At 48.8% G+C, this 72,089-nt stretch overlaps 1 protein-coding gene across 1 annotated transcript; it reads left to right on the top strand.

The window, feature by feature from the left end:
- Positions 1 to 29,227: 29,227 nt before the first annotated feature.
- On the top strand, positions 29,228 to 59,808 carry MXRA5 (matrix remodeling associated 5). Its single transcript, XM_042926611.1, is given in 8 exon segments — positions 29,228 to 29,309; positions 31,609 to 31,827; positions 37,848 to 37,977; positions 38,206 to 38,596; positions 40,864 to 45,843; positions 52,303 to 53,203; positions 56,832 to 57,628; positions 57,631 to 59,808. Coding segments are annotated over 7 exon segments (8,499 nt in total). The 5' UTR covers positions 29,228 to 29,309; positions 31,609 to 31,636; the 3' UTR covers positions 58,740 to 59,808.
- Positions 59,809 to 72,089: the final 12,281 nt, after the last annotated feature.

Genomic DNA, 72,089 nt, shown 5'->3' with positions numbered 1-72,089 from the left:
GGGCACGAAGCCTTCACCGAACCCGTACCATGTTCTAAAAGCTGTATCAGACACTTTCCATTCATAGCAACCTCCGCCCACCCCCCAGGAAATAATTTTATTATCATCATCCCCATTTGGGGGGAGGGGTGTATCTCTGTTACTTCAACACTAGCAGACTAATACACCATCCATCATCTGTGGTCCAGCTCAGAGGGCTTTGCTTTGCATCGAACAAGACAGAGGATGGTCCAAGAGAGTTTCAAGCTCAGAGTGGACTCACGTTGCTGTCGCCAGGGTGATGGCCGATCTCCAGAGATAGTGTGTGATTCGGGCGATGGCCCAGGCTGGTTGTGAGTGTGGCATCCATCCATGCGTGGGTGGCTGGAAGGTGGCTAGGAAAAAAAAGAGCATGCGTCTTGTGGGGTCTACCTGGGGCAACTTGGGTGGACAGGGCTCCCTACTAAGTGCTCTGGAGTACTCCTGATGTTCTGCAAGGGCAGACTTTGTGTGCCCACTGAGATTTAACTACCATAGACAAGAGGAAATAGTTACCACACTTACATTTTCAATAACACTTCATTCGGGCTATGTCACCTGAAGCCATTGAACTCCTCAAGACTTAGGTGATCCCATGATCGTATGGTCTCTGTACAAGTGACCCTGGGACTTGTACATTCCTGCCTTTTTCTCCTCCAGCCTTACAAACACCCTGAAAGAGAAAGTATTTCTCTGAGAATTGGATTTGCCAAAACGCATGTGCGTTCATTTATTCCAAACAGAGTCCAAATGCTGAATTTTCATCATTCCCTTCTACTTTTTTTTTTTTTTTAGCTTTTGGCTTGAGTTTACCTCCACCCTCCCCCGCACCTTTTAGTTCCGAAGGCACATCCAAAGAGTACATACAGAAAATAATTTAACGAGTTTTCTCTTCCTAAAGTATTTTCATAATCTCAGATGTCAGTGCCGTCGTCCTAAATTTATGTATTTTCACAAAGAAAAATATATCATCTTACAGGCACAAGAAGCTGGACTTACAGTCAAATGAAAAAAAAAAAAAAGAAAGTAGACTTGCTCCAAACACCAGAGGAATGAAGAAAACAGACTCTCTTCTCCCCGGTCAGTTAGAAATGCGTTCAGTTATTTTTATGGCTTCTCTGAGCCAACTTAACAAATGACGGAATGCAGGTGATATTGAAGTCGGGTAATTGAGGTTCTAATACTTGGGCAGTCTCTGAGATTCACATGTCTTTGATCCAGCGGGTCCCAAGTAATGATCCCAACGGAGCGCCTCTGCGGTCACGCCGAGACTGGTCACCCCCAGCTCCGTGTTGTCTGAGATAGTGTCGTCCAGAGGCAGATCTTCAAGCACCGGTCTCGGTCAGAAGTCTTCTGGGCTGGCAATGGGTCCCCACAGTGACCCTGCCCAAACCCAGTCTGGAAATTCTCCCGAGCTGGGTGTGGCTGGAGACAAACCGCACCCCGGTGACCATGTGTTGGCATTATGTGCCCCAGGACGCTTCTCATGCCACTTTCTACAATCATTATTTTCCATCTCCCCCCACCGTCCCCCACCCCGTTTCGCTAAAACGATGCTGCCTCCGTCTAAGCCAATGAGCTCACCTCAAACCTTATAGAAAGCGTATATTTTATCAGCTGCCCTCAACCGTACCTTCCCTCCATCAAATGTACCGTTCTACCTTCAAAACCCCCCACCTTGTCCCTATTGCCTCCAATTCAAGTGGAAGAGGTGTCTGAGATCATTAACATTTCCACCTCCATCGCCTGCCCCTGGAAACTTCCCCCTGCAGGACTGGCAAGCCCTGTCCGTGGCACATCTCCTCGGCGGTGCTCAGCTCCAGGGGCAGGCGATGTCCGTTGTCCTGTGCCCATAGGCAACGTTCCACGTGCAGTGCCTACGGATACCTGGTCCGTCTCAGGGTTTGTTCAAAGCTCAGATTTGGGGTCAGGGAGGTGACGGGGACTGCCTTCTGGCTTCTCCACAACCCACAGGAGTGGGTTTGGGGCATGGGATGTCCAACGCTCCAGTCCAACGTCAGGACTGGTCCCTGACACTCTTCTACAAGCATGCTGATAGAGTCCCCAGTGGGACTCAAGCCCAGCTGTCCCTCTGTCACCTTGCGTGTCTTCCTGTCTCTCTCATCCATCTTCTTCGGACAGCCTCCAAAATAAACCACCTCCTCCAGGTCTCTGGCCGGGGCTCTGTTTTTCATGGCAGCAAGAGTTAACGGAAAGCACTTCCGTTTCCATCATCCAGAACAAAGACCTCATCATTTCTCTGACAGTGACAAGAGGCTCACCTCAAACAGAAAGCCCGGGGAAATTCTTCCTTGGGGCTTAGAACTAGGAGCTGGACACCATCCAATCTTCCTTCCCCCCACCCCCCACCCGGTCAACCCCCGATTCCTGGTAACCACTTTTCTACCCGCAGTTTCTAGGACTCTCATTTGTATTCAGATTCTATATGGAAGGGAGATCATACAGTACATGTCTGACTTCACAGACTCTGTCTGACTTAACCCATTTTCCCCGATGATGAGGGATGTGGAGCGTCTTTTCATGTGTCTGCTGGTCATCTGGATGGCTTCTTTGGAGACACGTCTGTTCTTGTCTTCTGCTCATTTTTAAACCGGATTGGTTGCTTTCTTTCTACTGAGCTGTGTGAGTTCATCGCATCTTTCTTGATGGTGTTAGTTCCGGAAACCAAAAGTGCAATCATTTGCAAACGGCTGCTTATTTGTGTCACAGATGGGACACAGCATGGATGAGATAAGGAGCGTCCCAGACAGCAGCACCCGTGGCTAACGGCTCCGGCCTGGGCTATGTTAGAGTTCCAACGGGGAATCACAACAGCTTTGGGGAAAGGGCCCTGATCTGAGTAGCTCACCTTGAATGAAAGGCTTAGCTGCTTCTTGAGAAACTGTTTAAAACTGGGAAGCCGCATAGCTGTTGTATCTTCATTAACATACTGAAAATGAAAATTAGTTAGCAATGGCCTGTGCTCAAAACACACTTGCAGGTTTTGACTCGGATATTGACTCAATGGCGAATACTTGGCTTCCATTTCTGTTCGGAAGTGGATGTCTTCTGAAATGTGGGTACGGCGAGAGGCCCACGTGCATAGTTCTGCCACAATAATTAGTTGAACAGCCAGAGAATTGGTTTCCCAGATTTCTTAACCTGCTAGACAGGAACTCCAGGAAGCAGGGAAAGTGCGTATGTGTTTTTCTTCTTATGGAATGTTTCTCCTTTAGCAAAGTATTAGCCAAGAGTGAAGGAAGCAAGAACTACAGTCTTCCCGGAAACAGGTGTATCTAATATTATAATGTTTTTTTCATCAACTGCCTCTGTCTCATGATTGTTCTTACTTTCCCTGGAATTTATGGAGGGCTGAAATGACTTTTACCTCCAGATCATAAAATATACGGTAAAAAGAGGAGCGGCTTAAGGATTTCCACACAAGCACAATCGGTGAAGAAAGCCTCTTTTGGCGAGTGGTAGTGGTTTGTTGAAGACGTTAACCCAAGATATTCTTGGGGGCTGAGTGTCCCTTGATGGTGAGTCCAGGTGCAATACCCAAACCTAAAAAGAAAATCACTACCTTGAGAGGTTCTGTGTATCCCAACGGATATTCCCATCTCTGTGTGTACGTTATGGGCTAAATTGTGTCATTTCCCAAATTCTTATATTGAAACCCTCATCCCCAGGACCTAAAAATGAGGCTGTATTTGGAGCTGGGATCTTTAAAGAGGCGTTTAAGGTAAAATGAGGTCACCAGGGTGCAATCTAACCCCATATGACTGGTGTCTGTGTAAGAAGAGGGGTTGGGGACATACACACGCACAGAGGGACGGCCACGTGAGGACACGGAGAACACGGGATTGACACGCTGAGGAGAGAGGCCTCAGGAGAAACCAGCGTCAGTCCCTACCTGGATCTCAGACCCCCAGCCTCAACCCCTCCTTGATCTCAGCCTCCCAGCCTCCCGCCCTGCCTGGATCTCAGCCTCCCAGCCTCAGCTCTGTCTGGACCTCAGACTCCCAGCCTCAGGCCTGCCTGGGGTCGCCGACTCCCAGCCTCCAGAACCCTGAGAGACAAATCTCTATTATTTAACCACCCAGCCGATGGACTTTTGTTATGGCCGCCTTAGCAAAATACTAGAGGGCTCCAAATGGCTGTTTGATATGAAACAATGATGTCAACAAGAATCAGGATATTGTTCTCTGTTTAGGCTTCCTGATAACACGGGCATATTCAGATTTAGGCCAAGCAAGTTGTCTTTAGCATTTCCACTCTACCCTCCCTGGGGAAACATGGTTTCAACCCAAACAATGAGGAGGGGGGAGGGGGAACATGAGTAAATGGAAAAGAGAAAACAGCTAATGCCATTACATTGCACTGGTAACATTGGCCTGCTTCGTTGTTTTCCCATCGCTACATCATGCACACAGAAGGCAGAAAAACGAAAAAATATTGCAAAATGAAATGCCGCTTACTTGCTGGACCTTTAACGAAATGACTCAGAGGTCACTTTTCAAGGCAAGACTTTGTACTACCCTCATTCACACTGTGGGACATTCCCTTTATGGGCGTTGGCAGCTCGAAAACCATTTTAACTCTCAGAATCTAGTCTGTCCTACCTGGGATAACTTTTCACTGAAAGAGAGAGACAGAGAGAGAGAGAGAAATGAATTGCATAGGTATTACATACTTCCATGAGGTTATTTAAAACTCATGGAACTGGAGGGGCCCCTGGGGGGTTCAGTCAGTTAAGCATCCAACTTCGGCTCAGGTCATGGTCACCCAGTTCGTGGGTTCGAGCCCCGTGTCGGGCTCTGTGCTGACAGCTCGGAGCCTGGAGCCTGCTTCCGATTCTGTGTCTCCCTCTCCCTCTGTCCCTCCCTCGCTCACACACACACTCTCTCTCTGCCTCTCTGAAAAATAAAATAAATATTCCAAAAAAAAGAGTATGCATTAGAAGTAGATCACCAGAGCACAGAATTACAGGCAGACTGGAAGACTGGTGATTTACGGACTCACAGCAGCTCAGGAAGTAGAAATACACAAAGGCCACTGCACACACATGCACACAAACTGAAATTGACTTCGCATCATGTTTGTCTTGGGCAAGAGCGGATTTATTAAATCTTAAATCTGAGAGCGGATTTATTGAGTCCATGGCCCAGGCAGCTAACCACTGGGAGATACTGTCTTAGACACCCGGGTTTCGGAGGCGTATGGCCGTGTCCACTGGCTATGGGAATGCGCCCGCTTTCCCTGTGCAATTCCTTGTAAAGCGAGAAAGGACTCATCATCAGTTTAGGAAAAATCCATGCTGTCCATCGTATATAATAAAAACACTTGATACAGCGGCAAAAACACTTCCTCATTGACTTCAGGTTGATTCAGTGCAAACATCCTTGAAAACTCTTAGATGTTTCAAAACGCCTCGATTTTACAGCCCAAATACCAACCTCTGTCATGGAGCTGAAGCGGTACTGGGGAGACGTTCCCATAAAGCGCCAGCACACTGAGCTCAACAGGATACTTTGTCTTCAACTCCAAATCTTTTCAGCGCCCGGAGTTGACGGGAGGGTCCAATTTCGGATCTCCAGAGAAGCCAATTGACCGAGTGTCCCTCAAGCAATCCTTGAATGGCGACGTTTAGCGGGAGTTCTGCGCAGGGCAGAGATACAGATTTGGAAGCTGCCTCTCCGGCAAGACCCCAGAGTCCCGATGTTGACAACAAACCGGCCAGTGAAAGCCAGCGTTGTGTCTCTTCATGAGCACGTGGACCTGAAGCAGGGTCGTGCATCTAACCAACATCGCCACCACGTCACGTGGAAGAAGGTTGCCTGGCATGAAAATCTCCCCAGGGAATATTTCTGCTTTGACACCAATGTTCACAGTGTGCCCACCACCATAAGAAGCAGAACGTTGGCCACCGCTGATTACCCTGCACGAATTCGCCCATTGTTTACCCTTATCAAAGCCACAGGTTCACTCACGTCCTTCATCAATTGATGTCGTGAGTCAAAGTCCCACTTGGCCCAGGGGGGCTGTCGAGAAAAGTTCGCTGCTTTTCAACACTGAACATCGAAAACGAACCATCAGAACTCGTCTTGCCTTAAAAGCAAGCTCGGCGTTCCAACATGGTTGATTTTACCGGGTCAGCGTCCGGGCGGAAAAAAAAAAAAATCCGTCTTTGACAAAGATATAGTGGCTTGGCCCTGCTCCCTTCTCCCCGCAGGATGGGAAGGGGCGCTTCTGCAAGGATAGTCCTGCTGTCGGTGGACCTCTTTGTTTAAAAACAGTGCTCTCATGTGAAACAGGCTGCTTGTTTTTTATATATACTCCTTTTAACATGTTCTTGTGACATGAAACGCACATCAAGCAAACACACGGACATATGCACACACACAGTGCAGACAACGGACGGACGTTGTACGCGCACACGCACACGTAGGTGTGGTAAGTCTCTTGCCGGCTCTGTTTCTTTGTCTGGGACCAATTAGAGCCCTGATGTGGGTATAGCGGGAAACCTAGGTCACTCAGGTTTTTGGGGTAAAAATCTACAAAAGGGTGCAGCGTCCCAGCAAAGCCCTGCACCTTCTAATAAAATGACTTTTAGCCCGTTTGGATAAGCAGTGATTGGAAGGTCACAGATGAGATCCTGGGCGAGTGGGGCGTTTTTATCAGCTTCAGCCCCTTGGCGTCTGATCTGTAGGCTGCGAAGCCAGCCTTGGGCTCTCCACTGTCCCCCAGGGTCACCCCTTCACCTTCTTGCTGCGTCTGCTTACTGGGATCAAGTGACGCTGTGCTCCTGATTGTCTGAGGAACGTAGCCCTGGAAGGACAGCCCAACTCAACACGTGCAGCATTTGCCAACTTTCCTGGCATTCATGCTCTCAGCAAAGCCGATCGGAAGCCATCAGTGACTTAAACGCCTGCCTCGTGCACACACGACCTCCGCAGAACAGAGGGTCCCAAACTTGGGTGCACATCGGCATCACCCGGGGAGCCTGCAAAAGTCCTAATGTCCAGTATGCATCCCTGGACAGTTAAACAGAACACCTAGCATATGTCCCGGGTGTCAGTATCTTTAAAGACATCTGGATGATTCCAATGCACGATCAAGTTGGCTCCAGGGGTGAAGCCATTAATCAATCATCCAGTTACCTCATTACAATATTTTTCTTTTTCCTTTTTTAAATTTTTTTAATGTTTATTTATCTTTGAGACAGAGAGAGACAGAGCATGAATGGGGGAGGGTCAGAGAGAGAGAGAGACACAGAATCTGAACCAGGCTCCAGGCTCTGAGCCGTCAGCACAGAGCCCGACGCGGGGCTCGAATTCACGGACCGGGAGATCATGACCTGAGCCGAAGTCGCTTAATGCTTAACTGACTGAGCCACCCAGGCGCCCCTCATTATAATATTTTTCAAAAGATCTGCTTGTGGCCAACTCTGACATGTCTGAGTGTTCAGGACTATGCTGGAGGTCCTCACCTTGAGGTCTTCGTAACATGTATTTGCCCGTGTCCCCGTGAATGATCAAAATTAAATCTGGCATTTCACATCAATTCATATACTAGCTTCATGGAGATGTTTTTTTAAAAACCATTTTTTTAAACACAAAATTAATATTTACTTTTGAGAGAGAGAGGGGAGAGAGATGTGATGATGACTGTTCACGTGAGGTCATCGGTTGTACCTAACATTCCATCTGGCTGAGATGGTGATAGCGGGGAGTCTGTGCCTGTGTGGGGGCTGGGGGTATACAAGCAATCTCTGTACTTTCCTCTCAATTTTGCTGTGAACCTAAAATTGCTCTTAAAACAAAAACACTTAAAAAAATCCAATTTGCCTCACGCAAGTTAAATATTTTTTTTCCCATTTGTAATTATCTTAAAAATAGTCATTGTAGGGGCACCTGGGTGACTCAGTCAGTTAAACATCCAACTTCAGCTCAGGTCATGATCTCATGGTCCGTGAGTTCGAGCCCCGCGTCGGGTTCCGGGCTGAGAGCTCGGTGCCAGGAGCTTGCTTCGGATTCTGTGTCTCCCTTTCTCTCTCTGCCCCTCCCCAGCATATTCTCTCTCTCTCGCTAAAAAAAATAAATAAACGTTAAAAAATAAATAAATGTTTAAAAATTTTTAAATAGTAATTGTAGAAAGAATTGACCTTTTCCATTTCTTTCTTTCTTTTTTGTTTTTTTGAAGCTTGAAAGGTTTACATAAGCTGAGTTAGACCCCAGGCACTGGGTTCTCGACTTGCTCTCTGCTCACTGGGTGAATTTTCTTCCCAGCCCTGCTCTGCAAAAGTCAGAAGAGCTGAAGGTGTCAGGGTGTGTCGTTAATGCGCACGAGGTAAAGCAAGGACTTGCAGGCTGGTTGACTGCAGTTCTCGAGATATTCTCTCTCATGAACCATCTTTGGACCTTGTTGGGCTTTGGATCCGATCCAGTGAGATGCCACTCGCAGAAGCCACTCCCTTTGTCATGTACTATGTCCTACAGGCAGTCTCAAAGACTGCCAGGCCAGCAGCTGGAAACATAAAATGGATCTCACCCTTGAACAACCCGGGTTGGAACTTCGCAAGGCTCCTTATACAGGTTTTTTTTTTTCCCCCAGTAAAAACAACACAGTCCTGTAAAGGGAGTTTCACTTCCTTATGACTTTCTTGGTCACATGTTTCCCCCTCTAGTTTACTGTATTGCGAGGATATGGTGTAGAGAACACGGAACACAAAATAAGTGTGAATCGACCGTTTATGTATGGGTAAGGCTCCCAGTTGACAGCAAGCTATCGGTCGTGAAGGTTTGGGGAGAGTCGAAAGTTAAATACGGGTTTTCCACAATTCAGCAGTGGGCTCCCAACCGCCATGTTGTTCAACGATCACCTGTACCAGGAACACGTCAATCAGGGATATCGCCAGAAGTCAATGGTTGATGCAAGTCTTTGCCTTTTCAAATGAATGAGCGCATCTGATCTGGAGAAGGACATTTCACTCGTGTGTTTGGGAACCGCCTGGCTCCCTACCAGGCATCTTGGACCCGAGTCCCCACAGCTTCACAAAACAGATCTCCACATGCTTCCCAGCCTGGGGTCATCACCCGAATCAAGCAGTTCTTAGGATTCATGTGATGTGAGGCAAGCAATGCCCCCTGGAGAGTCCTCACCCTCAGGAGTCTGAAGTTCAGAAGGGAGAGAAAGCCACGTAGTCGAACGACATTAAACTCAATGTGTTGCCATGAGCTAAATAAGGAACCTCTTTCAACATTTTCATGAACTCTGCTGTGGGAGCTACCCAAGCACATTCTTTGCTTTTCACTATCATCAGGAAGAGCCAGAACAACCACTCCTGGGGGACAGAGTTTCCTGTTTAACGTTCCCGTCCAAGACAGGCTTTCTGGTAGCTTAATCTTTAACTAGCTCGGTAGTGCAGTCCCTGTATCCATCTGTTCATGGGCCGTTGCGTGCTCCCGGCCAGGCACAGAGCTAGGTGATGGGGATTAGGGAGAGAACACAACCAGACGAGTGTGGTTGTGGAGCTCACAGTCTAGCGGAGGCAGGTGGTCACAAAACAGGCCAGCAGATGAGTGATGGCAGGCTGTGGGAGGTGCCATGATGCAAGCGAGGATCCTTCTGGAGAAGGAGGGAGTGTGTTGGTCCCAGAGGTCGGAGATGGCTCTTCTGTGCTTCAGGCTCTTCCGGGAAGACTTGGGTACAGCCACGCATCTCCAGCAGGGCAAGTGTGGGAAAGCCACGGTGCCTGGAGGGCAACGCAAACGGGACATAAGTGAGAAATGGAACCAGGGACGCGAGGAGGGCCGGAGCTGAGAGTCTTGTGCACCAGGTCAAGGATATCGTGCGTTGTGAGAGCAACGGCCAGCAGCTACATGGCATAAAGAAGCAAGGCTGTCTCCAGGGCAAGGGGATTTCAGAAATGTCACTGTGGCGGCAGGATAAGCAATATGGATCGGACCTGGTCCACAAGGTGGCCGCTTATGGAGCAGAGAAAGTGTCCAGGTAAGAGTCAATGGTAGTTTCCACTATATTGACCGTGCTGGCCGTGCAGAGATAGGCACAAATGACAGTGAGCCATGAAGGCTGAAGCTGAGTCAGAGAAGGTGGCATGGAAACCTCCAGGTGCCATCCACCCTGGACCCGCCCGGCTGGAGCACAAGTTTGCTTTTTGGTCTCGATGAGCTTACTAAAGTATGAGACAAGACACGCTGAGGACGTGCCAGGCAGTTTTGGAAACTGGAACTGAAATCATTCATAAGCAGAAGCAGCTCTCTCCCATTTAGCATCGCGGCCACTTGCCAAAACGCAGCCTTTGTTTTGTTTTGTTTTGTTTTGTTTTGTTTTGTTTTGTTTTCTTTGAACGTTCCAAAAGTCACCAAGTCTAGGAAAAGCAGAAGACCGCTCCTGAAAATACGTGTTCACGATTTCAGGAAAGAAGCAGGATCCGTTCCTGGAGAAGTCAGGAGGCGGGTCGCAGCCAGCCCCCTCCCACCCCACCCCACCCCCCCACCCCCGTCCTCAACGTCTCATCAGTGGGAAGTGGCTGAGTTTTCCTGGATGGAAATGCATGTTCAGCAAATGTGATTTCCACGCCTAGCCTGCTGACCAGGCTGGAGGGCTTTGAAGGCCCTCTTGTCCAGATGCACGGGGCCCCCCTCCGGCGCTGTCAGTGTGTGGCCAGCAGCCAGTCCTGCTGGGCGGTGGGGGCAGGGGGACAGGAGACAGCCGGAATCGTCTGGGAAGGGGGGAGGCAAGGAACCACCAACCAGGAGATGACACACTTTTCTTCCCTCCCAGAAAGAAACCCAGGACGGGAGTTTACACCGTGGTCTCCTGGTCTCTCGGAGGCCACGGGAAAGGTTGCTGGGGAGAGCCAGGCTGCCCCCTGACCCCAGTGTCCTCCTCCCAGGCTCCCTCCCCGCCACCGTATTTCCCCAAAGACCCGCCTCTCCTCTCCTTCCATCCCCTACTCCCAGAGAATGACTTTCCCTTCAGCCGACTGACAGTTCATTCTCTTTTCTCCCACCGTCTCTTCCAAGCACATGGCCACTACACCCAAGATGGCTCAATGCTGCAACCTTCGAGAAGGGACAGCTGAGCAGAGTGTTGATCCGAAGAAACCTTCTGGGTGACTTGATCGAGCCACAAAGGCACCCCCAACCTCCCCCGGGGCTTGAGGATACGGCTCAGAACACCAACGTCCATGTGAGTGTTTGTGTCTTATGGCTGCCGTAATGAAGCAACAAGCTTTTCATCTTCTACCAACCACAGGATCGGGGGCTGACACAAGAGACATTGATTTCCCACCGTCCTGGAGGCTGGCCATCCAAGATTCAGGCGGGGCCGAGGCTCAGCTCCTCCCAAGCCCTCTCTTCTTGGCGTGTAGAGGCCATCTGTCTAGCGCACCAGTCATACCTGCCCACCTTGTCCACATACTGGAACTGGACAGTGTCCATCTTTCCAGGCCTTTCCATGTCAGTGAGAACCAAGGCAGTTTATTTCAACGTATTTATCTCATGCTCTACGCCTTACCTCAACTTTCAGCTTACATTCATGATCTATTTTATTTTATTTTATTTTATTTTAATTCCACTATATGTAACAAAAATAAACTCAGAACAGATGAAAGGCTTAAATGTGAGACCTGAAACCATAAAAATCCTACAAGAAAACACAGGCCATAATTTCTCTGACATTTTTCTAGATGTCTCTCCTGAGGCAAGGGAAACAAAAGCAAAAACAAAACAAAACAAAAAACTATTGGGACTATGTCAAGATAAACAGCTTTTGCACAGCAAAGGAAACCAGCAAAGGAAAAGACAACCTACCCAATGGGACAAGATATTTGCAAATGACATATCTGATAAAGGATTAGTATCCAAAATATATAAAGAATGTATACAACTGAACACCAAAAAAAAAAAAAAACCCCAAATAATCCAATCAAAAATGGGCAGAAGACATGATCTTTAACTCATGTAAAGCTTTATTTTAAAACAATGGTTTATAGAGTTTTGAAACTCTGACATAGACAGTCCATGACAATGGGTTTCAATTTTGAGAGATTAATAGATTTTGTGTATCTCTTTTCCCATGAGCAATAAAAGCTGCCATTCATTACTAACTTGTAACAAATATTCATTGAATCAAATCTCAGTAACAGCAAATGTCCAGTCACTTAAACGATTCCCAAGTAAATCACAAAGGTGATCAGGAAGTATCACACCCTTGAATAGGTTCATAGAAACTCATAAGTCATGAGCCCTTTTGATACACAAGAAACATAAACACAAGCAAGGTAGCATTTTTACAGCCTCCTAACAATGTGCAAAATCAATTGAGTTCAAGCCCTGCATGTGTTCACGTTTTTGTCACATTTGCACAACCACCAATACAGGGTGAAGTGTTTGTTAGGGCCAGAGTAATAAGCCAGGCAAATAAGGCAACACGCGCCCACACGCGCGCACACCTACACACACACGACTCATTGTTGCAAGAGGCATGCCATTTTAGATTGCGAAGAAAACATCACGGTCAGCGGCTAATGTTGCCTGCTTCAAAAGAAGCCATTGTCAGTTGGATCGCGGTGACTACTGGAGGTGAGATATGGCGGGCGTAATCTGGCACCTTACATTTGCTGCTGGCATCCTTACAAAGCTTCCATGCTTGGGTCTAATCAGCAGATTATCTCCGTGTCTAGACAGTGAGTTAGGCCTGGCAAGAGGTTGGCTTTGCTCATGCAGATAGAGGGGGCTGGCAAAGTCTATCAAAGGTCTTTGAGTACAGAGCCCTTCCCACACATGAAGTGGCTTTTTGAATTCCAATGGATGTGTTGGCTCTATCCAATGAAAAACCTCCCACACATTATTTACCTAAAAACGTTGCTTGTTGAGATCATTTTTGGCAAGAGCCATGGAGTATGATTAATCATTATTCCCCGGTCTTCATATTGGTGGTCATTTTTGTTTGCATGTGGTATTCTATCATTCCTTGGGGGACGTTTTCACATGCTAATGGTTTACCCTTTTCTGCACACAAATCTATCTAAAACTATCTCATGGCTTCAGCATCTTGTTCGTAGGTAGCATGTCTGGAATAGTAAGGCATAAAAGAAAGCTACTTGTCTGGTTGATGAAACAAAAAAAAAAAAAAAAAGAAGAGAAACATGGCCATGAACTGACTCCTCCATTGTAAAGAAGGAAAGTGCTATAAAACTATCACGATAATATTGGTTGAATGTTATCTGTGTGCTAAGTCCTGTGCTAATTGCTTCACAGACTTATCTTCCTGAAACTAGTGAGTCAGGGCTATTGGGATTATTCAAGTGAAAGCTGGAGTCTGAACTCAGGGTTTGGCTTTGGCCTCTGAGTTCTTAACCACTAGTCTATACAACAGAACATTTCAGGGCTGAGCATAATCATTATATGTGGGTTTTTTTTTTTTTCTTTTCACATCAGGATCTTGGAGTTCTTTCAAAGTATAAATAAATGGGGAATTTTTTTTGTGAAACAGAAACTTTTTGCTAGAAAAAAAAAATTTTTTTTGCTTTTTCTATTTAATCTTTCTCCAAGCAGAAGATTATAACTGAGGGGAAAATGGTGAACCCGTTCAAGCAGGAATAGCTGATTATGTGTAAGAAGATACGAAACACCCTTGTGACTTTGTTCCAACACAAACTGGGAGCGGGGCCGTCGGAGAAACCAGTTCTCAGCCACCAGTTGGGCCCCTCGACTTGGAATCGATGACTTCTGTCGAGGTATTTTTCATTGGTGGTTTCTACAAGGTGCCAACGGCTTTTTCTCAATGTGAAGTTTCTCAACCAGAGACTCTGTGCATATCTGTTTCCCACGTGCTCCTGAAGGCCTCAGAGCTGTGAAAAAGAAAATCATTTGTTTCTGGAAGTGCAGAATTGGGGGTAGCCCTGTGACTTCCTCATTTTGTTCAGTTGCAAAGGGACAGTGCAGGTTGAAGCTCCCAGACTTCTGTTTTTCCCTCTTTACCCCTGGCCATTTTATGTTCCCATCACACCGTGTGGTGACAAATTTGTCGTCTCTTGCTGATGGCCTCGAGAGGAAGGAGTGATCGCAGTGTGTGGTTGTTACTGGTTGGGCTTCAGGTCGGGTTGGTTCTAGTGGCTCTTCAAGAAATTACTTTTATAAAAAGAAAAAGACACGTATTTAGAACCAATAAGAGCGTCTTTCAGATAAAGTGGAGTGGGTGTGTCAGGAAAGGCAGACGGCTGGTAGGACATCTACCCAGCGAACGACGAGACTTTCTAAGGGTATTTCTTGAATAGGCTGGAGCCCAGTGGAGTCCTGGCTGAATGCCTCTATTTCAACCATCTGTCTGGGTCTCTTCTCTTCTTCCTCATGTTCCCTATTACCTCCTGCCTCGCCATGACATCGCCTCCTCCTGCGGGCTCAAAAAATGGCGTCTTCCCTTTGGACAGGCAAGGTCACCACCAACGGACCGATGGAAAGAATATATTTGTGACTGAATTTCTTGCATTTGGAACTCTTCAGCCACGAGCAGTTGATTTTTTTCTCCATCACGCAAAGTTCCTCAGATCACCGATACTGGCCAGAATCTGCACTGAAACGAGATCCCTGGGTGATGCATATGCACATTACAGCTTTATTTAAAAAGCCTGCTCTAGAAGGATTTCTGACATCCTTTTTTTAAATTTTTTTTTTTAACATTTTAATTTATTTTTGAGACAGGGAGAGACAGAGCCTGAACAGGGGAGGGTCAGAGAGAGGGAGACACAGAATCTGAAACAGGCTCCAGGCTCTGAGCCGTCAGCACAGAGCCCGACGCGGGGCTCGAACTCACGGACCGTGAGATCATGACCTGAGCCAAAGTCAGCCGCTTGACCGACTGAGCCACCCAGGCGCCCCTCTCACATCTTTATATTATGGTTCTTATCGTTGCAAAGCAACACACACGATACCCTATATACTGAAATTAGGAAGCACCCGTTTTATATTCAAAAGCTCTTACCAGGATTCCACGAAACACATTCACCCCAGATTACTCCATATACCCTGATACTACTTCTACACCTAAAATTTCTTTTTGCGTTTCTAGGGGCGCCCGGGTGGCTCGGTCGGTTGAGTGTCTGACCTTGGCTCAGGTTGCGATCTCACAGTTCGTGAGTTCGAGCCCCGCGTCGGGCTCTGTGCTGACAGCTTCACATTCTGTGTCTCCCTCTCTCTCTGTCCCTCCTCAGCTTGTGCTCTCTCTTTCTCTTTCTCAAAAATAAGTAAACACTAAAAAAATTTTTTTTAATTCTTTTTTTTTTTAAACAGATTTGCTCTCATAATCCATTAACTCAATACGGTTTAAGTTATGAGCCAAAGAGGAACCCTAGCCCTCTTTCAAAGTAAACAGTATTCAGAAAGACTCCTACAGTGGCTCATCGTTCCCCCCCCCTCAAAACCAAAGCTAAACCCCCAAAGGGCATGTGCTCCAACGCCAGGGCACCATGTGAAATCTTAGAAACAAATTATACGTTAACAATTTGCAACCACAAATTCCCAGATGACCAGTAACTGTAAGAGTTACTTACAAAGAAAAGAAAAAAGAAGAAACAAGAAACGAAAAAGAAAGGAGACATTCTTCCGGCGAAGGCTTTATTTTCTCATGTGGAAACTGGCTTCTTTATCACGTTTCTCTTCCAAGAGGTGGATCAACTTCACGGCTGGCTACTCGCCACGTGGTTCATTCGCTTTGAAATGCCTCTGATCAACGTGTTTTTTTTTTTTTTTAACGTTTATTTATTTTTGAGACAGAGAGAGACAGAGCATGAACGGGGGAGGGTCACAGAGAGAAGGAGACACAGAATCTGAAACAGGCTCCAGGCTCTGAGCTGTCAGCACAGAGCCCGACGCGGGGCTCGAACCCACGGACCGTGAGATCATGACCTGAGCCGAAGTCGGACGCTCAACCGACTGAGCCACCCAGGCGCCTCTAATCAACGTGTTCTTTGACCACTGCGTTCTCCTCCTTCTAATCTACCTGCTTAGCCACAGTTACCAGGTGCATGTGGGGGAAGCGGCTGCACTTTTCAAGGTCTTTGCCAAAATTATATAAGTAGATGCACTTGTTTTTATTAAGCTAATTTTTTTTTTTTTTTTTTTGCTTTCAGCTCTGATGTGCCATTGACCGTGGTTTATCCTCATTTCTACTAACCTCATTTCCAGCTGTAAAGGGTATTCGCCACGTGCATGATTCACCTAAAACGTGTTATATTCCCCATTTATAGTGTATCCTCTTATAGCAAAATCACAGCAGATTTTTTTTTTCTGGGTTGTGGTCTCTGTAAGAACAGTCCAAATGAAAATTTCTGAAAATGCCAACTTTCCTTCCCCAGGCCCCTCCCCCCGTTTTGGATGTAGCTGGATTGAAGATCCAAAGGGGTTTGATATCATCAAAGGTTACTTCTGACTCCAGCACCAGGATGAAGAAGTTCGAGTCTTTTGAACTCTCGTCAGTTGTATTTTCAAATGCTGGTCATGTAATTGTTTGCAAATGTGTGGAACATACTTTAGAAACACCCAGAAGGCACGAGGCGGAGATGATCAAAGGACACTAGGATTAATACTTGAGTATCACATATGGAGACGAATTTTCAAAAATACATTCAGTCTGCATTTCTACTTTCAAAGAAAAGCCTCCACTTCCTGTGGGGACGGGGGTTTATCTTTGTCCCTGAGCTTCCGGACCTTGAGAAATGACCCAAGTGCTGAGGCACAGAACTCAGCAACCAGCTTTGACTTTGGACGGGTATCCCTATAGTCCCTAACAGAGTGTGATTTGAGGCAGACGGGGACATTCTCCCACCCAAAGCCACCAAAATAATCACAACAAGAAAATAAATAAGAATAAGAATAAGAAGAAGAAGAATGAATAATAATAATTCTGATGTTCAAGAGCCAGGTATTTGGTCTAAAACCAACCTCCTTACCTTTTACTTCTGAAAATGCAAATGGCCAGTGGTGGGCTTGCCAGATTCAGCAAATAAGAATACAGAACGTCCAGTGAAAGGGTGATTTTGGATTAACAATGGGTACAGGGGATTCTGTATCTTCAGTGCCCCTAAAAATAGGGGAGCACAAGGTTGGGTCTACCTGGGAGGAGAGCTGGGCAGCTGTCGGCAGACATAGAGCTCCAGGTAGGAGGTGGCACCTGAGGATGGGTCGCCATGAGGAAGGAGAAAGGCGTCCTGGGAAACTCTGCCCCGTCCATCACTCGGTCCCGAGCCAGCCTTGTTGCCAGGACCATCCCGACAGATCAATGCTACCTGCTCCCTTCACTGAAGATACGGGGGCCACAGAATGAACTCCTGAGATGTCTGCTGGGAGCTCCCAAGAACAAATGCATATTGACAAGTTTATCCTTGCATGCCTGAAGTCCTTCGGTCCCCTAACCACCCGTCCCCTAACTTGCACTTTAGGCCAGGTTATCCTTTCCTCTGTCATCCAGTCTTGCCCCATGAGCTTCATGCTCTTGGTGATTTAGCAAAATAAAGTTTAAGGGGAAAAGCAAAACGTCTTCCATTCCTGCCAAGTCCTCTCTCTCTCTCTGTCTCATTACATTTGGCTTCTCTTTGACCTTCTGTGTCCTCTTCTGTTCTCTCACGAAGCTAATGCAATACTAATGACATGTGGGTCCTAGCTGGCTTTGAGTGGAGAGTTGGGCCATCAATGCAGGAGAATTTAATATGAAATTGAATCGCCTATGTAGAGAATCCCTGATTTACATGGATCCCAAAACTCCAGTGTACTTGGCTGGCACATAGTAATGCATTTAATTTTGATATCTATCTATCTAGGTATGTATGTATGTATCTATGTATGTATCTATCTATCTATCTACCCATCTATTATCTAGCTATTACCTATCCATCCATGTATCCATGTATCCACCTATTATCTATCATCCATTCATCTATCTAATCTATTATCTATGTATCTAGGTATCTATCTATCTATCTATCTATCATCTATCTGTGTATCATCCATCCATCCAATGTATGTATCTATCTATGTATCTACCTGTGTATCTATCTATCCATCTATCTCTCCATCTATTATCTATCACCTATCCATCCATCTATCAATCCATCTACTATCTATCTATCTATCTATCATCTGTCCAATCCATATACCTATCTATCGATCTATCTCTTCATCTATTATCTATCACCCATCCATCCAGCCATCCATCTATTACCTATCATCTATCTATCTATCTATCTATCTATCTATCTATCTCCTGTCTATCCATCCATCCATCCATCATCTACCTATTCATCCATATATTATCTATCTATCAATCTATCTATAGATATATGTATCTATTGCCCATCCATCCATCCATCCATCCATCTATTGTCAATCACCTATCCATCTATTATCTATCTATCTATCTATCTATCTATCTATCTATCTATCATCTAGCCACCCAACCATCCATCCATCCATCCATCCATCCATCATCCCACATACTTATCCATCTGTCTACCCACCTACCCCCATGGATTAACATGGTAAGGTTATCCCCTCACTTAGGTTCCAAGATCCTTATTACTTTCCCCTCACAAAACCACCACACCGTCCCAAACCACCCCCATAGTCTGACCTTAGATTATTACCCAATTTTATTTTTTCTTATAAGCCAGTCCAAGCCATCAGTTGGGTTAAAGCAAGTGGGACCAATATTCCCACACCATGTCACATCTATTCTCGGTGACAAGTTTTCAGTTTTTATCCAGTCTTCTTGACTGCAGAAGTCATTACGTTTATTTTGTTCTCTCTTTTTTGGGAGAGGTGGAGATTATGCTGCCCCAGAATGTGGGCGAAGTCATCGCATCCTGGAAAAACAAAAGTAGACAAGCAGTGATGACATACCTATGGGACTCTTGTACTAAGAACAATAATCATTACGGTTGGCATTATTGTAATTTTCAATGCTATGGAAGAAGATCCAATCTATCAGAAGCCAGCGGCTGTTGCTTCACTCTCTTCTCAAGAATCTATCCTGGCTAGAGTCATGCAGCTGTCGTATGAATCTTTCCAGCTCATTCCGAAGGGATGGACCAATGGGGAGACATAGGCAGATGTATAAAGATGTATAAAGATCTTTCTCTGTCCTCTCTCTAGCGCAGAGCCCTGAGATTATTTAAAATCCTCAGAAAGTCTGGTCCAGTTGCCAACACCGATGGCTAATTCACCCCCGTGTCCTCAAATTGGCTTTCCCTCCTTCTCCGCGTCACCCTCCCCCCACTTCCTGAAGTTTGTTCCTGGCTCTCTGTCCTCAAGTAAATGACTTGCACAGAAGCCTTGGCCTCCGGCTCTGCTCTCAGTGGTCCTCTGACGATTTTGTGCCTACAGACTAAACTCTGGGGGTAACAAACATAATCAAATGAATGCACTGACTTCTCTGAAAGGAAATCAGTTGTGTTTTTCTCACACTGACAAAATGAACCTCATTTTATTTTAAGACTATGAACTTTTTGGCAATCTGGGTTTTTAAAAAATTTTTTTAACGTTTATTTTTAAAAGAGAGACAGAATGTGAGTGGGGAAGGGGCAGAGTGAGAGTGAGACACAGAATCCGAAGCAGGCTCCAGGCTCTGAGCTGTCAGCACAGAGCCCGACGTGGGGCTCAAACCCACAAACTGTGAGATCATGACATGAGCCAAAGTCAGACGCTTAACTGACTGAGCCACCCAGGCGCCCGGCAATGTGGTTTTTAATGACTCCCACATGTATGTCATTGAAAGAAAAGTGTGCCTCAATGTATCCCCCTGAAGCATTTGAAATCAGAGAAAAAAAGGAACATATAAACTAGACAGAAAGGTACACCCCTCCACCCCCTATACACGGGGTTAATATCTAGAATATGCAAAGGATGTCTATTAAAACAGAGAAGAAATCTAACAGAAGATGGGGCAATGTATGGAGATAAATGGTTCTTATTTTTTGTTTATTTATTTGTTTTGGTGGGGGAGGGGCAGAGAGAGAGAATCCCAAGCTCCAACCCACAAACTGTGAGACCATGAGCTGAGCCAAAATCAACAGTTGGATGCGTAACCAACAGAGCCACCCAGGCACCCCCAAAAAATGGTTCTTAGAAGAGAAACTCAAACAGTTTGAATGGAAGGAATATGTTCCCTTTCATGGCACTGGAGAATGAAGGCAGCAGATGAAATTCAGGTTGCCAGGCAGGTGAGGAGATTGGGGGGGGCGGGCACGTGGGTGGCTCAGTCAGTTAGGAGTTCCACTTCGGCTCAGGTCATGATCTCGTGGTGTATGGGTCTGAACCCTGCGTTAGGCTCTGTGCTGATGGCTCGGAGCCTGGAGCCTGCTTCAGGTTCTGTGTCTTTCTTTGCCCCTCCCCTGCTCGTGCTCTGTCTCTATGTCTCAAGAATAAACAAACATTAAAAAAAAATTTAAGAAAATAAGGAGATGGTCCTGGCTTATCCAGGTGGGCCCAATGCAACCGAAAGAGGTCACAGGTTTGACCCAACATTGGTGGCTCTGAAGATGGGAGAAGGAGCCATGAGCCCAGATGGGCAGGCAGCCCATGGGGTCACTCTATACTTCCTCTCGCACCTTCCAGGCACTCTTACTTCCTCCACATTCTCCTTATTTCTTGTATTTTCTTATTTCTTGGATGGTAACACAACCGCGTGTCCCTGACACAGGAGACGGACAAAACCTGTTCTGGTCTATCCCGTGGGTGACAGGAGATATGGTGCAATCCTGGTTGGCTTAAAACAGCAGTCCTCAAACTGGGCACCGAACCCGTTTCAGTTAGAAAGGTGTCCCTTGATTTCCATCAAACGTTCGAAGACAAACCTACATGCTATTTATCCGTGGCCTTGACACATTGAGAGATGGTGTGTAAATAGTTTGCAGACTTCTGCCCATACGGAGGCAACATAAACTTTGCCTGCTCTTCTCCCCGTGATATTTCTTTGTAGAATTATTCCAGGGCCTTGTGCCAGTTGCAAAATGCTCACTTGGCAAATGCACCCTCTCTCCCTCACGTGGTTCTACAGAAAAGGCACAGCGTGGTTCTTACATATTCCTCAGCTGCTCCCGAGTCTTGTAATGGTGTAGGACCCTGGGCGGAGACGCCGGAGACCTGCGTTTAGCCCCAGTCTTTCGTTTCGACTGCCTGACCGTCGTGGGGGGTCCCATGATTTTCTAGGTGGCTTCTGGAAAATGGAACAGCATGCATTCCTGAGGCCGGCATTGCACAGAAAACTAGTCCCTGTTCCCCTTCAGAGTGAACCGGCAAATACGACGTACCCACTAACTTTTCCTTCATTACGTTCCATTTCCATTACGAGTCTCTTGGACAACTTAGACTCTGCCAGGGCCCTTCATGCCTGAGCGCACAGCCAGAAAACTGGGTTGGCTTCGAATAAAAGAATATTACATTATTTTGTTGTTGTTCCCGTAAAGCACGGTGTATATGCTTTATTTCAGACACGTGAATGGATGGTCTCTATCCGCCGATGGGGAGAACCAACCGTCTTCCCTACCTGGGTCCACCTGGATGGATACCCATGAGCCCCGAATGCTTCATTGTAAAAGGCTGTAGACGAGCAAAGCCTGTCATGAGGTGTCTCAACCACAACATGCACAGACACGTATTGATTCTAAAGAAAATAATACACAAGAAGCACAGGGATGCCCAGTGATATCTGTTAACTCAGTCGTTCCTGAGTTAAGCCCACGAGCTGTGATTTCTGTGACATGGGAGTTTTTAACAACCAGAGCTAGACAAAGGCTCAGGTCACTTGGCTTCTGGAGTCGCACACGCTTTCCCCGCATCAAGGTCACGCTGCCATTACACCAACAGCGTCCTTACCTGCGATTAATTTCGCCGCGTAGATGATATATACAGGCTATTGTTTCCATATGTGGGGAGCGTGTGTATCGTATCTGTGTTCCTTCAAAAAAGAAAAAAAAAAAAAAGAAGCTCTCATTTTCCAGGTGTTGAATAGGTGGTTTCGCCCCAGCGTTGAGGTTTATGTAGGAACATGTTACTTGCTTTTTCCTCGCTTCACGGTCCTGAAATGTTTAGTCTCCTCTGGAAACTTACACAACCTCACGGCTTGGCGCATGTCATGTAAGGATCCAGGATCAGTGCGGCTCAGTGAACAAAAGCAGCCCCTCCTTCCTGCTCCCTCGGGCCGTGCGGGGAGGTGGGAGGTGGCTCATCAGAACACGGGTCTCATCCGTTAAGATCCTCGTCCGTGTGCTCTCAGCCCTTTCGTGTCAGGCTGGCGGTCCCAGGGGCTCAGATTGTGCCGTTCGGTGCGTGTGTTTCTCTGGGCGCCCGGGTGGCTCAGTCGGTTAAGCCTTCGGCTCAGGTCATGATCTCACGGTTCGTGAGTTCCAGCCCCTTGTGGGGCTGTGTGCTGACAGCTCAGAGCCTGGAGCCTGCTTGGGATTGTGTGTCTCCCTCTGTCTCTGTCCCTCCCCTGCTCATGCTCTGTCTCTCTCTCTCTCTCTCTGTCTCTCTGTCTCCAAAATAAATATTCAATAAAAGAAAGCTTTTTTTTTTTTTTTTTAATTTTATTTTAGAGACAGAGAGGCAGATGGAGAGAGAGAGAGAGAGAGAGAGAATCCCAAGGAGGCTGGAAAGACCCTGCCCCACGTGCCATATTTGCTCTCCCACGGTCACCAAAAGAGGTCACAGGTTTGACCCAACATCGGTGGCTCGGAAGACAGGAGAAGGAGCCATGAGCCAAGATGGGCAGGCAGCCCTAGGGGGTCACTCTGTATAGTCGGAAGGGATGGACCGTCTCTGTGCCGGCCAATCGCAGCCAGCCATCGAACGATTGCAGGAGCCTGGCCGATCCCACGGGAAGGCCCTTGTTCCAAGGAGGAAAAGAAAGAAGAAGGGCTCCAGGCCAACGAAGAAAAACGCATCAGTTTACAGTAAATCAGGAGCCGACATGTTCCACCAGAAAACACGACATGGTTCTATTCCCTAAATTGCAATATTTCTATTATTAGTTGAAAAACATGACATTCTAAGGTTGTTGTAAGGTTGCTTATTACCTCTATTGTCATTGTAATGCAACATACTGAACCCTCGGATAGAGCGGACGGCTACCGCACAGGGGTGAATGGTGTCCCCTCAAAATGTAACACAGAATGTTCCTTATTTGTAAATAGGGTCACTGCAGATGAAATGAGTCAATATGAGTTCATCCGGGATCAGGGTGACCCTAAATCCAATGACAGGTGCCACTGTAACACACAGAAGAGGGACACACACGCAGAGGAGAAGCCACGTGAAGGCGGAGGCAGAGACGGGAGGGACGCGGCCACGAGCCCAGGGGCGCCTGGAGCTCCAGAAGCTCGAAGAGGCAGGAAGGACCGTCCCCTGGAGCCTCTGCAGGGAGCACAGCTCTGTCCCACGTGGATCTCAGCAGCCCTGCCTGGATCTCAGTGGTCCTGCCCTCCTGGATCTCAGTGGACCTGCCCCTCCAGGATCTCAGCTGCCCTGGCCTGCCTGGATCTCAGCGGACCTGCCCCTCCGGAATCTCAGCGGCCCTCCCCTGCCTGGATCTCAGCAGCCCTGACCTGCCTGGATCTCAGTAGTCCTGCCCTCCTGGATCTCAGGGGCCCTGCCCTGCCTGGATCTCAGTGGCCCTGCCCTGCCTGGATCTCAGTGGCCCTGCCCTTCCTGGGTCTCAGAAGCTCTGACCCTCCTAGATCTCAGTGGCCCTACCCTGCCTGGATCTCAGTGGTCCTGCCCCTCCTGGATCTCAGTGGCCCTGACCTGCCTGGATCTCAGGGGCCCTGCCCTGCCTGGATCTCAGTAGTCCTGCCCTCCTGGATCTCAGGGGCCCTGCCCTGCCTGGATCTCAGTAGTCCTGCCCTCCTGGATCTCAGTGGCCCTGCCCTGCCTGGATCTCAGGGGCCCTGCCCTGCCTGGATCTCAGTGGCCCTGCCCTGCCTGGATCTCAGCAGTCCTGCCCTGCCTGGATCTCAGTGGCCCCTTCCTGCCTGGATCTCAGTGGCCCTGCCCCACCTGGATCTCAGTGGTCCTGCCCCACCTGGATCTCAGTGGTCCTGCCCCTCCTGGATCTCAGCGGCCCTGCCCTGCCTGGATCTCAGTGGCCCTGCCCCTCTTGGATCTCAGGGGCCCTGCCCTGCCTGGATCTCAGCGGCCCTGCCCTGCCTGGATCTCAGGGGCCCTGCCCTGCCTGGATCTCAGCGGCCCTGCCCTGCCTGGATCTCAGTAGTCCTGCCCTGCCTGGATCTCAGGGGCCCTGCCCTGCCTGGATCTCAGGGGCCCTGCCCCGCCTGGATCTCAGGGGCCCTGCCCTGCCTGGATCTCAGGGGCCCTGCCCTGCCTGGATCTCAGCGGCCCTGCCCTGCCTGGATCTCAGCATCCCTGCCTGGATCTCAGACTTCTGATGTTCAGAGTTGGGAGAGGATCCATTCCTGTAGTTTTCAGACCCCTGGTTTTTGGTACTAATTTGTTAAGGCAGCCCCAGGAAACTCTTGCAGGAGGTATCCGAGTTTGAAGCCTAATTAGAAATGGTTACCACACGGCACAGTTTCTGTTTCAGTTAAATCTTTTCTTAGCCTTTTTTTTTCCCTTTGTAAGAATTCAGTGTCTTGTGTGGGCGTGTCATTTTCTCCTCCAGAGATTTATATAATCATTTGAGTCATGTATTTCCCCCAGTTTATTCATAAATGACTTGTATTTACATCTTTTAACACCACATTCCAAGGCATGTGGATAATTTCTTTGGATTTCATTTGGGTGTTTTGTTTTGCTTGGGTTTTGCTTTGTTTTGTTTCATTTCGTTGTTTCCGGATGTTTAAGACAAACACACACCTGCCTTTATACCAACGGGGAAAATCAGCACATTTCTATTCCCTGACGTGCAGGGTAGGGCCACTGTGCACAAGGATTCCTTCCTACTTGTAGGATTCAGAATGGTCTCAACTGTGTCAAGAAGGCATCTTGTGTCCATCAATGAGGTTATGCAACCTACTTTGCAAAAGGAATCCCCAGAGAAATGTCCTTAGGGGACCCGCTGAAGGGCTGGGTCTCAGCAGCCTTCAGCCTCAGAAGGAGCTTTTTAATGACATTCCTTCATTCTGGCGTCTGGGCCAGCTTCCCCCGGAAATACCCTAGAAGCTACTGGGTTTGCATTCCTAGAGACAGCTCGCATGGCCAAAATGGGTCGTCCAAAAAAAAAAAAAAATTCTTTTTTTAAAAAGTCTTTACAACACTTTGTAGAACTTTGAATATTCATCGTCTGTAGGACCCCTTTCTCCAGTGAATATTTTCACGTTGAGGTCGAGACCTTGTGCGGTTTTCATTTTGCAAAGGGACAAAGGGCTTGGTGTTTACCAAAGTGCCATCCAGCGCGGAGGCCTTGGAGGCCATGCTCTGGAATGCACAGACGCCCCCTCGCCTGCCCCCCCCCCCCCCCCCCCCCCCCGTCTGCCTGTCACTGGCCTGCATGGTGGGGACGGAGGACAGGCTGATAATTCCCTGACCTCATCCCCCTGCGGTGGTTTTCCACCCAGCAGCATTTGGGGACCCAGCGTGAAGGACCATGTGCCCATGACCTTCGTTGTTCAAGGGGCTTCTGCTCACCTAATGGGCGGCGAGGGGTCAACACCCTTCCTGTTGCCCAGAATCCCTTCTAGACATGCGTCATGGGGAGCGGAGTCCCCACCACGGGCCCGACTGATTTCCCAGCTGCACACGATGCATTTTCTGCACGTCGCTGCCCTACCGGCTGAGCAGAGTCTTCCCCAGCCTCGTGGGCAGAGACACTAACTCGACTGTGCTCAGGAGATCTGCCCTGAGCCTCTGATGTCTTTTCCCCTTTAAATTATGCTGCCGAGAAAATCTGGAAGCATTTTCGTCCAGGCAATGGAACAGGAGAGTTCCGAGCGCGCGGTGTGTGAACAAACAAAGGAAACAAGCCTCCTCACTCCCAGCTACGCGAGGAGACGTTTCCTGTGTAGGCTCTTTTCTCTGTCTCCTGGTCATGGGACAGGATTCAGGGTCAGTCCTTCCCGGGGTGATGGAGCCTGACAGCAGCCGGCCAGGGCAGTCATGTGACTCAGAAGTGAGGTTTAAAATCCCTGTCAAGCAAAGAGCCACGTCACTCCTTGCTCACGCACGGCCCCGCTTGGAATATTAAACTTTCCCATTCAAAAGCCACAGCCCGTCTGTCCCTGCAGCCAGAAACAGCCCATCCGTCCCTGCAGGGATCCTGCCTTGATTAGGGGGAAGGGCTGGGGGAAGGGACACAAAAGACACAAGAACGCAGTAAAAATAAATGACGGTCGGTTCACCGGATCATCTGCATTAAGGACAGGTACCCTACTGCCTCGCACAGCACTGACAAGGGGGCATCACTGTCCTTATTTCACATTTGGAAAAGCTGATGTTAGGAAGGCCGAATAGCATATTCCAGGCCACCCAGCCAGGAAACCAGGAGGAGGGAGTGGCTTCAGCCCCGCTGTGTGACTCAGTTACCGACTGCTCAGACGTCTGTACCCTTCTAACAAGATGGGTCCTAAGGTTCTCACAATAATTCAGATGACACACACTGATGGCGGGTCCCCCACAGGAGAGGACTGTAGGGAGCCTCTAAGCCATGAGCTTGTCTTATCCCCGTGTCCTTAAAAGAACAGTTAGGTCAAGGGCAGGAGTTGGAGGCTGGGGACTGAGCCGGCAAAGCCATTAGATCAAAGATCACGATGCCTGTGGCTCTGGCTTCCAGAACGAGCCCTCTCCGTGGCTCACAGATGGCTACCTTCTTGCCGAGACCTCCCATGGTCGACAGAGACATCGCGACGTCTGATCTCTACGCACAAGGGCACGAGTCCCTTCCTCATCACCTCCCAGAGGCCTCACCTCCTGATACAAACCCCATGGAGGGGACTGGCTTCTGCGTAGGGCCTTCGAGGGGACACCACCCAGTCCACAGCATAGCTATTGTCAAAATTCTGGTTGAAATGGGGACAAGGAAAACACTAGCTGGCGAAATCACTAGGTACACCATGCATCCATCCAGACACATGCCGTTTGGACAGTAGCACGAATCCCATGGACCCCCGGCAATATGGACGTCAGTATCACTCCTTTGCCCCAAGCACATTCGAAGGAGCTAGCGTTCTCTTTCCTCCCCACCCTCCACGTGGTAGAACAGCGATCAAACACGTGACTTTAACTCAACCGACATGCGTTTCTACCTCTGGTGGATTCAAGGAACTTTGCTGGCACTGGTGGTGATTCCACAATGCCTAAAACACGGTTCCAACCCATGGACTCAACCCCCGGCGAAGCAAACCAAAGCTGCCAAAGTGAGTGTCCACACAAAAGGATTGAACACATCAAAGCACTGATTTCTTTTTTTCGTGGCACAGTCATTGAGAACCGTAATGCCATATGCAAGGATTTGTTGTGTGAGTTGCAGACTGACCTTTTCGATCTACACGTTCCTTGGCAGAATTGAACCTCGTTCGCTCATTCATTCAGTTCACCCATCACTGGCAAGAGAAGAAGGCACGATCTCTACCATTTCTTCAAAACAGCAGCTGCAAGGGGGTGGGGACAGTCTGGGAAGAGCTTGGCACGTCGAATGTCACCTCCGGGCACCTTGGCAACCTTCCCAGCTTGGGTGACCCACTGGGCATTGAGAAAACAAGGGACTGGTGCAGGAAGAGGCTGGCAGGAGGCCCAGAAGGCTGGAAATGAGCGTCCCGCCCAAGGCAGCCAGAGAGGTGGGTATAAAGCCCCATCCACTGGGCCCAACCAATCTTAGGAGCCAGGATCCACCAGACTGGGCGACCTGGTGACTGTGAGGTCCCCCCAGACAGGCACACGGGCAGAATGATGTGAGTTTCCAGTTCGGCTCAGTAGACGATGGCAATGCCATTAACAAACATGAGAAGATGTTGTGGGGACAAGATTTTTACAAATTCATAGAACAAGTCCCACCAAATAGGTCTGCACTTACTACTGAAAAGTAAAGCTATAGAGGAAGTGAATCAAGCCACTTGGGAACCAGCGTCTACTGATGACATACCTTGTGGATACCACCGTGGACAAGGGACGCGGAGGAACCCACGGACACTGTGTTTCTTGGGAGAAACCGAGGCAGCCCGGACTCCAGGCATCAGAAGCAACCGAGCGCCGGGCTCCTTTGCGGCCGCGTCCCAAGACTCCCCGTCTCAAGGCCGGCCTTGCAAAGGCTCTATCAGGACCTCTGGAATGTTCTTTTCCTGAATCTTGGCCTTTGGACACCTAGTTTTTTTTCTCTCTTCACAGAAGCTCTGTCCTTTCTTCCAGGGGCTGGGGGGGGGGGGGGGGGGTGGTGTCTCTGCGCGGAATGTCCTCACCTGATCCCTTCCTAACTTTCTAGGGCCCTCATTCCTTCTGGAAGCTGGGTGCCCTTCTCCTGCGTCCCCATCTGGCTCCTGGACGCACGGCGCTCTCCAGCTGTGCTGTCGCGCCCCCTCCCCAGGTGGCCCCCAGCTTCCCGCAGCCGGCACCGAGGCTCCCGGCGGCTCCCCGCCCCCGCCCTGCCCCCGCAGGCCGCTCGTGGGGGCGGGAGGAGCGCGCTCCCACCTTCCGGGCAGGCCGAGTCTGGCGGCCGGGAGAGGCGGGCGTCCAGGAGCCACCGGAGAGGCGGGAGGGCGTGGCTGCGGGTCTCACGTTGCAGCCGGGCCTGCCGGAGGGGGCTCCCGCCCGCACACGGGTTCGGGGGAAGCCGCCAGAGCAAACTCCGGCCCGCGCGGAGGGGTGCAAAGCGCGCGCCTTGTCCCTTCCCCGGAAGGAAAGGCGGCCGTTTTGCAGCCCGGCTCGGCACCCCGGCGCGCCCCCGGCCCCTAGTCCCCGGCCTGGCTCCGGGATCGGCGGGACTCGGTCCCAAAGCCGCTGCGCGCTGGGCCCCGGCCGCTCCCGCAGCCGCAGCGGGCGAGGCGCGATGAAGAGGCGCGAGGAGGGCTGAGCGCAGCGCGCGCGGCCAGGGTCCCTGGGCTCGGGCCCGCGCCCCGTCTCCCCGGGGTGGGGCAGGGCAGGGTGGGGGTGGGCCGAGGCGTGGACTCGGGGAAGCCTCTCGGCGACGCGAATAAAAGGGCGCCGGCTCGCCGCGCCGAGCTGGGAAGCCTCGCCGCCTCGCCCCCGGCCCGGGAAGGGCATGGCCCCGGCGGACCCCCGGCGGTGAGTCAGGGCGCCCCGCTCCCGTGTGTCGCGGCCTCCGGAGGACAGGTGAGGACCGAGGGCGGCCTGGGCGCCCGCGGGGAAGGGGGCGCGGTGTCTGCTGCGCGGGGGCAGTTGGGGGTCGGCCAAGGGTGGGGGCGAGGACGAGGGCGCACAGGCCACTAGGCCGGGGGTTTGCGGGGCCTTTTTGGGAAGGACAGACAGGCTGAATCTGGCGGGAAGATCCCCGTCGCCTTAACCTCTCCGCTCCCTTCCCGGGCCACCTCGCGCCTACCCATCCCTGCTCTCCAGGGAGGCGCCCGTGGGACCCCCGAGGGAACCCGAGCCCTCCTGGCGTGGGAGGGGACAGCAGAGCCGCGGGGCCTCCCCGGAGGGAGCTAAAGTCCCCCCGCCTCCTGCTCGAACTCTGGAATGTGGGTGACCCTCGGCCCGCTGGCGGCTGAGCCGCACGGAAGCCGGACAAGTCTTCCCCCGGGAGGGACGGCGCCTGTTGCGCGGGTCCCCGCAAGGCCACCCGAGCCGCGTTCCGGGAAACCCCGTATTTTCCTTGGAGCGGCGCTGGAAGCTGGCCAGCTGGTCCGGCGGGGGCCAGCCTCCCCCGCCCCCCCCGCCCCCCCCCCCCCTTCCCCGGGGCGGCCCCGGCGGTTCCGGCGGTTCCGGCGGCTCGGGCGGCTCGGGCGGCTCCGGCGACTCCGGCTCAGGGCACCTCCCCGCGCGCGCGGCGCCAGGCCCGGGCTTCCCTGGGGTGCGCGCTCTCGGTCTCCGGGGACGACCCGGCCAGAGCCGAGGCTTTACAGAAGGCGTCGGCGCGCGGGGGCCCGGGTGGCCCGCGGGCACAGCGCGCGTTCCGGGCGCGGTCGGCGGGGGAGGCTGCAGGAGGCTGAGCCCCTCCTCTGGAAAGGCTGCAAGAGAGGACGCGCTCAGGCCGAAGAAGGTGTCTATCTCGAGGTTGTTTAAAGGACCAACAGCTCCGGATTCCTAGCCTGAGGGAGCGGATCAGAGCGTGTTGCCCGCGGTTATCACCTTCCCAGAGCACGCGCGTGTCTTTTGCGCACTTTACACGTGTATTATTATTTTTAAATAAAGTCGTTGCAAGAAGTGAGAAACACATAACATGATTAACGGATGCGCAAAGCATGGACCTAATAATAATAATAATAATAATAATAATAATAAATAACCACGCATATTCTAAACTGTTGCTTGAAATATCCGCGCATTTCCATGTTTGCGTGCATGGCTTCACTGATCGTGTTTCTTTGCACATGTTTTGTGGGTCAATTCCTTTCCTCTTTATCTGATGTCGGATTTCACCAACTTCTTCCCCTATAGCGCACGCACCCACATGTAGTGGAATACATTTTGCTTCAGTGAGCGCGCACCCCTTAAACAGTGTAAGAGGACATATGGGACACCTCAAGGAATGTCATTCAAAGAAGGGTATACTCTTAATAACGACCTTGTTGAGAAGTTTATTTTCAGTCAAATATGTACAATATATAATGGCTCGGAATGAACATTGGAGGCGGAGACTTTAATCAGTTACTTTATTATTATAGAAACATTATAGTAATATATGTTATATTGTTATATATATAAAGTATATATTATAGTTACTTTAATCAGTTACTTTATTATTATGGAAACATAATATATATATTGCTGTATATGTAACTATATATTATAGTTACTTTAATCAGATACTTTATTATTATAGGAATATTATGGTATATATTAGATTACTATATATATATAAGTATATATTATAGTTACTTTAATCAGTTACTTTATTATTATAGAAACATAATATGTATATTACTATATATAACTATATATTATAGTTACTTTAATCAGATACTTTATTATTATAAGAATATTATAATATATATTATGTTACTATATACATAAAACTATATATTATAGTTACTTTAATAAGTTACTTTATTATTATAGAAACACCAGTATCTCTCTCCTCTCTCTATATGGATGAGCAAATATATACACGAATATCTGTACATTTGTATATATGAACACACATGTACGTATATTTTTGTGTGTCTGGTCTCCATCCATTCCATACCGTCGCTCGTCACAGCGTCAGATTTCCAAATGGGAGCGTCAAAGTCAGGAATTGAGATGACCTCCGAAATAATGGTTCCAGATCGCGGGGAAAGATCAGGAAAATAAGTTTCGAGTCTCTTGGCCCGAATATCTTGTGTCAGTGAAGGACACCATGCGGTGATGTCTTGGGAAGCCCCAAACCATCTTGCACAATTGGAAGAACGTTCGCTGCACGTGCGCGCGCTACCCGACAATAAACGGCTCTCCTTCTGTGGTCCCACGACAGGTGTCCAGGGATAACGAATCAGGACAAGATGCCATCATCCCGGGCGCGGTGGCCAGCCCTGTCCGTGGTGCTGATTCTGCTCTGGGGTCATCCACCAGCCGCGCTCGCCTGCCCTCACCCGTGCGCCTGCTACGTCCCCAGCGAGGTCCACTGCACATTTCGGTCCCTGGCTTCTGTGCCCGCCGGCATCTCTAAACATGTGGAAAGAATCAATCTGGGGTTTGTACCACATTCTTACTGAACAATTTCAGCCTCTTTCGTTGCGTGTTTGTTTTTGTTTTTGTTTTTTCACACATGTACGTGCATTTACGAAACTGTCAATGCGTACGACTTTCTGTAAACGCAGTCCTTTGGGGGCGATTATCTGAATTGATCCGTCAACTGGAACCACAATCGTATGATTTAATAACCAGGCATCCTGGATAACTTCAACGTATCTACAGATTTCCCTTGAAAACAATTGCCTACCGTAGAGTAGATACAAATGTATCTGATACACACATAAATATATAAACATTACTTCAATAGACTTCAGAAACTACTAAAAATAACTTAAAAATCAGTTGGACTTCTCCGACATTCTGTAAGTTATCTGGATGATGCACTTGTGCTCTTGGGGGAATAAAAGGGCCTTGTAGTTTTTACCTATTTAAAATATGAATATTTTGGGGCGCCTGGGTGGCTCAGTTGGTTAAGCATCCGACTTCGGCTCAGCTCACGATCTCACGGTCTGTGAGTTCGAGCCCCGCGTCGGGCTCTGTGTTGACAGCTCAGAGCCTGGAGCACGTTTCGGATTCTGTGTCTCCCTCTCTCTCTGCCCCTCCCCTGCTCATGCTCTGTCTCTCTCTGTCTCAAAAATAAATAAAAACATTTAAAAAAATAAAATAAAATATGAATATTTTTTATGAGAGGTTTTATGCAGCATTTCAGGTAGATTTATATTCATATAGATTTATATTTATATAGATTTATGTAGAGACATATGTTTTTGTATTTTAAAATATCGTTTCATGTGCATAAATGCTTTGTATACATAAATATTAGTTGCCTTAAATTGCAGGTACTCATGTGAAAATTAAATAATAAACAATTATTTGGACTTACCCAACAAAATATGTAAGCTATTTTCTACCACCTACAAAACAACAAAAATAACTTAGGCTTTGGTGACTAGCCACAGACGGGATGTTTTAAGTGAAACGCAATGGCCAATGAACAAAATAATTGTAAATGCGCTTGGCATCTTATAGCAGAAGCTTAAAAAAAATCTTGTATTTGTAAAGTCCTGTAGCAGAAAAAGAGAATGAAAAGTTAAGACAGTAAGATAGAAAGTTCCCTAATCGAAGGCAGTAGACCATTGAGTAATTTTCTCAGTAAGATCTTGAGAGACCTTATGATATGAGTATCTGAAAATCCAACCAGAATCATGATAACTCAGTAGGGGAAATAGTTTGACTTTGCCAGAAGAGGGGGTTAAATTTTTTTTTTTTAATTTTGTTTTAAAATTTATTCTTGAGAGACAGAGCACGAGTCGGGGAGAAGGGCAGGGAGAGAAGGAGTCACAGATTCCAAAGTAGGTTCAAGGCTCTGAGCTGTCAGCACAGAGCCCCTACGCGGGGCTTGATCCCACGAACCATGAGATCATGACCTGAGCCCAAGTCTCCTGTCTCCGCACCGTTGCTGTCTTTCTCAGCCTATGGTCCCACCAGCTGTGATTAGCCCCCTGGTCCCTCCAGCCCGACCCCTGGCAGTGCACACAGTAGGACGTGGCGTCCCACAGGGCATCGTGCAGCCCCCTAGAAAGCGTGACAGTGACGAGCAGGACGACAGGTTTCTGCTGTGCTCCTGCCTACAAGGCATGCGTGTGCCGCCTGCTGTATACTGGGGCTCTGGACTGTGGGGTGGGAAAACAGGGCAGGGGAGATGTACACGGTGGCTTTGTACAGACAACAGCACTGGGCTACGACCTGTCAGGCTGCGTTTATCGCAGTTAGGATTTCCGCGGCTTTTGTCCCCTACTCCTCTTTACAGTGAAGTATTTTGTACATGTGAAACCTAGCTTCTCAGCTGGAGCATAGTTTCTGGTGGCTTCATTTTAACCAACTTTATTTGTTTAGCTTTCTTTATTCTGAAAGAGAGAGAGAGAGAAAGAGAGAGAGACAGAATCCCAAGCAGGCTCCACACTGTCAGCACAGAGACTGACGTGGGGCTCAAACTCATGAACCGTGAGATCACCACCTGAGCCCAGAATCAAGGCCCAGATGCTTAATGGACTGAGCCACCCAGGTGCCCCATTTTAAGCTGACTTTATATGGTAAAGACTATAAATGACTGGGTCCCAAAAGCTTTGCCACTGGAGCGGTACATAGATACTGAGGTCCTTCCTTTCCCTGTTGATGGCAATAATATTTTCGGGTGTTTTCTGTAATATTAAAGAAAAAAACAAAACAGCTAAGGTATGGCTTCACTGCACACAAGTGTATAAGATGTACCCGGCTAACTTGGTCATAGGAATCTACATGGCACTTTTCAAATCACTCTTTTTCAAAAATGTTTATGTATTTCTTTTGAGAGAGTGCACACATGATCAGGGAGGGGCAGAGAGAGAGAGAGAGAGAGAGAGAATTGCAAGCAGGCTTCATGGTGTCAGCGTGGAGCTCAGTGCCAGGGCTCGAACCCATGAAATAGGAGATCATGAACCTGAGCCAAAATCAAGAATGAGACACTTAACTGCCTGAGCCAGCCCGGTGCCCACTAGATCAGTCTTATATCCCAGCACTGTCTCGGGAAATCAGTCTGCAAGGAGATGATGTTAGTGTCATTGTGCGTTTTGTTGAGGGGGGGGAGGAAGAACCAAGGGTGATGTCTAATACAGACAGGACTCAGGGTCTGATTTGTGTTTTCTCCATCTGGAAGGAGCAGCATGCTCTCAAGGAATGAGGGATTGTTGGCAAAGCGCTACTGAACTCTCCCGTTCCCGCACAGATGTTTTTGCAGGGTGTTTAGTCGGCACTGAAACAGAGATCTGCTGTTTCCTGTTTGGACACAGCCCCAGAGCTTTTTCAAAAATTACTTTCCAAGTATATTTTAAATGTTTGTATTTATTTATTTATTTTAGAGAGAGAGAGAGACAGAGAGACAGAGCATGAGCAGGGGAAGGGCAGAGAGAGAGAGGGAGACCCAGAATCCAAAGCAGGCTCCAGGCTCTTGAGCGGTCAGCACAGAGCCCGACGCGGGGCTTGAACAACTACCATAGATAGATAGATTATATATATATAGATGGATAGATAGATAGATAGATAGATGATACATGGATGGATGAATGGATAGATGGATAAGTGTATACATATATATGATAATAGATAGATAATAGACACATGATCCATGGATCAATAGATGGATGGATTGCTGGATCAGTAGACAGGTATGTAGATAAATGATGCATGGATAGATGGATAGATAGATGATAGATGGATGGATCTGTGGATTGATGGATTGGTAGATAGAAGATGAATGGATGGATGGATGGATAGACGGATCAATAATCAACGGATAGCTGGATGATGGATGGACAGATGGATGGATGGATGGATGGATAAATAGATGATGGGTGGATGGATCAATGGATAGGTAGATGATGGATGGACAGATGGATGGATGGATGGATAGATAGATAGATAGATGATGGGTGGATGGATCAATGGATAGGTAGATGATGGATGGACAGATGGATGGATGGATGGATAGATAGATACATAGATGATGGGTGGATGGATCAATGGATAGGTAGATGATGGATGGACAGATGGATGGATGGATGGATGGACGGATGGATAAATAGATGATGGGTGGATGGATGAATGGATAGGTAGATGATGGATGGACAGATGGATGGATGGATAGATAGATACATAGATGATGGGTGGATGGATCAATGGATAGGTAGATGATGGATGGACAGATGGATGGATGGATGGATAGATAGATAGATGATGGATGGATGGATCAATGGATAGGTAGATGATGCATGGACAGATGGATGGATGGATGGATAGATAGATGGATGATGGATGGATGGATCAATGGATAGGTATATGATGGATGAACAGATGAATTGGTTAATGGATGGATGAATAGATAGATAGATAGATGATAGATAGATAGATGATGGATGGATAGGTAGAAGATGGATGGATTGATGGAATGATGGATAGGTAGATAGATGATGGATGGATGGATGGATGCATGGGTGAATAGATAGGTAGGTAGATAGATACATACATACATACATACATAGATAATGGGTGGATGGATAGATAGACCAACAGTCAGCATCTCTTCCGCTTGGGCAGTTTCCAAATCTCAACACTCTTGATATTAAGGGCTGAGCCATTCTTTGTGGGCGGCCATCCTGTGCATTGTGGGATGTTCATCAGCACCCGTGGTCTCTACCCACTGGATGCCACTAACACATCCCCACTCAGCTGTGATGCCCAAACGGTTCTCTGGGCACTGTCCAATATCCATGCTGTCTAATCCAGAAGGGGGAGCCTTTCTATGTAATTGTCCGTTGACTCTGTGAGTTAAATGCAAACAGCAGCCATGATTACTTTTTACTGTATTTTACCCGTGCGTCACTTCAAAGCCCTATTGCGTTTTCCTAACGAGACAGGATACATTTCATTGCATCGAGTGTTTCCTTTGCCTAAGTTGGTCTTATAAAACAATGCAGTGTTTAAAGTCGTTCTTTGTAGACGTCCAAGCGATCAAGCTGAGTGGTTTTGCTGTTGGAGGTTATTTTTCCTGGAATTTATAGCTGAAAAGTGATGCTTCCTCAGGCTGGCTCTTAGAGGAGTCATTAACCAGATCTTGACTTCGAAATCAGGGTTTGGGCACATATGTGTTTATAAGAATGGGGCACCTGGGTGGCTCAGTCAGTTAAGCGTCTGACTCTTGATTTTGACTCTGGTCATGATCTCACGGTTCGTGAGTTCAAGCCCCGAGTCGGGCCCTGTGTTGGCTGTGCGGAGACTGCTTGGGGATTCTCTCTCTCTCTCTCTCTCTCTCTGCCCCCCTGCCCCGCTCGCATGCTCTCTCTCTCTCCCAAATTAAATAATCATTAAAAACTTATTTTTAAAAAGGAAAGAAATTGGCATTGTCTGTTGTATTTAGCTATGAGCATTTCACCTTCACTGTCTTACAACATCTATTTCCTTTTATTTAGGTGCTATGGGGAAGTCATAAATAATGTCAGGCTACATGTGTTGTATTTCAGCAGAAGCAGTGGCACAAAGCAACTGCCCTCCAATACAGAATTCTTCACTCATTTTAGAATGCCTTCTCTAGGCATTGACTCTGGGGATTCCCTTGTGCCATCAGTAAGGTAGCAATGAGGAATTTTCTTTTTTAAAAAATTTTTTCATGTTTATTTACTGTTGAGAGAGAGACAGGCAAAGCGTGAGCAGGGGAGGGGCAGAGAGAGAGGAAGACACAGAATCCAAAGCCGGCTCCAGGCTCTGAGCTCGAACCCACACATTGCGAGATCATGACCTGAGCCGAAATCAGACGCTCAACCGACTGAGTCACCCAGGCGTCCCGGAGATGAAGAATTTTCAAACTGGCCAAGAAAACATCTTTACCAATGTTGACGCGACACGAAAACCAAAAGACACCAAAATGTTTACAACTAATTTGGAGAATCCATCAGAAATGGCCACTGGTCCTGGTGAAACAGAGAGCTGGTGTTAGTGTTCGTTCTTTAATTTGGTCCTTCCTAGCCTGGAGTACCTCCTCCTGTCATTACATGATGCAAAGCTCCTTTCCAAGCTGCCTGTTCCCTGGCATCGATGCTCATTCTTTGCATTCAATGACCCATGTGTCATCCATCATTATGCACACTTTCCATTGGACGTTTCCAACAAGGGGCCATTGGACCAGCTTCCTTTCGACTCCAAATCCTACTTGTGTCCCTGAAATCATCTCTAGCTGCATTAGCACATTCTTAGTCAAAATATCCAGCGAATATTCCTGAACCGAGTGAAGGCCAGTAAGAGTAGGTCATTTTCCTTTCGACCCTAGAAACGGACAAGGATACAAAGCAAGAAATGGCACCAGTACACCTCAGACTCAACATTGGGTAAATGGTTCCTGGGCAGACTGCTGAATCTTTCCCAGATGGGGCTTCAGTATTCACTGTTTCTTATTCCAACTCTTCTTCTTTTTTTTTTTTTTTTTTTTAGATTTAATAGTATACAGGCTTTGTCAGAAACCTCATTTGCGGGACTGAGCAAGTTGGAGCTGCTTATGATTCATGGCAACGACATCCCCAGCATCCCCGACGGGGCTTTAAGAGACCTCAGCTCTCTCCAGGTAAACCCGGGCTTTTACAAGCATCGGGAATTGCAGCTTCTACGACCGTTAATGAGCAAGGGGAAACGACATCCTGCTCCCCAACGATTAATAACATTGCCGATTTTTTCTTCCCGTTAAAAACCAGCTTCATGTCATTCCCTCTCTGCCCTTTGTTCTGGTTTCTGTCCCTGCTTGTGGCTTTGTCTGTTATAAACAGGCTTTTCCGCTCCGCCCCTGCCTTTGTAGGTTTTCAAGTTCAGCTACAATAAGCTGCGTGTGATCACGGCTCAGACCCTGCAGGGGCTGCGGAGCTTGACGAGGGTGCACATTGACCACAACAAGATCGAGTTCATCCACCCACAAGCTTTCAATGGCCTAACCTCCCTAAGGCTGCTCCACTTAGAAGGAAACAAGTTGCAGCAGCTACACCCTGGCACGTTCTCCACGTTCACGTTTCTGGATTATTTCAGAGTCTCCACCATCAGACACCTCTACCTAGCGGACAACATGATTACGACTCTCCCCACGGGGATGCTTCAGAACATGCCTCTTCTGGAGAATCTTTACCTGCATGGGAACCCGTGGTCGTGTGACTGCAACATGAAGGGGTTTCTGGAATGGGACGCCAGATCCAAAGGTAAGAGGAGAGCACGGCGAACGTGGCTCCCACCTGCACGGTGCCCACCCTTCTGGAGAGCTGATGTCGTCCAGCGTGGTGCCATGGCTTTGTCTCGTGAAGAGAACATCACCAAATCAGCACGGCAGGAAGCTTCCCGTGGAAAGGGTTACAGCGTAGATGCTGAGGCACCTCGGTTCTATAATTCTCACGGCTGTCTCCGTCAGGCAATTGTGAGGCAATGATCATTCAGTTTTATATGGTTGACTATGGTTGTCCTAAACTGAATATCTGGAGTGTTCCATGCAGCCCTGGGTTACGGCGACATGTGGGACTTTCTCTGCATTCCTGTTATATGAGGAGGTGTTCAAAGATGCTTGGAAAAGGGAAGGCTGCCAGTGGCTGTGACACGTCTCTCTTGAGAATGGGTGACAGGGATGTTCTGCACGGATCCAGAGAACAAAAAACAGGAGGGCTGTGCAGAAGTTGCAAGAAAGTAGATTTTTTTAAGTTTATTTATTTATTTTGATGGGAGGGAGGGGGAGGAAGAAAGAGAGGATGAGCGGAAGAGGGGCAGAGAGAGAGGGAGACACAAAACTGGAAGCAGGCTCCAGGCTCCGAGCCGTCAGCACAGAGCCCGACGCGAGGCTCGAACCCACGAACCGCGAGATCATGACCTGGGCCGAAGTCGGACGCTCCACAAACGGAGCCACCCAGGCACCCCTTGCTTCTTAATACTCTTAACTAGAACAGACACACGTCACCTCCATTCATATTTCATTGCTGGGAGATAGTCCCCAAACCCCACCGGGTACGTGGCGGGGGGTTGAAAATCAGTTTGGGTAGACCTTTACCAGCAAAACATTGGATCAGGGAAGTGAAAATATGATGTTTTCCTGCACAGACGGCCGTCTTGGCCATTCTGGAGATACATGTGTGTGTGTGTTATGTGTGCACGCACATACACGTATGTCGGTGGATATTTGGTGTGTGCATGTGTTTACATGTGTGTCTGTGTATCTTTTGTGTGTGCGTATGTGTCTCTATGTGTCTGCATGCACTGTATCTATATATTTGTATCTGTGCGTGTTGGGTGAAGGAGTGACACAATTATATCTGCATGTTGAGGTGTTTACTCTGAAAGTCACGTGGAAAACTGCATTCAGAGAGGCAGAACCAGATCTCGTGAAACCAGTTAGGAGGTTTATCGTGCTCTGAGTCATATGATAGCCCTTTGACAGGTTTATTCCCAGTGGGGATGGAAAGAAGTGAGCAGATATCAAGACAGTTCGGTCTCATAAATGTCACCTGGGGGAGACTCTGGGACTTGGAAATAGGCACGTCAAGTAGAAAACGGCTGTGGAGTTTGTACGATGTGTGTTGACTGGACAAGCGCGTATGGCAGCCGTCATCGGAAAATGGATGGTGACGAAAACCATACATGTAGGTGAGGCCACCTAGGCCAAGTCCTGGAGCACTCATCATGAATGAGTCTATGGGCAGAGAAGGCTGAAGGCCGTGAAAGAGGCAGATACAGACAACATTCTGGAACACTTGGTGTCCAGGAAGACAAGAGTAGAATGGGAATCCAAAACATAAACGTGGCCTGAAACGCAAAATTACCGGGGCCCCTGGGTGGCTCAGTTGGTTAAGTGTCTGACTCTTGATTTCAGCTCAGGTCATGATCTCGTGGCTTGCGATCTTGAGCCCCGAGGCAGGCTCTGCGCTGACGGCATGGAGCCTGCTTCGGATTCTCTCTCTCTCTCTCTCTCTCTCTCTCTCTCTCTGTGTCTCTCTGCCCTTCCCCCACTCACTCTCTCTCTCAAAATAAATTAACATTAAAAAAGAAGAAAAATTATGGCAACCAAAAAAATCACGAAAGACAGATACGATGTGATTCATGGCAAAAGTGGGACCTTTCGCCTCGAACTCTTTTCATGGGTTGGTTGCATTTGTTTACGTAGATTCTCCTGGACCTTCAGAGAAGGTAAGTTGTATCGGGTGTGTGAACAGAGTCACTTTTTTAAAAAAATAACTTGGAAATACTTTTGGAAAAAAAGCATTCATTACTCCTTGTCAGGGAGTTCAAACACCGGGGTTCCGTACCACATTCTGTGCTAAATGGATTTCAAGTCATTGGTGAAGTCACAGAAGTGGGTGAGTGTTAAATCATTATGTACATGCACTGAGGAGATAAAGGTACACTGAAAGCCTTCATCCTCTGCCATGTGCAAGGCATGCTGCTCTTGGGTTCCCTGACTTACTGCATGCTTGTTGATTCCTTTTAGGGACTCTGAAGTGCAAAAAGGACAAAGCCTATGAAGGTGGTCAGCTATGTGCCACGTGCTCCAGTCCCCGAAGATTGTACAAGCAAGAGATTCACAAGTTGAAGGACATTACTTGTCTCAAGCCTTCCATAGAGTCCCCTCTGAGACAGAACATGACCAGGAACAGTGAGGAAGACCAGGAACAAGAAGAAGACGGTGACGGCCAGCTGTCCCTGGAGAGGTTCCAATTCCCCCCGTGGAACATCTCTTTGAATATGACCGACGAGCACGGGAACACAGTGAACTTGGTCTGTGACATCAAGAAGCCAACGGACGTGTACAAAATCCACCTGAACCAGACAGATCCCCAAGAGATTGATATAAATGCAACGGTTGCTTTGGACTTTGAGTGTCCCATGACTCGGGAAAACTATGAGAAGCTGTGGAAACTGATCGCGTATTACAGTGAGGTCCCTGTGAGGCTAAACCGAGAGCTCATGCTCGGCAAAGACCCCAAGGTCAGCTACCAGTACAGGCAAGACGCCGATGACGATGCCCTTTACTACACGGGCGTCAGAGCCCACGTTCTTGCAGAACCAGAATGGGTCATGCAGCCGTCCATAGATATCCAACTCAACCGACGTCAGAGTACGGCCAAAAAGGTGCTGCTCTCCTATCATTCCCACTCTTCGTTAACAATGCCCGCCAAAGAGGCCAGGCAGTCTCGGAGCAGAAGCTGGGTCATGATCGAACCCAGCCGAGCAGTGCACACAGCCCAGATCGTCTTGGAAGGGGATCCGTGCCGGCTAAGCTGTAACGTGAAGGCTTCTGAGAGTCCATCCATCTCCTGGGTGCTCCCGAATGGCTCCGTGCTGACAGCACCCATGGAGGACCAGCATGGCAAGTTCTCCATCGTCACCAGCGGCTGGCTGAGGATCAGATCAACAGAGCAGTCAGACTCGGGTTTGTACCGGTGCATCGCCCAGGTGAGGGATGAAATGGACCAGATGGTGTACAGGGTCTTTGTGCAACCACCTGCCACTCAGCCTCCCGACGGACACACACTGACAATTCCAAAGAACGTAGGGGAGCCTGTGATGCTGCCTTGCAGTGCGCTGGCCATACCCGAAGCCCAGCTCAGTTGGATCCTTCCAAACAAAAGGATAATAAACAATCTGGCTAACACGTCCCATGCATCCGTGTTGGCCAACGGAACTCTTTCCATCCCAAAGGTCCAAGTCAGTGATGGCGGTTACTACAGATGTGTGGCTGTCAACCGGCAAGGGGCCGATCATTTTACTGTGGGGGTCACCGTGAGTAGGAAAGGGTCTGGCCGGTCATCCAAAAAAGGCAGACACCCAGCTGCGAAGACTCTTTCCAGAGTGCCAGGAGATGTCGTAGAGGATGAAGGTGGCTCAGGCGTAGGAGACGGAGAGAGCACTTCAAGGAGATTTCTACAGGCAAAGGACCAAGAGGAGCTCCTCAGAACAAAGGACGATGCCGTCGCTGGAGGTCAGAAAACCAAGAAAGGGCGAAGAAAACTCAAACCCTGGAAGAATTCTGAAAAAGAACCAGAGACGAACATCGCAGAAGGTCGCAGAGTGTTTGAGTCCAGACGAAGGATAAATATGGCAAACAAACAGATTAATCCAGAGCACTGGGCAGACATTTTAGCCAGAGTACGTGGGAAAAATCTCCCTAAGGGAACCGAAATACCCCGGGTCATTAAAACCCCCACTCCCCCATCCGTGGGTCCGGAGGTGACGCCCCTCCTGCCTGCCGTCCCTCCCCCCTCGGTAGGGGAGGAGGGTCCTGCACGGACCACAACCAGCGCTGAAGAAACCTCGGCAGATGCCTTTCCATTCGGTGAGGACGATCAGGTTTCCGGCACTGTGTCCTCAACCAGGATGGGACCGGACAGTGGACATGATGGAGTGATTGTCGCTGAACCCAAAGTGACAAGCACGCATCGGGAAGAATTTATTGACCATGACTTTTCTAAGACTGAGGATACAACTCCCACTCAAGTTGACCCAAAGTGGGCTACCGCCAATGTACTGATATCCATCCCTTATGAATCTTCTCCTACTCTCCAGACCCTGCACACGGTCTACGAAGAGCCCACCGATGAAAACACAGGCACAGAGAGCTGGCCTGCAGGAGATGTTGGGTCCGTGCCAGAGCCTACGTCAGATGGGTATGAGTCTCCACTGGGTGCCATCGCCTTGGCTGAGTCTGAGACTGTGTCCTATGTTGACCCAGATGTGGAGGCTGACTCACAGCCAGATGAAGAGAACAGGAAAGAATTGACTTTCGATCACTTTACGCCAACCCCCATCGTGTGGGTTGATGACTCCAGGACATCTGAGCCATTAGATAGTGTCGCATTAGGGGAGCCAGCTGTCCAACGACAAGGACATCCACGGAGACAAACAGATAACACCCAGCTTGTGAAAGGTGCTTCAAGCACTCAGGGAAACCCGCTGATTGAAAAGGGCACAGAGGAGAATTCTCAGACACCGCAGGAAGGAGATATGCCCGAGAGAGACCCCACAAACTCCGGAGATCCTAATAGTAGGGGAAAGCGAGTCAAATCTACCCCTCCGCTGGACTCTGCCCCCGGAGTGATGAATGGCATCACTCCCTCGGAACATCCCAGCGACACCACACTGGGTGCTCTCTTTGACAAGGACCCCACCACGGTAACAGCAGCGATGCCAACCAAAAAGGCCACTTCGGCTTGGGGGCCGGCCACTCACCCTTCTCGAAAGAGACCCAACGGGAGGAAGAGATTACGCGCCCACAGATTCCGACACAGGCATAAACAAACCCCGCCCACGACTTTTGCCCCGACGGAGACTTTTTCTACTCCACCTACTCAAGTACCTGAGGCGAAGGTTCCAGAGCACGTGGAGAGTTCACCGGTGCCGACGTCTTGGATTGGCCGCACAGTTGGGGTCCCCAAGCAGGCGCAAACGGAGAAGCAGGCAGAACCGGTACCCAAAGGAACCCCAAGAAGGAAACACGGGAAGAGGCCAAATAAACATTGGCATTCCACTTCTACAGCGAGCTTTCCCACGTCTGCCTCGACACCCAGCCCTTCCCCAGAAAGCAAGCATGAAAATGTCATTGTCCCCAGTCCAGAAACTCCACTCTTATCTACAACCATTTCTCTGACAACTGGGGACCCACGTGAGAGGACTACCATGGAAGATTCTGTGACAACCACCACAAAAAGACACTTGTCACCCCATAAACTCCAGGAGACCATTCCAGTCACCTATAAACCTATATCGGACGGAAAGGAAATGACGAATTATGGTGTCACAAACATCAATGAGCATAAAACGGACAGCCCAGTCCCTGATGACCCCTCGAGTAATGCTGCATCACCTTCTGGCTCTGAGGTCTCCACTGTGGGAGACTTTCAGGAGGAATCTGCTCCGTCTAGCTTTCCCGGAACCTCACCCTGGAATCCCCCAGGGACAGCCCGGCCTGGGAAGCCACAGACAGACACACCTGTTACCAGCTCTGTGGAAACCCTTACAAACTCACCCTTTCTTAAACGGTCGGAGGATGTGGGTTTTCCTTCCGAGTTCCCTCCGTCAGTCACAGCATCTACACTGTTTCAACCAGAAGAAGGGGGTGTCTCAAGCCCTCTCTTGAGCATAAAAGTAGAGCCATCTTCAACTGAGGCAGAAACCACCACCGGTGCTCATGATCATCGTGGAACGACTCCTGCTGCAATCACACCTTGGAATCCTGCCTCGACTCCTGCCCCCGCGGAGGGGACTGCATCCCCTTTCCTGGCCACCACTCTTGTGTCCTGGGCACAGACCTTCACGGAGCCCACCTCTCTTTCTTCAAAGACACCACCGTTAACAGATTCCAAGGAAAACGTTTTCTTGAATTACGTGGGGATCCCAGAAACCAAAGCAGCCCCGGTGAATAACGGGGGAACACAGCATGTATTGAGGCCACATGATTTACCCACCCCTTCTTCCAACCAGAATAAATTTAACTTAACTCCAAAGCAAGAGTTGGGAAAGGAAGCATTTGATGGAAAGGCCCAAAACAGTCTTCCACGTGGCCCCGACGGTAAGGCTGGGCGAGTCCAACTTCTCCACCAGCCAGCCAGAGTTCCTGCCCAACCAATCCCACCGAGGGGAACGGTGAGGCCACCACATGTGGCCACAGAAGGCTCCTTTAGGTACTTTGTAACTCTCCAGCCCCCTCGTCACTTGACCAACAAACCGGAAATAACGGCGTACCCTTCAAGGGCCTTGCCAGAAAATAAGCACTTTACGACTCCGAGATTACCAAGTACGACCAGTCCCATGGTTTCAGCGCAGAAGCCCAAACCTCGCCTTCCTAGTAAGTTCACTGACCAAGGAATGGACCGGTTCAGTGTCAACCCCAAAGTGTTTGGGAATAACAACATCCCAGATCTAAGAGAACCTGGTGGCAAGCTTCCAAGCTCAAGCGTACCCCATTATCCCAATGGAAGATTCCCTTTCTTTTTCAACAGGACTCTCTCTTTCCCACAGTTGGGAGTTACTCTCAAGCCCCAGACGCCTACATCCCCTGCCCCCAGCTTAAGAGAGAAAAAAGTCAACCCAGGTCCCTACAATAGGCTACATTCCCAGAGCATCATCCACATGGACTTTGGTCCCCCCGCACCTCCATTATTGCACCCTCCCCGGGCCACGGGGCCGCCCTCAACAAATGCACAGAACATCCCTGTGGTCTACTCCACCCGGAGCTCCGTCCCCAACGTGGTATCATCTGGCCAGCCTTCCAGAAGCTTCCATCAGACCAGCTCCAAGCTGTTCTCTGCTGGAGGACCGCCCGCATCCAAATTCTGGACGCATGGGGAAAAGCCCCAAATCATCACCAAATCCCCTCAGACTGTGTCTGTCACCGCGGAGACAGATGCTATGTTCCCATGTGAGGCAACGGGGAAACCCACACCTTTCATTACCTGGACAAAGGTTTCCACAGGTAAGGCGTTCAAGTGTCTGCGTTTTAACTGGGGCTTGTGTAGGAAGGGGTTACTTGGGCGTGTGACCCTCGTCAAAACTGCAGACTCTGGGCAAAGGGCAGATGGTTGGGACAGGAGGGGACCTCTGAGAACCTAGATACAAGGATACTCCTTTAGAGGGAACGGAAGTAAGGAACCAGAACCCCTACTCGGGCTCTAACGTATGTGAGATTTTAGTGGGGCCATGGAAACATGTAGTAGGTTCTTTGGATAAGGAATGACTGAGGCTCAGGGACATTTCAGAAAGGAGCCACTTGCCGTTTCCCTGAGAGACTCAGCACACAAGTCCTCCACCACTTGTGGGGTGCCGTGAGGGTGAGGACAGGAGTGAGCAGACTCCCCTGCCCTTCCATTGGCCGGCAGGTGTAAGCACAGCCCGTCTGGGGTGCATGAGGCATTCCTTTGACTGGTACCTACACATAGGGTTCTATTCATTTGTTTGGGTTGCCATTAACAGCGGACCACATGCAGGGTGCCTTAGAGACAGGCGTTTATTCTCTCCATGTCTGGGAGGCTGGGAGACTGAGATCCAGGCAGGGCTGAGGCTGGGGGTCTGAGATGCAGGCAGGGCTGAGGCAGGGGCTCTGAGATCCACGCAGGGCCAAGCATGGGGGTCTGGGATCCAGGCAGGGCTGAGGCTGGGAGTCTGAAGTCCAGGCAGGGCTGAGGCTGGGGGTCTGAAGTCCAGGCAGGACCGAGGCTGAGGGTCTGAGATCCAGGCAGGGCTGAGGCTGGGAGTCTGAGATCCAGGCAGGACTTGAGTTTAGGAGTCTGAGGTCCACGCGGGGCTGAGGCTGGGAGTGTGAGATCCAGGCAGGGCCGAGGCTTGGAGGCTGAGGTCCACGTGGGGTTGAGGCTGGGAGTCAAAGATCCAGGCAGGGCGGAGGCTGGGAGTCTGAGGTCCAGGCAGGGCTGAGGCTGGGGGTCTGAGATCCAGGCAGGGCGGAGGCTGAGAGTCTAAGATCCAGGCAGGGCGGAGGCTGGGACTCTGTGGCCCAGGCAGGGCTGAATATGGGAGTCTGAGGTCCAGGCAGGGCTGAGGCTGGGAGTCTGAGATCCAGGCAGGGCCGAGGCTGGGGCTCTGTGGTCCAGGCAGGGCCGAGGCTGGGCATCTGTGGTCCAGGCAAGGCTGAGGATGGGAGTCTGAGGTCCAGGCAGGGCTGAGGCTAGGAGTCTGAGATCTAGGTAGGGCTGAGGCTGGGGGTCTGATATCCAGGCAGGGCTGAGGCTGGGGGTCTGATATCCAGGCAGGGCTGAGGCTGAGGGTCTGAGGTCCAGGCAGTGCTGAGGCTGGGCGTCTGAGATCCAGGCAGGGCCCAGGCAGGGAGTCTGACATCCAGGCAGGGCTGAGGCTGGGGGTCTGAGTTCCAGGCAGGGCTGAGGCTGAGAGTCTAAGATCCAAGCAGGGTGGAGGCTGGGAGTTTGAGGTCCAGTCAGGGCTGAGGCTGGGGGTCTGAGGCCCAAGCAGGGCTGAGGCTGGGAGTCTGAGATCCAGGCAGGGCCGAGGCTGGGAGTCTGAGATCTAGGCAGGGCTGAGGCTGGGAGGCTGAGATCCAGGCAGGGCCGAGGCTGGGGGGTCTTAGGTCCAGGCAGGGCTGAGGCTGGGGGTCTGAGATCTAGGCAGGGCTGAGGCTGGGGGTCTGAGGTCCATGCGGGGCTGAGTCTGGGAGTCTGAGATCCACGCAGGGCTGAGGCTGAGAGTCTAAGATCCAGGCAGGGCGGAGGCTGGGAGTCTGAGGTCCAGGCAGGGCTGAGGCTGGGGGTCTGAGATCCAGGCAGGGCTGAGGCTGGGGGTCTGAGGTCCAGGCAGGGCTGAGGCTGAGAGTCTGAGGTCCAGGCAGGGCTGAGGCTGGGAGGCTGAGTTCCAGGTAGGCTGAGGCTGGGGGTCTGAGATCCAGGCAGGGCCGAGGCTGGGAGGCTGAGTTCCAGGCAGGGCTGAGGCTAGGACTCTGAGGTCCAGGCAGGGCAGAGGCTGGGAGTCTTAGACCCAGGCGGGCTGAGGCTGGGAGGCTGAGTTCCAGGTAGGCTGAGGCTGGGGGTCTGAGATCCAGGCAGGGCTGAGGCTAGGACTCTGAGGTCCAGGCAGGGCAGAGGCTGGGAGTCTTAGACCCAGGCGGGCTGAGGCTGGGAGGCTGAGTTCCAGGCAGGGCTAGAGGCTGGGGGTCTGAGGTCCAGGAGGGGCTGAGCTTGGGGGCTGAGGTCTGGGTAGGGCTGAGTCTGGGGGTCTGAGGTCCAAGCAGGGCTGAGGCTGGGAGTCTGAGGTCCAGGCAGGGCTCAGGCTGGGAGTCTCGGATCTAGGCAGGGCTGAGGCTGCGAGGCAGAGTTCCAGGCAGTGCTAGAGGCTGGGACTCTGACGTCCAGGTGGGGGCGAGGCTGGGGGTCTGAGATCCAGGCAGGGCTGTGGTTAGGGGTCTCAGGTCCAGGCAGGGCTGAGGCTGGGAGTCTGAGATCCAGGCAAGGCTGAGGCTGGGAGTCTGAGAGATCCAGGCAGGCTGAGGCTGGGAGCCTGAGTTCCAGGCTGGGCTAGAGGCTGGGACTCTGACGTTCAGGCAGGGCTGAGGCTGGGAGTCTGAGATCCAGGCAGGGGCGAGGCTGGGGGTCTGAGATCCAGGCAGGGTTGAGGCTGGGAGTCTGAGATCCAGGCTGGGCTGAGGCCAAGAGTCTGAGATCCAGGCAGGGTGGAGACGAGGAGGCTGACATCCAGGCAGGGCTGAGGCTGGGGTCTGAGATCCAGGCAGGGCTGTGGTTAGGGGTCTCAGGTCCAGGCAGGGCTGAGGCTGGGAGTCTGAGATCCAGGCAAGGCTGAGGCTGGGAGTCTGAGAGATCCAGGCAGGCTGAGGCTGGGAGCCTGAGTTCCAGGCTGGGCTAGAGGCTGGAACTCTGACGTTCAGGCAGGGCTGTGGCTGGGAGTCTGAGATCCAGGCAGGGCTGAGGCTGGGAGTCTGAGATCTGGCTGGGCTGAGGCCAAGAGTCTGAGATCCAGGCAGGGTGGAGTCGAGGAGGCTGACATCCAGGCAGAGCTGAGGCTGGGGTCTGAGATCAGGCAGGGCTGAGGCTGGGGGTCTGCGATCCAGGCAGGGCTGAGGCTAGCTCCTCCTCTGTCCTGTCTGCTTGGCTTGTAGACCCTGTCTTCTCCCTGTGTCCTCACATCGTCATCCCTCTGTGTGGGTCTGTGTCCTCATCATCCCCTGTCCCTGTTCGGACACACGCCCTCCCCGAATACAATGCACCCCAACGACCTCATGTTGCCATAATTATCTCCTGAAAGACCCCATCGCCAGACAGTCCTGTCCTGAGATCCTAGGGATGCTTCTTCAACGTACAAGTTGGGGAGGGGACGCAATTCAGCCCAGCACAAGGGTGCATGCTGGGAATGCTGGGATGCCCAAAGAGCTCTCGGCTTTGCAAGGGTGAGCATCCACTTCATCTGGACGGCAAAACAGTTTCCAGGTGACGGAGGAAAGGAACATCTGACGAGACACCACGAACGGCCCACTGCTTCCCCTTCCCTGTCTTTCTCTCTCAACGCGGCTGTGTCCTTCAGGCCTGGATTCTGATCAGAGGGGTTTTTTCCTTCCTCTGTCCATTTTGATGATACAGGAATGATTTATGCTGATGGCAATCGCACTGGAGGGAGCTATTCATTCCTCGCTTAGGTTTATCTCACCAGCGTTTTGGAAACCTTCTGAAGTGCAGCAGAGGCTCCGCGCACAGGGGAATTAAGGACCTCTTTGATCCGCTCAACATTGATGTCATATGTTTGCATAATGATCTAAGGAGGGATGTTGCTCGAAGTAGAGGGCTTTTCATCCCGAAAGCATCGTGCCTGTGTTTCTCTCCCGGCAAAACGTATTTGTATTAACCCGTAGAATCTTCGTGCCTCACATGAGAGCAGATCACCCCCCGGACCGGGCCCCCCTCACTAGACACACATGCGCACAGGCAGCCGTGGTTGCAGGCGGGATCCAGGAGCCCAGCTGTGTGGGAGGCGAGGAGAATGCCAGAACTCAGGGCTCGCCAGGACTTTTCGTTTTGTATACATGGGATTTGGTATTCTTCAGAAATCGTGAGGCCACGACCTCAGGGAAGGACGACCGTTGAAGAAAGACAGTGTGTTTTGCAATAAGAGGGGACCACGCAGGGAGGGGCCAGGGTCCGTCAGCAGGCAGAAGGGGTCAGGGAAACATGGACGGGAGCCTTGACTGGAGTTTGTGCAAGGAGGCTTAGGGCTGGCTGGCTTGAATCTCACCATTGGGCTCTGGGGCCTAGGGGCTTCCCGAATGTGTGGTCCCGCCCTGGGAAGCTTCCAGCAGGTGAGTGGTGGCCTGGGAACGGGAGAGCCCCATACACAAGGGGGTCGGGGTATGGGCTCTGGATTGGGTGGTTTATTTTTATTTATTTGTAATTTTTTAATGTTCATTTATTTTTGAGAGAGACAGGGAGAGAGAGAGAGGTGAGTGGGAGGGGGTAGAGAGGGAGACAGACACAGAATCTGAAACAGGCTCCAGGCTCTGTGCTGTCAGCACAGAGCCAGACGCGGGGCTCGAACCCACGAACCGTGAGATCATGACCTGAGCCAAAGTCAGACGTTTAACCGACTGAGCCACCCAGGCATCCCTGCATTTATTTATTTACTGTTTATTTATTTATTTTTGAGAGTGGTGATCTACTTCTAATGCATACTTCTTTTTTAAAAATATTTATTTTATTTTTCAGACAGGCAGAGAGAGAGAGAGAGAGAGAGAGAGAGAGAGAGAGAGCGTGTGAGCAGGGGAGGGGCAAAGAGAGAGGGAGACACGGAATCCGAAGCGGGCTCCAGGCACAGAGCCTGAGGCTGGGCTCAAACTGATGAACCCTGAGGTCGTGACCTGAGCTGAAATCGACATTTCCATCACTTGAGGGACTCAGTCACCCAGGCGCCCCTATTAGTTTGCATTTAAAAGGTGAATTGCTTGCTAACTCTGGGACTGGCTAGTTCTGGGAGGGGCCTGGGGTCCCTCCAGGGTCAGCAAAACCCAGATGTGAAAGCATCAGAAAAGCCTAGTTGCTAACACATCCTGAGTGTGGTGACAGCTCAGAGCCTGGAGCCTGCTTCACGTTCTGTCTCCCTCTCTCTGCCCCTCCCCTGCTTGTGCTCTGTCACTCTGTGTCAAAAATAAATAAATGTTAAAAAAAGAGAAGAAAGAAAGAAAGAGGAAGGAAGGAAGGAGGAAGGTAGGAAGGATGGAAAAGAAAGAAAGAAAGAAAGAAAGAAAAGAAAGAAAGAGGAAGGAAGGAAGGAAAAGAAAGAAAAGAAAGAAAGAAAGAAGAAAGAAAGAGGAAGGAAGGAAGGAAGGAAAAAAAGAAACAAAGAGAAAGAGGAAGGAAGGAAGGAAGGAAGGAAGGAAGGAAGGAAGGAGAAAGAAAGAAAGAAAGAAAGAAAGAAGAAAGGAAGGAAGGAAGGAAAAGAAAAAGAAAGAAAGAAGGGAAAGAAAGAAAGAAAGAGAGAAAGAGAAAGAGGAAGGACGGAAGGAAGGAAGGAAAAGAGAAAGAAAGAAAGAAAGAAAGAAAGAAAGAAAAAGAAAGAGAAAGAAAGCAAAATTTAAAGTTTACAAACTTCCTCGTAGAGATTTTACCATTTGGTTGGGGCACCTGGGTAGGTAGTTGGGGCCGTTAAGCGTCTGTCCGACTCCTGATTTCAGCTCAGGTCGTGATCTCACGGTCTGTGAGTTCCAGCCCCGCGTCAGGCTCTGTGCTGACACCTCGGAGTCTGGACCCCGCTTCCGATTCTGTGTCTCCCTCTCTCTCTGCCCCTCCCCCGCTCGCACTCTGTCTCTCTCTCAAAAAATAAATCAATATTAAAAAATATTTTAAAAAACCATGGGGAGGAGAGGGTGAGGAGAGAGAGAAGCACGCCCCCAGACTGCAGTGCGGGGAGGGCTCTCGACTCCGTGTGGAAGCAGGAGTGAGCACCCAAGTCCATCAGACATGGCAGAGAGGGACCAGCTCAATGTCGCTCACGTTGGACTCGGGAGCCTGGCCACACGCAGGCCGGGGCAGGGGGGTGGGGGGGGGGTCAGCCTCCGCACCTGTGTGTCTAGTAGCAGAAGTGACAAGGAAATCCCCCGGTGCCAGGGGTGGGGTGTGTGTGGGGGGGTGGATCTCATAGAAGCTTCCAGAAAGCCCTCCAAACCCATGCTGGCTGCTCTTCGCCGGAAGGTGGCATATCCCTCGGTTCTGGGGTCGGCATACGAGCCAGAAATGGTGACCCTGAACGTTCTGTCGTCTCCGTGGTGGAGCTGGGGGCTGGTCTTCGCTTCTGCGGGTCCGGACATGAAGAGAAGGATTGATTCAGCTCCTTAACGAGGAATCGTCCTCCCTGGCTTGTGCGGAGAGGGTGTGTTTGCCTGGAACCTGATTGTACCTGTTTTGACTCCCAGGTGCCCTGATGACCCCCAACACCAGGCTCCAGCGGTTCGAGGTCTTGCAGAACGGCACCTTTGTCATCCGGAAGGTACAGGTGCAGGACCGTGGCCAGTATATGTGCACGGCCAAGAACCTACACGGGGCGGACAGGATGGTGGTCCTGCTGTCTGTCACCGTGCAGCAGCCCCAAATCCTAGCCTCCCACTACCAAGACGTCACCGTGTACCTGGGAGACACCATTGCCATGGAGTGTCTGGCCAAGGGAACCCCGGCGCCCCAGATCTCCTGGATTTTCCCGGACAGGAGGGTGTGGCAGACCGTGTCCCCCGTGGAGGGCAGGGTCACGCTGCACGAAAACAGGACCCTGTCCATCAAAGAGGCCTCTTTCTCCGACAGAGGCGTCTACAAGTGCGTGGCCAGCAACGCGGCGGGCGCGGACAGCCTGGCCATCCGGCTGCACGTGGCGGCCCTGCCACCCGTCATCCACCAGGAGAAGCTGGAGAACATCTCGCTGCCCCCGGGGCTCAGCATCCACATCCACTGCACGGCCAAGGCCGCGCCCCTGCCCAGCGTGCGCTGGGTGCTGTGGGACGGGACCCAGATCCGGCCGTCGCAGTTCATCAACGGGAACCTGTTCGTCTTCCCCAACGGCACGCTCTACATCCGCAACCTGGCGCCCAAGGACAGCGGCCGCTACGAGTGCGTGGCCGCCAACGTGGTGGGATCTGCGCGCAGGGTCGTGCAGCTGACGGTGCAGCGCGCGGCGGCCAACGCGCGCATCACCGGGACTTCCCCGCAGAGCACCGACGTGCGCTACGGCGCGACCCTCCGCCTGGACTGCAGCGCGTCCGGGGACCCCTGGCCTCGCATCCTCTGGCGCCTGCCGTCCAAGCGCATGATGGACTCGCTGTTCAGGTACGTGCTCGCTCCTGCCTCCCGCTGCGCTCCGGGGCCTGCCTCCCCTCTGGGCGCTGGGGTCCCCTCCTGCATCCGCCCTGGAGCCATCGCGGGAGCCCTCTCCTTGGGGTCAGATGGGGAGGGAAGTGACTCCGTGTCGGGACAAAGATGCTCGCACCTGGATCCCTGCGTGTGCTCCGCGCAGGGAGCGGGCATTTCTTTCTTTGCACGGTGAATTTTTGTCTTTGGAAAGTGGGATGTGGAAAAAACATCTGCCTTTCTCCTTCTCCTTTCCTGTTCCCCCCTCCCAAGGGAAAAAAAAATGAACCAATAACTTCTGTTTTAATGATTATATATGGACTGTATTTACAGGGATAATATTGCCTGTAGTCCCCTAGGTTGTACGATTTTGACCCAACACACACAAGAAGCTTCAGGTCTTACGAGAAAGTGGCCTTAGCGGAAGAGAAAGGCGGTGAACACAGAAGAAGTTAAAGCCATGAATAGGGCACCATGTTGGAATATTCCAAACATTTCTTTTGGCTGCAAAGAGAGTCACGGTCTCATCCAGTGCCTTAAGTTCCCAGATGTACCTAGATCACTGGTTCTCCCCTGTAGGCGGCTTTGGCCCCAGGGAACATTTGGCAATATTGACAGACTTTTTGATTGACAGGAATCAGGAAGTGACGATGCCACTGGTAATCACCCTACACTGCCCAGGACACCCCATTCCAGGCAGTCATCCAGCCACGGGTCTCAGTAGTGCCCAGGCTGAGACACTAACCTAGCATGAAAGACCATTCTTCTATCATCTATGTGTCCGTCTATCTATCTATCTATCTATCTATCTATCCATCCATCTATCATCTATCAGTGATGTATCCATCCATCACCTATCTATCTATCCATCATCTATTTATCGATCTCTCTATCTATCATCGGTGTATCCATCCATCCATCAGCTATCTATCGATTAGGTATGTATGCATGTATGTCTCTATCATCTATATCTATCATCTGTATCTATCCATCCATCTGTCCATCTATCAGCTATCTATCTATCCATCAACTATCTATCTATCGTCTATATATCTATCCATCCATCCATCTCTCCATCCATCCATCAGCTATCTGTCTATCCATCAGCTATGTAAGCATGTATGTACATATCTATCTGTCATCTATATCTATCATATCTGTCTATCTATCTTTGATCCATCCATCCATCTGTCAGCTATCTATCTATCCATCACTTATATATGTATCTATCATCTATATCCATGTATCTATCTGTCTATCCATCCATCCATCTGTCCACTCATCTATCTATCTATCTATCTATCTATCTATCTATCTATTATTGGTCTATCTATCCATCTATCCATCCATCTATCCATCAGCTATCTATCTATCCATCAGCTATGTATGTATGTATCTATCATCTATATCCATGTATCTATCTATCTATCCATCCATCCATCTATCCATCAGCTATGTATGTATGTATCTATCTATCATCTATATCCATGTATCTATCCATCCATCCATCCATCTATCCATCAGCTATGTATGTATGTATGTATGTATCTATTTATCTATCTATCATCTATATCTATCTATCTGTCTATCATCTATGTACTTATCTATCTATCTATCCATCCATCCATCCATCCATCCATCCACGAGCTATCTGTTGTGGTTTTCAGCGAGACAGATTATTCCCCCAGGGAACACCCATAAATGCCTGGGGACATATTTGGTTGTCACACTAGAGGGGAGGCTGCTAGTGGCATTGGGTGGGTGAAGACCAGGGACACAGCTCAACACCCTACAGTGCTCAGGACACCCCACCCCAGAAAGCCACCCCTCCCAGATGTCAGCCGTGCTGAGTCTGAGATACCGTGGGCTACATCCAGAAGAGCCAATGTCTCTTCAGGAAGCATCTCAAGATACAGAGCAAGAGACAATGAAATCAAGGAAACATCAGTGGTGCCGTGGTTTAGAAACCCTGGCTCACGGCGCGTCCTCAGCATCCACAGCCCAGCAGCTCAGGCAGGAATGCATGTGGACGTGGGTCCCACCGCAGCACGTGAGGAGGGAAGCCAGCACCCGGGGCCTCGGGGCAGCTGTGCCTGGCCTCTCCAGTTTCTTTCCAATGCAGGGAAAGGGCGAACACGCTTTCTCGAAGCCTGAATGTGAACTTTAGATGGCGGGGTGGTGCCTGGTGAACCTTGCACTCTCCTTCCAGAATACCATGCACCCAGTTTTCCCTGGACTATCTCCCAGCTGGGCAGATGTACTGAATGAACGTGCAGTTAAAGAATGTGGTCCCAGGACGAATATGAGCCACTCTGCTAGTATGTCCCTATAAATCATAAATCACTGTCTTGGCATCTTCATTAGTACGAAACTCTGACTAATTGCATTCTTAGTAGAGTGTAATTAAACAACCCATGTGAGTTTTATCAAAGAGCAGGCTCTTTGGCTCGCATAGACATTGGGACTATTTAAAAATACAGATATCACAGCTTTTCTTGACTCCCGATCCCCTGTGATGCGTAGGCATGTATATGTTTCTGGGTTGCCCAGATGATTGTGGTTATGACCAAGGCTAGGAATCACCGCTCCGAAGTTTCGAAAAGCTGGCAGACATAAGGTACTGCACAGAGTTTTGGATTCTAAACTCTTAAGGCACATTGAGATATGTTTGTCTCCTCCTCTCTACTGACTCACATTGGCCTGATTCACACTTGCAGCCAACCAAACGGTGTATTTGCTCATTGTTAGTTGTTGTTTGTATTTTATTAACAATAGTCAGGTTGACTCAACCGTAGGCAGACTCTGTTTGGTTTTGTGTTTTCTCTTCTTTTCTTTTCTCTTCTTTTCTTCTCTTTTCTTTTTTCTTCTTTCCCATTCTTCTCTTTTCTTGGTAACTGTACAACACAGTTCCAGACACGCTGTCCGAATAATGCGAAATTTAGGATATATTTATGGGTTCAAACTCAACCCCTCCTCTCCTGATACCACCATGGTAAATTATGTGTAATTGCAAATTTTCAATCTGGACACTTTTTGAGGGAGAATCTCCCAGATCTTTCCACTTGTTACTGTGGGAATACCTCCAATTACTCAATGCATAGACTGGCCAATTTGCAGCTCTTGCCTCATAATGGGATATAGTATAATATAGAATAGTCAAGAGTAGAAATTACGTCCGAAGCATTTTATTCGGGAAGAACTCTGCCTCTTTATTTGGGTTAACACAGATTCATTCTCTCCATGGCTGTAGCTTCTTTTATCACTACCATAAGCTCTGCCCTGACCTCCCTGCAAATACGCAGTGAATACCCACCCAGCCTAACTGGGCACAAGTCCTTGACTGCATTGCACATCCTGGGATCAGTGGCCAGGCCAGCCAAAGGTCAGGCTCTACCGAGTCAGAGTTCTTATTTGTGGCAAATCAATCATCTCCGCCTGTGAACGCAGTCCCCTGCCGGCTGCAAAAACCACGTGACATTTTGCAGCCGCGGCCGTGTGCCCAGAAAGTTCCCCAGACCACGTGTTTTCCTTTCATTCTGGTGACCTAAAGCCAGGATAGAGCATATGGGAGACTGACATCCCTGTCCTTTTTGTCCCCCTCGGCCAGCTTTGACACCAGAATCAAGGTGTTTGCCAACGGGACCCTGGTGGTGAAGTCTGTCACGGACAAGGATGCGGGGGATTACCTGTGTGTTGCCCGGAATAAGGTTGGCGACGACTTTGTCGTGCTCAAGGTGAATGTGGTCATGAGACCGGCCAAGATCGAGCACAAGGAGGAGAATGACCACAAGGTCTTCTACGGGGGTGACCTGAAAGTAGACTGTGTGGCTACCGGGCTTCCCAACCCCGAGATCTCCTGGAGCCTCCCGGATGGCAGCCTGGTCAACTCCCTCATGCAGTCTGACGACGGCGGTGGCCGCACCAAGCGCTACGTGGTTTTCAACAACGGGACCCTCTACTTCAACGAAGTCGGCATGCGGGAGGAAGGGGATTACACCTGCTTTGCCGAAAACCAGGTTGGGAAGGATGAGATGACGGTGCGAGTGAAGGTGGTGACCGAGCCCGCCGCCATCCGGAACAAGACGTACGCCGTGGTTCAGGTGCCCTATGGCGACGTGGTCACCGTGGCGTGCGAGGCCAAAGGGGAGCCCACGCCCAGGGTGACGTGGCTCTCTCCAGCCAACAGGCTGATCCCCGCCTCCTCCGATAAGTACCACATATACCAGGATGGCACTCTTCTCATCCAGAAAGCCCAGCGCTCAGACAGCGGCAATTACACCTGCGTGGTCAGGAACAGCGCCGGGGAGGACCGGAAGACGGTCTGGATCCACGTCAACGTCCGGTCGCCCACCATCAACGGGAACCCCAACGCCATCACCACGGTGCGGGAGATCGCGGCCGGGGGAGTCGCAAACTCATTGACTGCCAGGCGGAAGGCATCCCCACTCCGAGGGTCTTGTGGGCCTTTCCCGAGGGCGTGGTTCTGCCGGCCCCTTACTATGGGAACCGGATCACCATCCATCGCAACGGCACGCTGGACATCAGGAGTCTCAGGAAGAGCGACTCCGTGCAGCTGGCGTGCATCGGCCGCAACGAGGGAGGGGAAGCCAGGTTGATTGTCCAGCTCACGGTCTTGGACCCCGTGGAGAAGCCCATCTTCCACGACCCGGTCAGCGAGAAGATCACGGCCATGGCTGGCCACACCATCAGTCTCAACTGCTCGGCCGCAGGGACCCCGACGCCCACCCTGCTGTGGGTCCTTCCCAATGGGACAGAGCTCCAGAGCGGCCAACAGCTGCAGAGATTCTACCATAAGGGTGACGGCATGTTGCACATCAGTGGCCTCTCCTCTGTGGACGCGGGGGCCTACCGCTGCGTGGCCCGCAACTCAGCCGGCTACACGGAGAGGCTGGTCTCTCTGAAGGTGGGACTGAAACCCGAGATCAGCAACCAGTATCACAATCTGGTGAGCATCATCAACGGGGAGACCTTGCAGCTGCACTGCACCCCTCCGGGGGGCCGGTCAGCTCGCCTCTCTTGGACGCTCCCCAACACCATGCTGTTGGAGGGCCCCCAAACACGGGGGCGCTTTTCCCTCTGGGAAAATGGCACCCTCACGGTGCGCGACGCCTCCGTCTTCGACAGGGGAACCTACGTGTGCAAGGTGGATACGGAGTATGGCCCTTCCGTCATGAACTTTCCAGTTATCGTGATCGCTTACCCGCCCCGCATCACCAGTGAGCCAACCCCCGTCATCTACACGCGGCCCGGGAACACCATCAAGATAAACTGTATGGCCATGGGGATTCCCAAGGCCGAGATCACCTGGGACCTGCCGGACAAGTCGCACCTGACCGCCGGGGCGCAGGCCCGTCTGTATGGGAACAGATTCCTTCACCCCCAGGGCTCACTAACCATCCAGCAGGCCACACACAGAGACGCGGGTTTCTACAAGTGCACTGCAAAAAACATCCTAGGCACTGACTCGAAAACTACTTATATCCACATCTACTGAAATGCCTCCCCCAGAATGTGGACTCCACACAGCCACTGCTTGGCAAGTTAGAACAAAGCCTCATTTGTAAAGAAAGCCGCCTCAGTCAGATGGTCAGGACTCTTAACGGACCTGTCACGGTGCATGGGAGCCCCCGTCTGGGTTTCAGGTTCATGTTGACTTTGACCTACGCTTGTCGGCAAAAGGAAGCAGGGCAAACACGAGAACCATGGTTTGGCTTCTCCAGGGACTTTCATTCATGTTTATGGGATGTCGTGTGCTCGCAGTGTAGCAGACGTAAGGAGAACTCGCTGAAAATAAACCATAGAGATTGCCGGTGCCTTGCTACCCCGTTGAAGATGCATCCCCTAGCTAACCTGCTGCAGTCTTAACATGATAGAATGTTCTACGATGACTACCCATCTTTCACTTATGTCCTGTCACTTTAGAACTCCAGCTTGCCCAAGAAGGGCTTAGAAGCACAGTGACTGATGTCTTTGTAATGTACAAGTTTCATGCAATATGGCTACCATTTTATATGGGACTCACTTTTTATATATTGGACTCACTTTCTCCCTGGAACTCACTTTTTATATAAGGTCTTACCTAAAGACTTTTTTTATATTTTCTTTCCAATCAGACGATGAGGCTAGAAAGAAAGGAACACTTTCTGTCTCATTAAAAATAATAAATTATTGGTCTTTACAAGACTTGGATACATGAGAGCAGGCATGGAAATACAACCGAAAAAAAATAGCCTCCAACCCTCCTTGAGCAAATTCAGTAACCATGATTATATTACCTTCCCCAGCAACCCTACAGTGTGGGAGGCTGGGAGATTGGATTTCCTCGTTTGTGGATTTATCTTGAGAGCTGAAGTCGGGGAGGGGGAAGGAGAGGGTAGGAGAGAGCTAAGCCGTGTCCCTGAACAATGAATCCAGAGCCTCCTGGAAAAGCCCGGAAAGGTGTCTCCCTCATGCAACGCCCCGTCGGTGTGTGCTCATGGAAAATAGGAGACATGTTATCCCCATGACTGCTTTACTGTATTTTTAAGGTCAATATAATGTACATTTGATAATAAAATAATATTTTCCAAATAACTAGGCAATGATAATAGTCCTATTTTCCAGGGCAAGAGCATTTCACATGAATTTGGGCATAAAGCAGTGTTTAAAGAGCTGCCTTTATCCAGCACATTGGAATTATTTTATTATCTGCAAGGGTTTAACAGGCAAGGAAACTGAGTGGCTCTAAGCATGTATTTTACAGGAAGGTATGGTGGGACCCTTCCATTCCAGGGGGTGCTGGTTCAGTAAAAAGCAAGACAATCAGGGGCACCTGGTTGGTTCAGTCAGTTGACCATCTATCCGACTTTGGCTGAGGTCATGATCTCTTGGTTCATTAGTTTGAGCTCCACATCTGGCTCTGTGCTGACAGCTCAGGGCCTGGAGCCTGCTTCAGATTCTGTGTCTCCCTCTGTCTCTCTGCCCCTCCCCTGCTCACACTCCCTCTCTCTCTGTCTCTCAGAAATGAATAAAGGTTAAAGAAATAAAAAAAAAAAAAAAGAAGCAAGACAATGGCGGGGGTGGGGTGGGGACGTGGTGCCTTTGCAATCGCTCAGGAAATTCTCTTTGGGAAAGACACATCTGGGGCACATGTCCCAGCCTTCCTCGAATATGCCAAACTGTGATTCTTCTGTTTCCCCTAAGAGGAAAAACAAAACTCGAGATAAGTATTTGGGAAGAACATGACTCTCAGCGTTGACACCAAGTGAAATGCTGCCAATCTTTAATGAATGGCAGTCACTGATGCAAAACAGTGCTTGGCTCTCCATGACCTGTGGGATGCACAGAGGGTCTCTCGTCTGTCCCTCATTAATCCATTTATTTGCTTACACATATTCGCAGTGCCCTTACCATGTGCGGGATACGAGGGCAGGCCCTGAGAGAACCACATGTGCAGGAAACACGTCTTGCCTCACATGCTCTGTAGACAAGTCTTCAGCCAAAGGAGGGCTTCTCGACCTCTGCACCCATTTGGGTTAATGAGGGACAGGCGAGAGACCCTCTGTGCACCACTCTCTGGCGTGGGGTGTCCTGTGCACTGTAGGGTGTTGAGCAGTGTCCCTGTTCTCCACCCACTAGATGCTGGTAGCACGTGCCAATCCAGGCGTGACAACCAAAAGATGGCTCCAGACATTGGCAAACATGCCCGCTAAGATTGCCCCTGCTTGAGAACCACTGCCATGGATGCCAGATATATGGTGGAGGACAAAGATGAAAATGATACATAGGTAAATAGATGGACAGATGATGAAGAGGAAGATGATGATGATGATGATGATGATAAATAAATAGATTGGTGACACACGGGTGGGCTCCACACACATCCTTAAGGACTTGCCCTGTCCTGCCGGAGGCAAGATAGCACGGCACAAAGACGCCTTTGGTGGTCTCCACGCACAGTCTTCTCAAAGGATGGAAAACAGTTGCCCAGGTCAGCTTGACACAAGCCTGAGACATTCAGAACCATTACACGTGGTTCAAAGAGCTTTCAGAACCCAGGAGACTCAAAGGCCACATCAGACGGAAGGGTGAGTGACATTTTTATGATGGGAAGTCATAACAGGGATGGCTGGACTTATTCCCCAGGAGTAAACACATTTAAGTCCGTTTGCCCACAATACGGATGTGTGTGATTTCAGACTGTTAATTGGCACCACATATCGTTCTCTCATGACTCGTAAATACTATATTAACGACATAATACATTAACTAAAAGAAGGTCTCCCCCACCCGCCCTCCACGAACTTCTAACATTGGGTACGTGTGCTTGTAAATCTGGGTGCACGAGCAAAACTCTTAGCTAGCAGACAGGTGTCCCTCTTTGCTCCCGGGGTTCCACTGGAAAAGAGAACCCAAACCGGGCAATTTGGTTTCCAATTGCAAATAGAGCTCTCGTTCCAATGAAGCTGGACAGGACTCTAGATCTGGTGAGGCCAGCCTCTCTCCTGCTACTAAATGGAAAGTGTAGGATGCTACATCCTGCAGAGGACTTTTCTGCACTTTTTATCCCGTGAGACCAAACTACAGATGGGCAGTGTGGTGAGTTTCTGGGTTCCGGGAGGACCTGATATTTTGGGAAAGGAAACTGCATCCCACGGGTCTGGCTATTCAGCCTTCCTAACAGACTTAAACTTGTTACGTCATGAGAAGTCACTGGCTTTCCTTCTTGGCTTTGTGGTGTGATCACCTGGGGAGATTAAAAATTCCTCATGTCCTGGTGTGTTCATTTCCTGGGGCTGCCATAGCAAATCACCACAAATTGGGAGGGGGATGGGTAGGGCTTAAAGGAATTGAAATTTATGCTCTCCCAGTTCTGGGGAGCTATTTCTGAGGTCCACGTGGGGCAGGACCACTGAGATCCAGGAGTGGCAGGGCCACGGAGACCCAGGAGGGGCAGGACCACTGAGACCCAGGAGGGGCGGGACCACGGAGATCCAGGCAGGGCAGGGCTGTGCTCCCTCCAGAGGCTCCAGGAGAAGATCCTTCCCAGCTTTTCCAGCTTCTGGGGCTCCAGGCATCCCTGGACTTTTGGCCACGTCCCTCCCATCTCTGCCTCCGTTCTCTGTGTCTGTGTCTCCCCTTTTTTGTCCCTTATAAGGACACCTCCCATTAGATTTAGGGTCTACTTGGGTAATCTAGGATGAACTCATCCAGAGATGTTTTACCTAATTATGTCTTCAAAACTTGTTTTCCTAAATAAGGTCCATTCATAGGTTTCAGGGTTTAGGACGTGGACATATCTTTTGGGGGCCATCATTCAACCTAATACACCAACCCATATGTCTAGCTAGTTCAGAATCTTAGAAGAAGGCCCTGTAATTATAATCTGTGTCAAGGTAGAGGTGAACAAGTGGCTGGTGTAGTGCTGAGATCCATCAGGTGGTTTGGCAAATCTATACCATGGTCCATTCTGCATTTCCTTATGGGTTAACGCTCTGTGGGGCAATCTAATGTGCTCTTTTCTGCCATATTGCAGGGCCCCTGCCCGTATAGACATCAGAGCCTTGGTACGTGCTATTTAACCTCCTGTGCTCTGTTTGCAGACTTGGGAGAGAGAGGAAGCTCCCTGCACACCCACCTTAGAGGGTCATTGTTCAGATAGAAAATAATGTGCTTAGAACAGAGACTTACCCATTGCATGTGTTTCCTATGCTTTGCGATTTCCATACTTAGTCCTTTTATTTCCCAAACTTTTAAAATAGCTCTGGCTTCCAATGCACGTTCACACACTGTGTTCCATTCAGTCTTCACAAAGGCACATGGAAGGCTTGAATTCTGAGGACGAGTCTTCGTGATGATATAGTCTGCTCCTACGCCATGAGTCTTTGGCTGTGACCCGCCCATCCGAAGCCACGTAACAGGACCAGAACCAGAAGCAGAAGCAACCTGTGTACTGGGCTGGGCTCTGCTCAACTATGAGGCTTATTAGAATATGGCAGAAAAAAAAAAACCCACAAAGCTTTGAAATCAATGAGACGCGGTCTTGAATTTAGGTTCTGCCCCTTATCAGCTATGAGAACCTAAGTATGATCTATGCTAGCTTCCATTTCCTTGTATGTCAGAGGACATTAACACTCCTCACTTTATAGGATTACTAGGAAATCCACTGAGATAACATACAGATAGTGAGACAATGGTTAAAAGTCCAATTTAAAAAAAAATCCTACAGCTGTACCTATCACATATTGGAGTAACATAAATCATCTGAAAGAGAAATACACATATTTTTGTTGTTGTAGAAACTCTACAACACCTTTTGATTATGTAAAAAGAAAGTCCAGCCCCAGGTTGGACTCTCAGAAACATGTTGAGGTGTGAGAGCAAAGAAGTGAGGGGCCGCAAACAGAAAAATAGAGGAAAGAGAGAGGGGTAGATAGATAGATAGATAAGTGATAGATAGATAGATAGATGATAGATAGATAGATAGATATGGGTGGACAGATAGATATGTATAGATAGATGATAGATAGATAGATAGATAGATAGATAAGTAGATACATAGATACATAGATATGATGGATAGATAGATGATAGATAGATAGATAGATAGATAGATAGATAGATGATAGATAGAAAGATAGATGATAGATAGATAGATATGGGTGGTTAGATAGATATGGTGTATAGATAGATGATAGATAGATAGATAGATAGATAGATAGATAGATAGATAGATATGGGTGGATAGATAGATAGGTAGATACATAGATAGATATGATGGATAGATAGATGATAGATAGATGGATGATAGATAGATAGATAGATAGATGATAGATAAATGATAGATAGGTAGATAGATAGATGGATGATAGATGGATAGATAATAGATGATAGATAGATAGATATGGTACACAATATATAAAATATTTACAAATCAATATAAAATTACATATGTATGAATATTGGGATTCAAAATTCAAGAAACCATAGTTGAGCCGACTATTAAATCAACGTTTACATTTCCTGCTGAATCTTTCAGTATCCAAAATGTCTACGTAAACCTCACATTGTGCATGCTATGTCCTGGCTGCCCGTTTCACACACCGTAAAACGAACATCCCTAGCACCTTGCAGGATCCGTTTGCCCCAGTGACTGTACATCATGTGAGCAGATAACTCTCATCGGTCTATGAAACGTCTTCCATTCATAAAGCAAAATGCCACAATCCTGAATAGTATCCAGACCTTCCCACACATCTTAACACAAGTCTTCTTAATAATTCCTTATTTTAAAAGTTAGGTAAGAAGAGACAGAAAAATGAACAGGTGGGATTCCAAGGCTAAAGCTGGAGAATTGCAGAAGTCACACATAGCAGGGAAAATATAACTTGGGAAGCACTTTCAACCCTAAAAAATGAAATTTAAAAAATCTTGGTACTATTTTCTTTGGTACCTATTCCCATTTGACTACATAGAAAACACTTTTATTTTTATTTTTATTGAAGTTTATTTATTTTGAGAGAGAAAGAGAGTGGGGGAGGGGCAGAGAGAGGGAGAGACAGAATCTCCGGCAGGCTCCATGACATCAGGGGTGCCATCGACGCATGGCAGGGCTCGAACTCATCAACTGTGAGACCATGACCTGAGCCAAAATCAAGAGTCAGAGGGTTAACCGACTGAGCCACCCAGGTGCCCCTAGAAAACATTTTTAAAAGGCTACCCTACCACATACTGTAGCCTGGATGTAGATCTGGTGTCCAGTTACTAAGTCTCGGAGTTTTTTCCCCTGCTAGAATGTCGACAGCAATGCCATTTCCCTAACACCAAGGTGATTAGCTATCCTTGAAGCCTGAAGCATCTCCTGACACATTGCAGAATATTGGTGAGGTCCATCTTCCCAGGCAGGCTGAGACTACATTTCCCAGGCTCCCTTGCTTCTAGATGGCGTCTTGTGATCAATTCTCACCAAACAGGTGACTTCCTTCCAGGCTAAAATGATGGATATAGAAATTATAAGGTGCTAGAGGACAGAGGGGCTGCAGATAGGAAGAGCCTGAGTTTCTGAATAGCCCCGGGGCTTTTCAGAAAGCAGGGCCTGCCATGTGGACTCTGTTATGCTACCGTGCTCTGAAACCCTTCCTCTTATGGCCGCCATAACTCTTGGGAACCACACTCCCCCTGGCAAGTAGACACTCATGCTTATTGGGTTATGACTTTGCAAGTCTGAGGTTTATTCTACCCATAGGATGGTCCCATATAAGACCTTAAACCATTTATTTTGCCCATAGCATAGTCCCACGTAAGACCATGAGCCATAAGAACACTGTGATGTTTCAATAATACTTGGGAAGAGCTTTCTTTAGAAATGTGGGGGAAAACCAGTGGCTACTTCTTTTATCATTATTACAATGATCTTTGTGGATGGATTGTATAACTCAAATTTGTACACGAGTTGTGATTTTCGAAATCTCTCATATGCTGCGATCTAAAATGCATGATAAGACTTTTGGTAGTAATTATTTATTCTAGAGCAAGGAACTAGGGCCCATGAGATCCCAAATTTCTCCCATCTGTGAGCCGTAGAGAACCACTGCCTGCAGCCCAGGCCAGTATTTCAGCTGGATTTGTAAATATGGCATACATTAAAATTTCCTACAACGGTTTTGTCAAAACAACCAGACTCTGAGGTTTCCCCTCCTGATTGTTTAAGAAATAGAAAGAGAAAAGTATATTTTCATTTAAAAAAATACAGAAAGTGGCTTGAGAGCAGGAATGCGTTGTTAGTGAAACTGAATTCAACTTTTCTGTTATGAAAAAGAGAATGTAGACACAGTGCTTTGGGAAGGAAGAAACCAGGCTCTTTTCCATTAATGTCTGGCAACGTGAATTTTAAAACAATGATAAAAAGTAAATAAGCAAAATCTTTAGCGGATTTCACATATAACATGAAGAGTCACAAAGTCCCTTTTATTATTTTAGGTTGTATAGGCTTTTGTACGATATGTCAAAATAATTCAATGGTACTTTGAATGAGATAGTGGGTTTTATGCCATTCCTTACGATTTGGCTCTCAATGAGTATAAAAATAGATTATGTGTAAAAGCTTTTTTTTTTCTATTTTTCTTTCTGGATGATGGGAGGAGGTCAAGGTCTATTTTAAATAAATAGTTAAAGAAAGATTAAAAACACAAGTTTCAGAGGACAGGATTAGTACCCACTACAGTTTCATTTTCTTCTTGTTGATCCTGGAAAATGAGACTTTTGTCAAGCCAGGATTGAAACTAATAAAAAAAAAAAAGTAACCGCAGAGATTTTTTTTTCCTACAGAAAATACTGGGTTTAGTACATTTCAAATGGGGGAAAATAATCTTTCTTGACAGCTTTCCGGCAGAAACCAGAAAAGTGCACCAAAGGCCACCCACCATGTGGCCAGGTTTCTGGAGGGCCAAAAGGAATTGGCCAGAAGGAAGGCAGATCCGGGGCCATCTGGGAGAGAAAGACCAAGTTCCTAGTTTCCACACATAAAGCTTATACTACAGTGAGTTTCTGTAAAGCCTTTATTTCATATTATAAATGTTATAGGTAAGATATCGCAATATAGAAGAAAAGGAATAAATAAACCTTACTCACAATTGCATTACTCAACATACACGGAACATACTCAGACTTGGCTAAGTGTATACACAAACGAAAATCAGTTATATATGTAATTTCAGTTCTGTTTGTATGACAAACCATGTGGTTTAAGGTTCATTTATTTCCCATAACAGTCTATGATTTTAATACTCCAATGCCATCAGTGGGACTAATATCCCATGATTTGGATGCACCATTAAGTGTTCAACCATTTCTTGGTGGACGTCTGGATTGTTTCATACTTTGCACAGTCTCCCATGAAACTCTGAAATCCTATGGCACAGGATTGCTCCAGTAAAGAATGTGAATGTATGTGAGGTTGTTGCCAAACATTTGGAAGTACCCTCTAAAACGGGTTTCCAGGGGCGCTTGGGTGGCTCAGTCGGTTAGGCGTCCGACTTCGGCTCAGGTCATGATCTTGCGGTCTGTGGGTTCGAGCCCCGCGTCGGGCTCTGTGCTGACAGCTCAGAGCCTGGAGCCTGTTTCAGATTCTGTGTCTTCCTCTTTCTCTGACCCTCCCCTGTTCATGCTCTGTCTCTCTCTGTCTCAAAAATAAATAAACGTTAAAAGATGTTTTAAAACGGGTTTCCAATTTCTACAGCTCCCATCTAGCATATGACAGTACTATTTCCCCACACTTTATGCCCAAGATTTCCTATCATGTTAATAACTCCTAATTTGGTACTTAGAGAGAAGTGTGTGTTTTCTATCTTTCATGCATATTAACGAACAAACTGCATAACTTGGCAATTTCATAAAGGCAGCATTTATCAGCCTGTCCCCACATTTCTGTTGAGCTGTTTAGACTTGCTTTTTCAGTAACAATAATTTACATCACAAGGCATTAACACATCTTAAATATAGCAAATGCTCTATGAGACATTAAGGTCCTAAATAGAGCAAGTGTTTTGTTACATTTTGGTAGTCATTCTTTTCCCCTCAAATTTGTTTACAGAACTGCATTTTTTCGAAGACAAGTTTTAAAATTTGTTAGTAGCTGTATTTCCCATGTTCTCCTGTTTTCACCCTTGCTTAGAAAGCCTTTCTTCATTCTGAGATTAGATATTGCCCTACCTTCTTTTATACTTTTTAGATTTTTTAAAATTGTTTTAAGTTTATTCATTTATTTTGAGAGAGAGAGAGAGAGAAGCAGAGACAGAGTCGAAAGCAGGCTCCATACTATCAATGAAGAGCCCAGTGTGGGGCTCGAACTCATGAACTGTGAGATCACAACGTGATCTGAGATCAGGAGTCAAATGCTCAACCAACTGCACCACCAAGGTGCCCCTACTTTCCATTTCTAAACATTAAGATCGTAAACATGTGGGACCTATTGTAGAGTGTTTTAGAACACGTTTTCACATGACAGTGCAACTTTCTTAAACTTTTTTCTGACTATCATGTGCATTCTTACCCACTTTTGTCTTGAGATACATTTCATTAGAATTTTTCATTAAAAAAAGGTCATTAGATTTCAACTGGAATGTCTTAAACAGATGAACGTTTGCAGTATGTTACAGATTTTTTTTAGGTGTTATTATATACTGTATATTAATATAAGATTGTGTCTTCCCATGCAAGGTCATGAGTTGTGCCCCTTTTAATAAGCATCTTTCTGATCATCCGATCAGAAATGGTCTGATCTTAGGGGCACCTGACTGGCTCAATTGGTTAAGCGTCCGACTCGTGGCTTTGGCTCAGGTCATGATCTCACGGTTCTTGGGACTGAGCCCCGCACGGGGCTCTGCACTGACAGTGTGGAGCCTGTTTGGGATTCTCTCTCTCCCTCTCTCCCTCTCTCCCTGCCCCTTCCCCATTTGTGCTCTCTCTCTCTGTCTCTCTCAAAACAAACAAATAAATAAGCATTAAAGAAAGAAAGAAGTGGTGTAATCTTGTCTGCATAGACATCCTGAACCCTTTTGCTACATATCTTGTGGAGGTATTTTGTTATCTACCTAATTTTGAGCTATTTAACAGATTGTATCGTCTGTGCACACTTAGGATGTATTCCCCTCTCCACAGTGGTGCCTCTTACTTATTGTTCTTGTTATGGTGCACTGGCTACAGGTTCCGTCGCAACGGTTGGCAACGCTCCTGGCTCTTGCAGAAGGAAAAGGTCTAAGGAACAGCTTTTCCCAGGTCACCCTCAGAACTCTGCTTTGAAGTCAGGTTCTGGTTCTGCCAGATGCTCTCCAAACAAACGGGGGCTGTTCTACTCAAGCAACTGTGCACCAGGCAGCCTGAAGCAAAAGTCCACAACATCTAAGAATAATCTTTCGGACTCTGAATTACAAAGTGTGTTCTTTGGTTGAGAAGGGGTATTGAATAAACCAAAGACCTTTCTCGCATAGCTGTGCATGAGCTGCATGCTGGAGAAGCTCGCCATGGCTCTGACGAGCCAGGGGTAGACCATCCAGGAATCCTGCGAGACATGTGTTCAACCACAGGTAGCTTGGAATCAACCGCACTGGAGTGTTTACACCACAGAAATGGGCAAATTCTACAAATCAGAGTGTGTGTGTTGGAGAGTTGGTTTGCTTAGCCTGCCACTTACTATCAAGGATATCTCATTCATTCATGCATTCATTCAGTAAGTATTTTTGGAGCATATTCTATGTGCCCAACAAGTTGAAAAAGAAAAGATAAAAATTTTAATAGTGGGGGCAAAGATTCAGCAGTAATCAGTTGATGCACACAGTTGCCATAGGTATTATGCAGAGGAAGACGCTCTCAGAGTTTGTAACACACATAAATCGCCAGACCAGGAGCTCCCAGGTTTCCCTGAGGAAATGATGCATCGGCTTGGACCTCGTCACTTCCCAAGTCTCTCTATCCACCCCACAAATATATAAGCAACTCTTTCCTGACCGGAGTATCTACATCAAAGACAGAAAGGCTCCTCCCTCTGTCTTAAAAAGCTTCAAGCACAATAAACAGAACCTCCTTCAGTAAGCATATCCAAGCCACAGAATCGAGTAATAAAGGTTTACTACTCTGAGCGAGATCTGGGATCAAAGGGACAGGGTCGAACATTTATAGCGGAATTCACAGGCGATCGTCAGTGCCCATCATCTCACCCTGAAGCCTTTTCTCGTTGAAGCTGCACACATTCACCACCTCAGAAGACCACTTACCTCCAGCTCTGGCCCTTTTGCTTTCCAGATAAATCATTCTCTTTTCGGACCAGAGTGCTCTATGGAAAAGACAATGAAGGCGTCCCAAACGGTTTGAAAAAGGAACAAAATAAAATCGTACCTTGGAATAATTCATATTCTTTCACTTCCCACTCAAATTCTGCATGTGTGTGTGCATTTAACCTCTTGGAAACATAGGTTTTTTTTTTCCTTTCCCATGTTCTGTCTTGTGTTTGTAAGCAACTCAAGGCAGCAACCAGTTTTAGTCTATCAAGCGTTTATCTGACAAAGGTGCCGTTTTTATTCTTTTTGCTATTATAATAGCTGGTGAAATATCAGGCTCACATGCTTGCAGAGTGAGTTTCCTTTTGAGATCAAACCTTTATTCTCAGTACAGGGTTCCAAGGTTGGCCCACCTTGCACGGAGCTCTTAAGCTAGAGAGGCAGGCTAGTTCAGTGATATATATGTGTTTTGTTCATTCACATATCCCCATATTTAGTGAACACCTGCTATTGAGAAGTCACTATTTGGTGGAGACCATAAGTCAGATATCCCAGTGACCCCAAGGACAGTGTAGGCCACCTACTAAATGCTCATTGCTAGGATTAGGTGAGTTACATATGGGGAATAATCTTGGATGAGAAAAGGGGACTCAGGAAGACAGTCACTCAAGGGTGCTTAAGATTCAGTCAAACAGATGGAAGGGAAGGATGTGGGGTCCTGGTGCTTTGGGAATCAGGGAGAGGTTCAGTTTAGCTTGCACGTGGATTTCATCGAGTGTGGGTACCAAAGAATGCCGGAGACCTCCCCTTGTGCTGTGTTGTGAGGTCTGCTCCATATTGGGACGGACTGCATAGTCAACAAGGAACGGTTGTAAGGTTTTTTGCTTTGCTTGTTTTAAACCACCAACCATGGACGATTTGACCATTAAGCAATTAAAAAAAAAATGGAGACTTCAACGGATTCCCATTGGGGAAAATTAACTGGGCTGTCAGTACAATTAGTTAGGAAGCAATTGCCATAATTTAGATTAGGATTAATGAAGGTTTGGTTTAACACCATCTGAGCAAAAATAGAACGGACTGAAGATAATTGAGACGTATCAGAGAGAAAGATTCGCAAGGATTTGGTGATTGTATGCATGGAAAGGAAGAAATACCAATATCAAAGAAAAAAATCTTTGGATCTGAGGGACTAACAGTAATGTATCTCCTTCAATGAGAGTAAGACAGTGGAAAGTTTCCTACTTGGACGCTGCTCCATTGGAAGCTTTCTTCCAGATGGTGAACTGGAGGTATTGAGCAGATATTTAGAAATGACACGATATCCATTTAAGATCAACAGACTCAGAAAAAAATTACGTTACAATTTTTTTTTTTTACTGATACTTCTATTTTAAAGTAACTTTTTTGAGTAGTTAGATATTCATTAATATGCTCTGAGCCAAAGATACAAAGAGAAAGAAGGTGTAAGTATGGGGCAAGTATCTTGGGATATTGTGTATCCGCAAATACAATGTGGATACACATTGTTTTTACCAGGAGGTAAAACTGGGGGGTTTTGATTTTGATTTCAAGATCTCATCATCATAACCCCAAGCATGTGCTGATTACAGATTTCTGAACGTTTATTAGCCTCCTGTAAAACCTACAGTTGTTGGCCCACGTTAAGGCAATAAAGCACCAACCAAGAAAACCTGGCTATTGATACAAAGGCCCGTAAAGTCCACTTGGACTAATGTGGGCCAGAGGCAGAGGTCCAGCTGGCTTGCAAAGCTGTGTGCTGGAAAACCGGGCACCCGGGGTGATTTGTTGCACTTGTGGTCGCCTGGAGGGCCCTGGGGCATCAAGAGGATGCCCGGAAACCGAGCCTTCCCCGCCCAGGTGTCTGCAAGAAAGAACTGCAGAGATTCGAAGGCAACAGTGGGACCCAGACTTGCCTCTCAGCCCAGAACAGTGATTCAGACTCTCCACGGCTACGGCTTGCAACCACAGAAACCAGCAAGAGAAAAATGGTGGGGCGGGGAAGAATCACATGTCTCCTCTGCAAAACCCGGATGCCAACAAGGGAGGGAAGACCCAGCAGGTACAGGTTC

This window comes from Panthera leo, chromosome Y (assembly GCF_018350215.1).
Source record: "Panthera leo isolate Ple1 chromosome Y, P.leo_Ple1_pat1.1, whole genome shotgun sequence".
Classification (NCBI taxonomy): Eukaryota; Metazoa; Chordata; class Mammalia; order Carnivora; family Felidae; genus Panthera; species Panthera leo.
Note: the sequence above shows the minus strand (reverse complement) of the source record. Positions and strands in the feature narration are given on the sequence as shown.